Below are 72,089 nucleotides of genomic sequence, written 5' to 3'. Positions count from 1 at the left end.
AGATAAAGACAACACCCTTAAGGTAGGATCCAGTTTGTCCTCAACATTTCAGTATAAGAGTAACAGTGTAATTAAATGAAGTGTGCAGAGAAAAAAGTTTCTTCTAAAAACAAAACAATAACTCAAGGCAGGATATAATTTATGATTTACGATATTCCATTTGAAAAATAGATCTAAGACAATATAAGACACCATACAAAATATGAAAAAGATAAATTGAAATCAAGTGCTGGTGAACATTAATATTGTCTTTATTTTTTCTCCTTAATTTGTCAAACAGGAATACCGGTTTATGGAGTATTGACATGCAGGGACAGATATCCTCCGGATACCGTAGAAGACAAAATTAAAGAATTTCGCAATCTCCTGGCATTACCACAATGTCGGTTTGCACATATTATAAATTACTGTGATGCCATTCAAGTTAGCAGAGGGGTACATCGAGATACAATAATTCCATCGCTGGATGTACCAGTATTACAGTTCTTGAAACAGGTATAAAATCGCATTATGTTGTGTGATTAATAAAAACTGTATATATCACGTCGATATAACAGCCCAAAATAGCAATGTTATATCTTTTGATTTGCGTTGGCAAATATTTTGCTTTTCCCTCGTTGGGATTCGAACTCATGCTACTGATATATATTGTCCCCAAATCGAGTTGCACTGTGCTCGACTCTCTAGACCACTACTAGAGCCTAGGAACAGCAGGTTCTGTATATATTACTACGCTTATGACTTTTTCATGTTCCAATATCTCCTCTGTCACTTGGAATGATATAATAAAGGAACTAGTGCAACATGCTTGCCTTATTATGATAAAGATATGATAAATATGTATCTGAAAAAGCCAATAACATCTCAAACCTTAATTTAGGGTTAATTGATTATTCAACCGAAAGTGACCTGGAGTTAACTGGAAGTAGCTACTTTTTCACTTATTTCATGGAATAGTACTTAGAAACTTATATATGTTTTAATCAGTGTAAATAACGCTATCTTGTGAGACCAAAAGTGATATTTTTTGTTCACATTTATCTCTTTTCGTTTAGGCAAAAATATATAGAAACATTTATTGAATCAGTTTGAAGAAACCTTTGCTTGGACGTTGAAATTTACTTTAAGTTGTTACTCATCAATAATATATAATATTGATGTGGAAAGACCTTCAATTCTTCTCTGAACAATTTGTATTTAATCATGAGATGTTTTACTCGATAAGATTGTCAATGAGTCAATCCTTAATCAACGACCAAATGCCATAGAAAGTTAGTTTGATCTATTACAATGTCGTGTTGTTTAGTCTTTAGTTTGTTATGTTGTGTCTGGCGTTCTATAGTAAATTATGTCTTTTTCGTTTTGGTTTAGCAATGGCGTTGTCAGTTTATTGTCGATCTATGCGTTTGAATGTCCTTCTGGTACCTCGCCCTTCTTGTAAATGATGTTATTACAACAACAAAAATGTCAATGTGTTGATTTTTATTTCATTTTAGGTTTTGAATCCACGTCAAGAAGATCCAACACCGGAAGAAGTCAGTAAAATGGACATATTGTCACTTTTCGCATTCATATTCGCTGTAATGGCATTTGTATATGTACTTTTAACTTCCAATAACTAACTTTGATTGTGTTTAAAATTCATAGCCATGAAACCAATGTTAGACTTTGAGCGCGTCTTAATTGATATAAATTATGTAATATATAACTATTGATTTGTGTGTGTGTATTTATATTACATTGTTGTTGATAAGGAATTTAAATTGATAAAAGGTTAGTTTAAACAGATTGACAAAGATGCTCAGATGATAGTTTGTGTGTATAAATTCGCGTCAATTTACTACTAAAAGTGCACCATTTTCATTGCATTCTCCACATCCATGCATGCCCATTATTCTTTCCTTACATGAGATGCCAACCCCAATCTTTGCGTCTAGATCATCAATTACAAGACATAAATCATGTGCTTGTACTTTACTGACAAGCGATGAAAATTACAAATTCTCGTCAATCAAAAAATAAATAAAATACTTTTGATTGCGTTAAAACGATCATGTTATCAATTGGTAAAAAAAAAGACTCTGCCTCCCTCATCGATAAAAACCGGTTATAACTTTGTATAAGTAAATGTTTCTTTTTTTTTCTATTTTATAATAATTGCGAGTTGAGCTCAAATTAATTTAGAAAATCAACCGTTACAACAATTTACATTCACTCTTTAAGCTCTTTAAGCTTGTATTTGTAAAGTTTAATTTTTCTATACACTTTGTTTGTTATCGGCAATATAAACTAAGTTTGTTCTTGGGAGGTTAATATATATGTACGCTGGATTGGAAGTTACATTACAAGCGAACGGTTGCTTGCCAATACAGTACATGTGCCCGTATGCATAGCACTAATCGCGATAAGGTATATGATCGTTATACTAATATTGTGTGAAATGTAGAAAAGTATGTCCGTTCGGAAAAAATCTTAGCTTAGTAATATATTTAAGTATCACGAAGCTTTCTCCATATGGGCCCAGATCTAACTTAAAGTTTGAAATTTAAAAAAAAACCAAGTCAGTTAACTTGCATGTACTCATACATCGATGCTGCGTTTTCTCGTAGCATCGCCTGCTATTATGCAAAAATACCAAGCCAGAAAAACAAAAAATCATTAGAAAGCAACAATCTGATTTTAAGATGGGGTAATCATAATAATGCTAGATTTTTTTAAACGCTAACATTTTTTTTAATTATTCCTCGCTACCATTCAAATGATTTATTTTTTTAAAACTTAACACAAGGTCTAGGGATAATGTGGTTTCAGAATTCTGATGTTGTTATCTGTTTGAACACATTTTGTTTATCACATTAAGGATCTGCATTTATTTTTTATATTGTATCGTAAAAATACTTTTCAAAATTGTTATGTATTTAATCATAATTGTGTTTGTCAGTGGCTGTGACCGACAAAAATGATTTTACACAAAGACAGTATGTAATTAAGGAACCTCTGACTGGGGATATACATAATTTCATGTTTCCATTCAATTCATTAGAATTCAAAGAAATGTGTTTTTTTTCAAATATGATTTACAATGTGTATAATCAAATCAAATGGTAGTTTTTTTGATAGAATAAATATATAAATAGTAAATCAATCAATTAATTCAGAAATAATCATTGTATGTACTTTTTTAAAACCTATTTCCGATTCACATTAGCGTAAGCTAATCCTCTTCCACATGTGACACACTTCGTAATGCTTATTTCATTACACACCCGGTAAATAGTCTAATTCGGTCGGTCACATTCGTGAAAAGGGAAGAGGGTTGTAGTTACGACATAAGGAACATATCCGATAACATTTGTGAAGCAGTTATTTCAAATGGTCAACCAACGTATGATGGCTTCCTTTAAATATACGATGGGATGATATTCACATCAATCAATATAAGTAATTAAAATAAGCTCACTATATATTTGTGTTGGTTGTTTTAGAAGGCCATACGATGACCTATATACATGAACATATTGCTTTTGTGATCGTCCTTTGGTATCTGGTCGGACATCTTTTAAATTTTAGTTATATGTCTTATTGTAGGTGTGATAACACTTTACACTGGATATATAGATACACAGGGGTTTATATCATAGTTAGTATTACAATGGGAATACAAGAGCAACAATTACAATTTCAACATGTTATACGTCAAATTGGAACAGAATGGAACCTCTACCATTTATCTTATATGCGACTGTCATTTGATGAGGGTCTTTCCGTTTTTAATTGTCCTCGGAATTCAGTTTTTTTTTTGGTGATTTTACTGGTTTGTTTTTATATCCATTTATTCATATGTAACTGAAATAGTTGACCAAGATCATGATCACCTATACAAAGGTCTTCCAACAAACATAGTGGATACTTTATTGTACTGTGCCATTTCATTTGTCGCGTGTTTGCGTTTTCTCCTTTCACTTTCACTAGAAATCGAAACGGTGATATCGGAAAATTAAAATTACATGTAAGTGAAAGCGTCATTTATACAGTATCAATTAATAATATTATGTTTTAAAGTATATAGAAATAGCAAAACATCCAATGCAAGACGGAAATATGTTATTATCACATACACTGAAATAAATGATGAATAATGTCTAGTACTAGACGGATTCTCAGAGGTGGAATTTTACCATACGCATACATAAGTCCCTGCAGAATTTGTCAAAAATGAACAACAGTAGTCGAACAATATCATTGAAATAAGTTAAGCCACAAAGAATGCATAGAACTTCAATTGGTAATGACATTAACACAGAAAATGAATATCTTGCTTATTGCTTACGTGATGCAGTTAATTCTCGTTTTGACATTCGATTTTTTTATTTTTCTATTTCCTCTGTTTCTAACGAGTTTTGGTTTTCTGCTAATTTTGCCTTTGACTTATTTATCAGTATTCAAAACATTAATTGAAGACTTTACAAACTTAACAAGAGTGAGTACATCAATCAGCAAAACGAGGCTAACGACAATACACATAAAGGCAGCTCCAAATAATCCAATCCTCTCGGAAGATTTCCGTGTATCAGAAGCAGATGTAAGCTTGCGGATGCATGAAGACAGTTGTGTTTTATTTACTGCTAGTTCCTTTTCAATCATCTGTAGTTCGGATTCCAGTTCTATTACCAATTCCTCCCGAGACAAATTTGAAACTTTTTTAGATCCCCAATGTTCAAGTTTCCTCCTATAGTCACATCTACAGGGACACATATTTGCTATAAAAAAATAAAAGAATTCACAAAAAACGCAATTTATACATAATCAACATTATAAGTTCGGATATTTTACTTATTTGTTATAAATGACAATCCTATTAAATAGCAATTGGAGTAGAACACTCGTTATCAATCGCAAATGCGTAAATAGTTGTTGGTATCCATCTATTACATGTATTACTCAGTTCAACTCCCAACAATGTGGAGACATTCCTAATAGTCCGTGAAGGGAGAGGAACTTTGTGTTTGAATGTCAATTTGATTGGCTATAAATTGATTTCTTTATCAATATTCGAAATAGTCCGTACGTACCGCATACCGCCCGTTCACCACTTGCAACAACAAGTAATTTCCCCCGTGTTGACTGCATGCTCGCAAGATTCTGTAAAGAACTCAGTACACTTTCTAACGATTTGTTACGGTTCGTTTGCTAATTGTTTACGGATTATTCACAGCTGATTACTTGTGGTTACTTTCTAGTAAAAAGAATTTGTTCGGGTCGTCTTACTTTGCGGGTTATTACTAGTAATTACGGGCACTTGACCAGTAGTAGGAATAGATACGCATTCCTACTTTTTGTTTACGATTTTTGGAAAAGTATTAGAACTGCAAAAGCATCAGGACTCGTAAATATTCATAACAACACGAAAACATGTCATATAGAAGAGGGACGAAATATACCAGAGGGGCAGTTAAACTCATAAATCGAAAATAAGCTCACAAAGCCATGGCTAAAAACTAAAAGGACAAACAGACAAACAGACAAACAATATAGTACACATGACACAACAAAGAAAACTAAAGATTAAACAACACGAATCCCACCAAAAACTAGGGGTGATCTCAGGTGCTCCGGAAGGGTAAGCAGATCCTGCTGATCATGTTGCACCCGTCGTGTTGCTTATGAAATAACAAATCCGATAAATAGTCATATTCGGTAGGATACGTTTAGGTTTCGATCAGTAGTAATATAATGTAATTAGCAAAAAAATAGCACTATTGATGTCTGTAATTTGCTCGATGGTATCAACAACAACTCTTAACAAATAGTATAACTTTGCCGTAAAAATATCGAAATAAATCGTGATGATCCGTTAAAAAACCCTGGAAATAGCTTGTAATATCTCGTAATAAGTATTAAACCCTTGCCCCTCTTTTTTTTTTGGCAAAATGATTTTTGAAATTTCATTTTACATTTTCTGAAATCTGTAATGAGTGAAAATTACCCCCCCCCCCCCCTCAAAAATAATCTTTTCACCTACCCCCTCTTTTAAAAAAAATTCCTTTAAGATATCATAATGGTCATCATCTCAATTTAAATGATCTATTGAATTTGCAACCATCACTACCCATTTAAAAACAATATAAAAGTCTTAAAATAGAAAATGACATACTTAATCACGGCTAACATCAATATTCCTTAATCAGCATGTTAAAAATAGTAACTTCAAAAAATAAATTGACAGCTAATCACCACAACATTTCTTTATACATACTGTAAAAGCAGTGTATGATGGAAATCTAAACTTAACCTTGTAATTGTCCATTAACCAGGAAACCTTATTTTGTTATCATGTGTTGGCATACAAACAGTTCAAAAATACATCTAAGTCGTTTTTGTGTATTGCTTGTAATATAATCCTGAACATTTTGTTCAATGTTTTGTCACTGGTTATCTGTTAGAATAATTTGGGGTCGTTTTCTTTTCACACGAGAGACAACTTGAAGCTGCGTTATAACGCAGCTGGTACGGGGCGCCGAATGGGACTCTTGTGGTTTTGTACAAAATTCAATTCTGTCATAACAAAATCATTTTTGTCTTACAAAACTATGTGCTACAGACTTGTTTTGTGAGAACTTCAATTTTGTGATGACAAAATTCATTTGTGTAGACAAAATTCATTTTTGTCATGACAAAATTCATTTTTGTAGACAAAATTCATATTTGTCATGACAAAAGTCAATTTTGTCTTAAAGGTATGCAAATATAAACATATTTGCATACAAAATTGACTTTTGTTACCTGATATGGAAATTAAATCACAAAAGTCAATTGTGTACGGTAAGATTCAATTTTGTGAGACAAAATTGACTTTGTGAAACAAAATTAACTTTTGTGAGACAAAAATGACTTTTGTGAGACAAAATTGACTTTTGTGAGACAAAATTGACTTTTGTGAGACAAAATTGACTTTTGTGAGACAAAATTCAATTTTGTGAGACAAAATTCAATTTTGTCATTTTTGTTGAGACAAAATTCAATTTTGTCATTTTTGTTGAGACAAAATTCAAATTTGTCATTTTTGTTGAGACAAAAGTCAATTTTGTTAATTTTGTTGAGACAAAAGTCAATTTTGTAAATTTTGTTGAGACAAAAGTCAATTTTGTTAATTTTGTTGAGACAAAAGTCATTTTTTCAATTTTGTTGAGACAAAAGTCAATTTTGTCAATTTTGTTGAGACAAAAGTCAATTTTGTGACGACAAAATTCATTTTTGTGATGACAAAATTCAATTTTGTAACAACAAAATTGACTTTTATGAGACAAAATTGACTTTCGTGAGACAAAAATCAATTTTGTTGAGACAAAATTCAATTTTGTTAATTTTGTTGAGACAAAATTCAATTTTGTTAATTTTGTTGAGACAAAATTCAATTTTGTTAATTTTGTTGAGACAAAATTCAATTTTGTCAATTTTGTTGAGACAAAATTCAATTTTGTCAATTTTGTTGAGACAAAATTCAATTTTGTCAATTTTGTTGAGACAAAAGTCAATTTTGTCTCACAAAAGTCAATTTTGTGTAACAAAAGTCAATTTTGTGTAACAAAAGTCAATTTTGTGTAACAAAAGTCAATTTTGTGTAACAAAAGTAATTTTTGTGTAACAAAAGTCAATTTTGTGTTACAAAAGTCGATTTTGTATGCAAATTAGTTCACAGAAACCAAACTAAACTAATTTAAATACAAAATTGACTTTTGTCGCTCAATTTTCAAATTAGGTAACAAAAGTCAAGTCTGTGTAACAAAAATGAATTTTGTCATGACAAAAGTGACTTTTGTCCGCTGCTAGATAATTTTGTATGACAAAATTTCAAATTTGTAGTATGATACAAATTTTGTTAAACTGAAATCATTTTTGTTGAACAAAAGTCACTTTTGTCCGTACAAAATTGAATTTTGAGTACAAAACCACAAGAGTCCCATTCGGCGCCCCGTAGCTGGTACTAATCGTTTAGTAATCTGATCTTTTAGTGACATACAGATCTGTAGTTGGAATTATTCATCTTCAAACTCTTCTTAACTTTTCGAACAATTATCTTTGTAAATGTAATATTCCCAAATACATGTTTCCATTATTCCGTTCAACCAAAGCTATCTGAAAGATCAAATAAAAAAAATGCAGTTCATACAAAACAAAATGGAAAATGTGTCTATGGGCTACAAATGATCCAGCTCGTAAATATGCACGTGTCAACTTCCACATTTAGAAACATGTACAGGATTCAAGGAGTTAAAACTGTTTTGTGATTTTAACATTCGGTTGAGGCAAACTAATTAAAAGTTAATGGACGGGAACGAAAAATTCAGCATTTTTTATGTTTATAAATGGCCTTAACTCAAGAACGGTAGAAGTTAGGCCAGGCCACTCAATTTAAATCTTGATATGTGTGTTATGGTAATATGCATTGTATATACGATTTTTTACATTTGCTTGAGGCAAACTAAAGTTAGAGAACAGAAGCGAAACATCCAGCTATTTGTATGTTTATAAATGGGCATTACTCAAGATGCAACATCTTACACTAACCTTATCAAAAACGAACTGTTTACTTGTAAAGTAAGCAAATGTTCCAGACTGAAGGAGCAGCCGGATCTCATCGCCGTATAAATAAGATGTGCAAATGATTGTACAACTGCACATCACATATCAGACCCTCGCTCTAAAATTCATAATATATTCCTTTTCATAGAATAACCGATTCTTTGCACGCATTCTTAAAATAATGACTTTTAATTCACTAATAACAATTCCGACCGAACTTCAATTGTCAAAATATGAATTATATTTAAAATAGCACTTTCAAAACACTTTTCAAAAACAATTATGATTCTTAATTTCAGCATTCTGAGATACTTCTTTCTAGCCAATTAAAAGTTTAATCTTTTAAATTACCTCTAAAGATTTTCCTCAAAATGTATGCGTCACTAATGTTCTCTGTGGTTGTAGTAACTTCTGCCATTTTGTCTGCCTTCTAAACTTTTGTCTTTCTTTTTTAAAATTCCTTTTGATAGAAGTGTCTGGTGACCTATAAAGAACACCGTATTACATTTTGACTGAAATGGTCATGTTATCCATGAAGACGGAGACTTTTTGTCAATTATTCTGTGTGCCAAACAGATTGCATTTAAGAATTGAATGCTCTTTTTTGTAAATTTATTGGGGTGTAAAAGCGTTGACCGAAGTACATTTTGTATGAAGCGCGGAAGCGGTTCATGCATACTAAAAATGTGCACACGGTCAACGCTTTTACAACCCTATAAAGTAACCAAAAAAAAGCATTCAATACTTATAATTACATTTTTACCTACACTGCAGGATCATGAAAACACGCCTTTTATCAATTTTTGATTTCATTTACCTGTGCACTTATTGTGGGACCTCGTGTCATCATGAATGAAAAGATGCATTGTGTAATGCAATTGATTAAGGAATATCACGAGCTTGCTAGTTAGCCAATCAGGATAACGTATTATAATGAAACATACATCTAATGTAATTATAAGAGTGTGAGTACAGTTCTTTAGGTACTTATAAAAATGTTCAAAACTAGTTTTTTTACATAAAATGATCTCTTGCTCGTTTATTTGTTTTTCGCAATGGTGTGTTACTTTTTCATAGACTAATGAGTATAAATATCCTTTGGATTCTGTGGCGGATCCAGTTAGGGTTCCGTGCTTTGAACACCCTTTTTTGACGATCAGTGGTTTAAAATTGGAACAAATGTTTAGAACCCTCTTTTAAAAATGACTGGTCCCGCCCCTGGGTATCTTTCACTTTTTGCTAAAATAATAGGTACATGTTTTTGTCTATGCAACAATTTCATAGCTAGTGTGTCCTAACAGCTGTTCTAAGACTAAACGTAAAGAAAGTGAACTTATTAATTTTTTAAATGTTTAAAGATTACTTCATTTTCCACCCGTAGGAAACAATAATGAGATTACCAATTAGAAACATTATTTATATCATAATAATTAAACTTAAGATAATAAATAATATTTATCTAATAATTTTACGTTCAAACTTATGTTCGCATGTTTTCAGATACCATCCAATAAAAAAAAAATCCCATCATGAAAAAATTAACTTGTTATGTGTTCCTCTTTTACTAGCTTCAAAATGTATCCAAAATCAAGAATGTGGAACATACTCTATCTGACATAATCATTTGGTAACTGATGCAATTAGTGTCTCGAGCTCTTTTATGTCCGTCTTGAACATAAAAAACTAAATATCAAATAAACAACTCTGCTAATGCTCAGGTTGGTTGTCATATTATACAACATATTTATTAATATAGAAAACAACGGGGAAAACATAGAACTTCTTTTGTCATACAAAACACTGTCAAACATCCAAACATACTATCCACACTGATCTGTGTCCACACTTGTAGTATATAGATTTATCTTAGTGATATAACAAATTGTCAGAGTAGTATAGTCAAATTTAGTTATAGCATTAAGCTTTGCTTCGTGATACACCTCTTTCCTTAATGATATGATAATAGTTTTCATAGGCAGTTTGGCGTTCAATAAATGTTATATTCCAAATTGTTCTCGTTTATTATGGAGTGATCGATATTATTCTTGTTCAGTGCTATCGTAAAGAATTATGCAAATTGATTCGCAGATGCGGATCGATCGAGGATTTGAAAAGGGGCATAAGCAGAGACTTGTAAAACGTCTAGTATGCATTGAGCATATATGTCGGGGATCCATGAGGGGATCCCAGTATCCTTGACCCCCACCCCTAACCCCACCTCTAGTATACTGAGCAAAACTAACCTCTAATTTCTTGAACTGTGATGAATGTTTCATAAACGAAACTGGAAAACTACCACGTCTATGTTCAACTTGTCTTTTCTCCTTTTGATGTCCACTTGTCTTTCATCTTCGTTGCACGTACATAGAGAGAAATACCAAGTGATCATGCATATTATACAAAATTACAGATCAGTGTCCTATAAACTGGTTCGCCGTTCGATCTATAGCTTCGCACCATCAGTGTAGCGTTAAGTGAACACAACAGGGGTCCAGTTTAAGTGTCCTTACGTCTTGTCATTAATTATCTTGTGTTTCCATTTGAAGACTTCTCGGCGTGTGGTAACACGAGGGGGCCTACAATCAACGTACGCGTGCATTACATAAAATTGATAAGGCTTTTAAGCCGCGTTTGTTGTAACATGGAAGTATTATATTGTCAATATAATACTTCCATGGTTGTAATAAGTAATAATTATTTTACAACTTCTGATAGATATGCGGCACTTGTTTGCTAACATGGAACAAATCGAAGGTTGTAAATTATTTGAATCTGTGTCATTTCATAGAGGTTATTAATGTATGGTCATTTTATATCATTCAAATAAAATAATATGTTAAACAAAAATGGACAACTACAAAATTATAATGGTCCATCGATTCTGTATTCTTTTAATTTTTAAAACATTTTTTTTCTATTCTTTATAATTTTGCTCATTATTCTCTATTTGATCATCTTTTTATTTTCTATTCTTTATATTTTTTTGTATATGCTATAAGTGTTGTTCTTTATTCTGCGTTTCCCAGTCGCGTGACCCTCCAACAAGACCCTAAAGTATTATTACCGATAAATAGGCGTTTAAGAATGTGTACCATTTTGTCTTATCCTTTCTTTTATTTGTTTTAAAAGATTGGAAAGTAGGAACATATATGTATGGGTGCTGCTGATTTTATGGACACTTAAGGGTGACTTGGGAATAGAATTGTCTTCATCCGTCAAAATAGAACAAATGTAAAACCCGTATAAAAAGCTTACCGAACTTCATCCTGGTATACCCTTTATTACAGGTATTCCCCATGGTATGTATTGTTTTAAAATAACCTTTCGTTCCGTGCATGCATACATAAACTATTTGACACTGCACGTTCAGCAACCAACAATCTGTCAATCAATCGATTTTATATATAATCTGTATTGCAAAATTACACCCATGAGGGTCAAGCAATACAATGAAACAATAATTTTATACTATACAATGCAATACAATGAAATACAATGTTATAGAAAAGATGTATCATATCTTACATCAAAACAATGTATAACGCCACCCCTTCATCCTTTTTTACAAAATGATATATGTGCAGATCACACTGCTGACATTACTAGACCAGGCCACATAATGACACTTCGTCTATACCTGAGGCTGTGGATGGGGGTTTACAGAATAGAGAATAATGAACAAAAAATAGAAAGAATAGTAAGAGAGAAATGGTTTAAATATGACCCCAACCTGACCCTCGTACTTGTGAGAACGTATATATAGGTTGAGGCCTTGCCCTCCATGTATTCAAAGTAAAACATTATTTAGATTATGAAACATTTTGATTAGAAACGGTTGCTTTTTTCCAATCGATCTTCAAACCCTATACGACTATACCTTGAGTCTGGGTGATAAAACCGAAATATAGATGTTAACGTAACTTTCAGCACTATATTGTTCATTTCGTGGTGATCAAACTGTAAAGGTGGAGAAAGCCGGAATGCCAATAGAGAATCTAAGATTTTTGTCGTGAAAACTGATAATTATATTCAATCAATATACTAAACCCCTAACGAAAAGAAGTCCACGTGTTTCTTGTCGTATTGGTCATGTTATTACAAACCCGGTGATAATTCGGCGGGTCACATCGGCGTGAAAAGGGAACGGAATTGTAGCTACAGCATAAAAGAATCATTAATAATGATACTAAACCCCTAACGAGAGGGATTGTGCCTGATATTCATATGATGAAGACATAATCTTTCAATCAGTTTAATTGAAGTCTGGGGCCTCTTGATTGTCAGTTAACTGCTATAGTAGTATTTAAAGGTGCCTATGTTTAACCCGCCGCATTTTTGCGCCTGTCCCAAGTCAAGAGCCTCTGGCCTTTGTTAGTCTTATAATTTTTTTAATTTTAGTTTCTTGGGTACAATTTGGAGTTTAGTATTGCGTTCATTACACCTGGTTATATAGCTAGCTAAACCTCACACTTGTATGACAGTCGCGTCAAATCCATTGCATTGTCATTCATCTCCAGATCACAAGTATTGGAACAAAATATAAACAAACAGAAACATAAATTGATTGTGCGGTTCTAATTAGAAATGATTACAGTTAAAACACAGCTACATCATACATTAAAGTTAACGGTCAATCAAACAGTCTGCTAAAGTTCATGAAAAAAATAAAGCTACAAATACTTAACACGCTTGACCATAGCAAATTAATCTGGGCAATTAAATACCGATCTTAGATAAGAAATAAAAGTGCAAGTTTCAGCCTATGACAGTTTTCAGATAAAAAAAAAAGACGATTTTTAAGTTTGCTGAACATGTTGTGGCTGATATTATACGTGCATATTCAACTTGAACAAAATAACAATAAATCCAGTAGATAGGCTCGTAATGGAATGTCTTCATTGACTTTGTCTTGTGTAAAAAGCTCTCCTGAAATCCCCGCGGGTTAAAGCAACTTACAAGTAAGTGCTTCGGTACTTTCATAGTTTATAATTTTTTTTAGTTAATTCGCCATTTATTATCTTATAATTTACATATAAAACAATAACCCGGATAAATCATTCTAAATCCATAATAGTGCTTGTATTCTATAAGAGGATAACGAAATTAGAGAATTATATTTATTTAGATTGATAACCATGATGGAGCAAAGTTTTAACCACTTTTTTATTTCCCTTTTTACCATAAGATACTCGTGTCATTATTTATATACAGAATGATGAGGATGACGATAATAACGATGTCTGGCCTTGAAGGCATGCAACTTTGCTCAGTGCTTGGAGCACAAAAATCATGCTCGAAACATGAAATTTAGAAATTTGATTGGTTGAATTTCGAGTCCGAGTACAAAAATCATGCTCGAAAGTTTTATGACCGTGAGGCCTGATGTCCAGTGGTAACTATTACATATATACACCCAGAGTGACAACATGCTTTAAGTTATTTTAAAACACGTTTTGTAATAGACAATCTGAGTCAGATATTTGACGCATTTTTCAGAAGATACAAATAACTTTGTAAGAAGACATGCCAAGACACATTATTCTAACTTGAATCGTACCAGTCTCGATCAAATGCTTTCATTACTTATAAACGAATGTTTTCTTAACCTTCATTATTTCTTTGATAATATGTTACATGTAATATCATGGAAAAGCCATTGTTTTTTTACGGAAAGCAGGAACAATAAGCTAGGTCAACAGTGTAGTATTCCGGACGTCAACACAAAAAAAACCGGCATGCAAATATATGTATGGGGGATAAGTATACCATTATTTACACATCAGACTGTACTAGTTATACCATAACTTTGGATACACCAAACTAGGTACTTATCTGAGTAACAGGCAATGTACGCCCTCAATTTTATAGAATTAATTCATAACTTTTTGTTTCATTTGTATTCATGATCATCTGTCAAATGTGTGTGTTCTACAAGGTTCAGGAGTCCTTACCCTTTCATTTGATACATGTATCTATATAACTTACCAAAAATCATTATGCATACAATATAGTTTAATTTAAATACGTAAGAACTAACTAAATGTTTTAAATACGTACTTCTTTCCTTTTTGAACGCGCCCAAAATGGTGGTGTAACATCTTACGAAGTCTATTCAATGTTTTACGCAAACTATTTCGCTCTGGCTGTTTCTAGTGGTCGTCTTACACCTGCAGTGTTGTGAGATACTTTTCATTCCACGTTGACGGTTTAATGTGACTTACAGCAATTACAGCGCTGTTCCTTAGCTTAATTTTTGTATGTGTTTTTGTAATGTGCTTTATATAATATTCATTTTGTGTCACGGATCGATACCCCATATTCTTTTGTTTTTCTATGGAAAAAAATTGTCTTTTGCAAAAAAAATATATTGGTATATTCCAAACTTCGATTTTTTTTAATAACGTTAATGATTTTTAATTTTAACAAGGAAGTTATTATGAGATGATATAACCTCCTTGATTTTAAGAACTAAACGAAAAAGAGAATTGTAATATAAAATCTTACGATTCTTACTTCAAACAAGATTTGTTATCATATGCTAATTACCCATATCATATTTTAATGACCACACACTGTGGCCATCGTGATTATATAAACCCTAATAAATTATAAAACATCCGAATGTAAAATTTCGCACGATAGATAATGACAAACAAACGACAAAAATTACATAATAAACCCACAGCGTGTGCATTTAACTGTATCTTAATATATTTGTCAGTACATGGATAACCCGAATAATCCAGTCGTTATTTAACGATCACTCAGTTCACTCCATTAACCAATTCCTCGAGAAAAGTATTGGATAGGGGGCGCTGAATTATTCGAGTTAGTACATGGAGGAAAGGTCTATTTAAAATGTTATTCAAAGATTAGAAGCGACGATTCAATTTCTATTTGTGTATTGTATCTGTCATGGTTGAAACGGCACCAGTAACATATCAGGATAGACAACAGAAGTCTGTAAGTATCTATTTTATGTACATGTATTTATATATTTTAACATAGATATTATAAGCCTTTCATGCCTTCTGTTGACAAATTTTCATAACTATGCACTATTTTAGTAGACCACAGATGTCCTTTTCGAACTAAAAGAACCTCTTTGAAAAGACACACCTCAGTCGAATCTTTCTTCTCAAATGAATGCCTGAATGGTCACCAAATTTATACTTGTAATGGGCAGGCATTTTCGAATAATTTTTTAAAAAATGTATTAATTCTGACTGCAAGGAATTTCAAATGGTAAATAATATACATTGTATCTCGAGGGAAATGTACACACTTTAACAACAGTGAATTTTTCATAAATATTATATAATGGTAAAAGAATAGCATATACATGATATATATCATGTGTATTAACGATTAAACTCTGGAAGAAATATAGTCAATCATGAATACAAATTAATGGGTCCTTTTTGGAAAAAAATTAATTTTCTCAAAAAGGTTTCTCTTTCTTCAGAGGTTTACATGAAACGTTGATGTCTGTTGTGCAGTGATGTTTTTTTTTCTCTTTCTCCGACGCCTTTATGTGAGACATGGTAGGTATTTCATCCCAGCGGCGCCGACGACGATGGTGTACACTATTTGTTTGAAGATTGTATTTCATAAGTTAGACAATCTAAATGTTTCATACCTTATGTTACGAAATTTCCGTCCGTCATATGTCATTGTCCCGGCAACCTTATTTTCATGGTTCAGTAAACTGCTTGATACTTTTTGTTTTGTTAAATGAAAAACTCACTTATTATGAGTAATATAATAACTATGTTTGGTATATGGGTTCCTAGCAATACTTACATGTTCGTCAGCAAGGTACATGTAGGGTTAACCTGACCGCGACCTTATTCCATGGATCATTTATCAAAGATAAAGTAACTTAAGCAAGACCGTATCTAGATACTATAACTAGTCAGTCATCTATTTTTGGTGTATTGGTTATTGAAATGATTGTAAGGTGTACATATCCACCCGATAGGTTCCTTCTGACCTTGTCCTCAATTTCATGGTTCATTGCTCAATGTATAGTGTTTGTGGTTTGGTCTATTTCTCAAATGCCTTAAGCAGTAGGGTCACTATATAATGTGTATCATGTTTGGAATCATTGTCAGCTGGAAATGTCGGTCTGACAGGTCTCAATTGACTTCGACTTCATTTTTATGGTTCATTGAACAATGTTAAGTTGAGTGGCTGGGTAAATTTTTCGGGCATTTTAAGCAATACATGTAGGACAATAATATGTAGTGTATGGAACAACCATGACAACTGTGGTGTCATGTCTATCTGTCGGGGTTAACATAACCTTAACGCATTTGTTTGATGTTAAGATGTTGTATTAAGATCCGATTCTTAGGTACTATTAGCAATACTAGAACACACCCACGAAATCGCGGGCATATACAGCTTGTAAACTGTTGTAGGAGGATTTTTTGTAAAAGACATTATGTATGGAGAATTTCATAAAAGGTATCAAAAGCCATCTCCCTTTTTTCAAAGTCCGATATTTGTTTCCTTTTTGTTAATTCAATATTTTTGTGTCTCTGGTCTCAGACCACAATTATTCTTCTCCTTTGCTACAATGCATCTTTTGGTAAAAGTCAAATTAAATAAAAAATTTGCACCGCTTTAACATGAAATAAATGTAACTGCTTATATATAGACCTTATTAGTCTAATAAAATATGCTTCTAGGACAATCCATCAGTGCTTTTTCTTTTGAGGGCATTATTAACATGCCAATTGTAGGATATGGATCTTGTATAAATGACTAAGACCGACTAAGGGTAATTTGAGGGGAGAAAATATATTCCCGGATCCCGCAAGGGTCAATCCCCAAATCCTGAGGTCCCGAAAAAGTCCTGCCTCCCTCTTATCCCTACCCTACTTTCTTTTTTGCCAACTCTCTACTTTCAATTTCAACAGTAAATTTTATGCCCCATCTTTGGGCATTGTGTTTTCTAGTGTGCGAATCTGTGCGTTCGTCCGTTTGTTCGTCCGTCTGTCTGTCCCGCTGCAGATTGAGGTTTTTGGTCGAGACATGATGATTAATTTATCATGGTGGAAGGAACAAAAGCGACACACAAAATGAGGTTTTCTCGGTTAATAGCAGCCATAACAACAATCATACATTGTAGTTGTGCAATTTGCTAATGTTAAGTATACGTGATATTTGTAGTAAAACCTCCATACTAAAGACTTTCAACATGATTTGAATATGTAAGAAAAAGGTGAAACATTTGCACTCATATTTTGGTAATAAAATGTGTCAAGTGTTGACTTAAAGTACATGTACCTAAATATCAATATATTTTTGTATCAGAGTGCCGAAGGCGCATCTTTAACATTTTGAGTGGAAAATTGATATTTTGTTGAAGGGGGGAATGTGTTGGGTACATTACTCATACTTTTGCCTGAGGAAGCTGCTGTTCTTTTTTGGAACATGTCTTACTTGTTTTCTGGTATGTTGAATGGTGTAGGTAAAAAGTATTGTCAACACCAGTCCTGTGTTTTGTTCAAGACTTAATGACACCTGTTTTTTAATTGTTATTTGTGTCTTCAGTTCGCTGTCTCCTATGCATGCACCATTCATCTGTTTTAAGACTCTACGATTGATTGATTGATTGATTGATCATGACTGGCTGAATGTCCAATGGCAAATATTACATGCATATTCAGGAAGTTGGGAACGATTCATGCCAATCCTGATAAAAATATAGAAATATGCCTGAAGAAAAACAATAACAGAGTAAGTGTTCCTGCATTTTAAACTTCAAATATTTCTTGTAGAGTGAGAAAAATGTTATGAAACACCAGCAAAAAAGACTAGATTGTTATTCAGTCCTAACTTATACAGTGTTTCTGAAGATGGAGATTAGGTATGTAATAATGAGTTTTTAATTTTATAGAGTGTTGGCTTTCAAATAGTAAAAGTTTAATGAGTTACTGTACGTTAATCCCTTTTTTTGTATAAAAAAAATCCACAATTACTGTTCAAGTGCATAGCATAGCCATTTTTATCTTGCTGTATCCAGAGGCAATAGATATATATATATAAGAAGATGTAGTATGGGTGCCAATGAGACAACTCTCCATCAAAGTCACAATTTATAAAAGTAAATCATTATAGGTCAAAGTACGGACTTCAACACGGAGCAAGACTGTTATTAATGACAATAAAGAGAGTGAATATAAACATGATAAACACAACAGACATCATTATTTAGATTAATAGAAAGACAGACAGTTTCTTCATCAAATATAATGAATTTTGGTATGATAACTAAAAATATTTGAAATTGTTTTGAATTTGTCGTTACTTCTTTCAGATCAGGCCTATCCAGAAGCAAGAAAAAGGACAATTGTTAACACGTACATCTACAGAGAGAGACATGTTTTAAAAATAGATTTATTTTCAATTTAAGAAAAAACTGTTTAACTTTTACTATTTTGTATCTGTTTATTTTACATTTATATGTTGATATTTTGTTTTTTAAAATTGCTGCACAGTATTTCTATTCAGTCCCACATAACAAAATCAGCTGAAGAAATTGATATTTTCATATTTCAAGGGAGTGTCCTTTTGCATTGTTGATAGCAGATATATGTATTGTCTTAAGTTGGGTTTAAAAACAGTCAGATCGCAACTTCAAATAATATAAAATACTTTTTTATGAATGTTATATGTCTTTAAATAGACATGAAAGATAGAAAATTATATAGGAACACATTTTTTCTATGACCTAACTGTATTGTCATGGTAAATTTATTATGTGAACATATCAAATATTATCAAAAACGCCGCTGGTTTAATTTAAAATAAAATTATTCTATGTAGCCTAATGTCATCATACAGATCAGTGTATTTTTTCCTAAACAAATTTTACATATTTTTATAACCAGAATAAATTTATTCTGTGTCTCAACCTTAACATTATTACTGGACTATCAAAATAAATTTATTTTATTTATCATAAAACTTTTAATCCACATTGAATGTAGAATAAATTTATTCTGTGTCGCCACCTTAATATGATAACTGTACTTTCAGAATAAATTTATTTTATATATTATTATACAAGACAAAAATCAATCACATTGAACATAGAATAAATTTATTCTGTGTCTCAACCTCACCATACAGATTACTTTACTTTCAAAATAAATTTATTTTATATATTAGTATAATTATAAATGACATTAAATGTAGAATAAATTTATTCTGTATCACAGTCTCACCATACAGATTACTGGACTTTCAAAATAAATTTATTTTAAATATTGTTATAATCATAAATGACATTAAATGTAGAATAAATTTATTCTATGATTTTCTCGAACTGATAATTATAGATATCAAGGCTCTTTATAATAAATTTATTTTACAAATGATTATATACAGAAAGCACCATGCATTTAGAATAAATTTATTCTAAGTTGCATCATTTACGGAGAGTTGAATGAAAATGGACAGTAAAGTGTAGAATTCAGTATAAATTTATTTTGAAATGTATCAAATAAATACTAATTTTACAGAATTGTCTTTGTTTTTCATGATTTTTTCTCAAAAACAAGGGTTATAGAATAAATTTATTACGTTCTTGTCCTATTTTGGCCTCTAATTGCACTTGTAAGAAATTAGAGTGAAAAAAGAGGAAAATTGGTTTTTTCCTTTTTTATTCTGCTCTCTGTTACATGTAACTTCAAAAACATGTTTAACCCCGCCGCAATTTTACGCCTGTCCCAAGTCAGGAGCCTCTGGCCTTTGTTAGTCTTGTATGATTATTAATACTAGTTTCTTGTGTATACGTCCATTATCACTGTACTAGTATGCATATTTTTAAGGGACCAGTTGAAGGACGCCTATGGGTGCAGGAGTTTCTCGCTACATGTAAGACCAATTGGTGTCCTTCGGCTGTTGTCTGCTCTATGGTCGGGTTGTTGTCGCTTTGACACATTCCCCATTTCCTTTCTCAATTTTATGTAATGACTACATATCTATTCCACAGCTAGCAATCATACCAGAATACATAAACTGAGATAAACAAAAATCACTAGAGAACGAACAATAAGTGAAAAATAAAGAAGTTTGAAACTGTTTTTCCAAACGCTGTTAACAAAAACCTAGGCTGAAACATGAATATCGCATAGAATTATAAATCATATTCAATAAAAGTGTTAATAGACAGTTCAACTTTATATCTTTCATAATTGTATATCAATGCAATTGAAAAAATGAAGATTAACGTGTATTGATGCAACAGATAAGTGAATTAAAAGAGCAATGGCATTTGTTGTTTTTTTTGTCACATTTTCCATGCTTTCCAATTATTATTCTAATGCAATAAAATCAACGGTACCAATTTTGTTGCACCAGATGGTACTTGGTACTTGGAGTACAACGTTTGTAACGTTCATTTTGATCGGATAACGTCACTTTATTACATGGCATGAATTGACAATTGATGCTATGGGACGTACGCGCAAGCGCAGACGGCATATGACAGATTTTAAATACATGTTTTAACGTTGTTTTCTGTTAATTTCATTAGAATGGAGATAACAATATTGTATTTTAAGCTCCGACGGCATCAATTTGGGATTTGATGGTCGCAAATACCCGTTTACTGTCTCCGCTAATGCGTCGCCAGTAAACTTAATTTGCGACCATCAAATCCCCAATTGATGCCGTCGGAGCTTAAAATACAATACAGTTATCTCCTAAATATACATATAACTGTAACTATTTCTTGACAGTTGTTCAAGTATTTGTTGTATTAAATTTGTTTGTTAGGAAATTGAATCTCTTATTTCTATTCACCTTTTTACCTTAAATAATACGTGTGTTTACAGTCTTTCATCACGGTTTCCCTTCGCACTTACACTGTGCATTCAATATCGGTACATTTATGAAGATTTTGTTAATATAAAGGATGTTTTTTTCTTTCAAACTCATTGATAGCTCCAGTTAGATTTTATTGGAAATCATAGTACTGCTGATGCAGAAAACCCAATTATATGGTTTATGATAAGATATGCCTACCACATTGATGCAATTGTTGTATTGCATAATATTGAGGTCATGTGCATCGTGCGAATCGTTTTTATTACAGCGTTTGCAAGATTATGAAATAACTATACTATATCTGAAATACCCTCAACTTGCTGGCATACAACTGGGAATGATCTATGACAGGGGTTATCATTCCATCCTGTCATATGAGCTTCCACACACATTGGTTCATCACCACCATTTGGTTCTCCTGTTAGTAAAAAAGAAGTGTGAAAGATACCAGAGGGACATTCAATTTTTTGTTTCTTATTGATCTTTTTAGTGTTCAAACTACAGTATATACTTTCACTTTTACAATACATAAGTGAATGATATGATATTTATGACATTGTTATACTATTGAATAAGACATAGTTAATTTTTACAAGTATATGATGTGAATACTCAATATATGATACACCTTAAGGATACTTTGGAATACATTCAATATATATCATCATATCAGAAATAAATTTAATTAAATAACTTCCATAAATTCCTCCCCCACCTCCTAAACCCCCAATCTGTCGACAAATGACTCGTGTTTGTCTTTAGAACGATATAAATATTCTAATATCTTCAGACGTCTTTTAAAAATTTTAAGAAAAGCTTGCAGAGATATTATCAGTCTGTCTCATTGTGTGTTCTTTACATAATTTATGTTATACTTTGCCTGTAGAATACAATAATCTAAAACTAAGCTATCAGAATTCAATACACCAAAAATAACACTGTCTTTATTCAAAAATATTTTTACTCCAAAACCTAAATACCACCAATAAGAAAATTCTCTCCAAAATTATTTTATTTCTGTACATTCAAAAAAATTATCCTTTATAGTTTCTATTTCTTTACAACTGGCACATTCATTAGTTAAGGAAAGTTTCAAACTCTTTCAAACTCATCAATCGAAAATAAACTGACAACGCCATATTTAAAAAAAGGAAAACCGACCAACAATAATGCACAAAACACAACATAAAAAATTAAAGACAATACGAACTTTACCAAAAACAAAGGGTGATCCTAAGTACTTCGGAAGGATAAGCAGATATTACTCCACATGTAGCACATCGTCGTGTTCCTCATGTCAGAACAATAAACTCATCATAAGGTACCAGGATTATTTTTTATTTACGCAAGACGTGCGTTTTGTCTACAAAAGACTCATCAGTGAAGCTCGAATCCACAAAAAAATAAAAAAAAAAGCCAAAGGAAGTACGAAGTTGAAGAGCATTGAGGACCAAAATTCCTATAAAAATTCCCAAACACAGCTGAGGTTATCTATTCCTATAACAAACCCGTTAATAATTTTAATTCGGTAGGTTACATTGAATTTCATGAAAAAGGACCTGGGATGTGGTTAGCACATAAGGAACATATCCAGTATGATTTGTGAAACGGATATTCCATTCTAATTCGTTAGAAAAAACATTTTTATATAATACAATATAATGTGTACTTAAGTTTAAGTTGGGAATTAAATAAATGTAAGGATTGCTGATTGATTGCTTAACAACCCAGTGAAAAATATTTCAGACATGTTCAAGAAGAAATCAAATTGAAAAAAAAACACAATACTAATTGGAAGGATTTTAACAGAGGCCTTCCGGTATTTATATTTAGGAAATTTGAACTGCTACTAGAAAATAAACTCAGCTCAGTAAGATTTTCAAAGCCTTTCACAAGAAGACCAAAAGTAACCATACTTCTACTCCAAGTACCATGGAAGGAGGGGTTAATTGAATACAACAAAAGATGTACATATATTTAACACACTATTTCATACGCATATGCGTAGCTTTCAAAATATGTATATTTTTTATTATGTTAAAATATATTTGATTCAAGCGTCACTGGTGAGTCTATTGGAGACGAAACGCGTGTCTGACGTAAATATGAAATTTCCATTCTGGTATCTATTTTGTCAGCACAAGACAAGTTAAAGTAGCTCTTTGACAACAATTCAGCACAAGAAAAGATAGTCTTTGGAATTACGTATTCGAGAGTCAGTGATGAGTCAATTTTGTCGACTGGTGTACACAGATTAAATCTTTGTATCTATAATAACTGAAATAATAAACTCATCGTAGATACCAGGACTAATCTAGTATATACGCCAGACACGCGTTTCGTCTACAAAAGACTCACCAGTGACGCTCGAATAAAAAAAAGTTAAAAAGGCCACATAAAGTACGAAGTTGAAGATCATTGAGGACCAACATTCCTAAAAGTTTTGCCAAATACAGCTAAGGTAATATAAGGGAATGTTGACTCTGCTTTTTAAATTGTGTGCAGTGTATTTTAATGTTCAACTAGTTAAGTCCTACCACATTGTGCGACTCCACCCTGACAGGATATATTGATACTGTTCTTGTATATGGTGCATATAGTTTCATCTTATCAGAGTCGAATCTTTAAGTTTACATGGTCTACTGATCTGTCTAATTATTTCACTTATACCAATTTGATTACCGCGAAACACCATAAGCAAGTTCAGAAGTAACGGTTACATGCAGTTATAGTGTTTGTCCTTCGCAATTGGCCGTTTCAAAATCTCCAAAAACCATGGGTAATCTCATTATTCGTACATAAGAATGAAAATAACGTAACGTCATTGGTCGAATTTCAATTGTTTAGAACGTTCTTAACTTATGACAACATTTCGGTGTACGCTTTTAAAAATATTACCCAGAATGCATTAAATTCTGAAACGCTGAAATATCTCACCTGGTCTCCAGCTTGTATAACCAGTATCGATAAGCCTTGTGCCGTCATCCCATTTGTATTCATTGTTTTCGTTTGTATTTGATAAGCCAATCCACATTCTCTGTAAGCTACAGTAGACAATTACACATACGTACTATGTCAGCATGTTGAAAAACAAAACAGAAATGTAAAATGTTATTCTTATTTTGCAATGTTGTAACATTGTAACCAATTAGATCTATCAAAAGTTGTTTAATATCGGTGTGTATAGATATAAGAAGATTTGGTATGAGTGCTAATGAGACAACCCTCAACCCATGTCACAATTTGTAAAAACTAAACCATTATAGGTCAAAATACGGTCTTCAACACGGAGCCTAGGCGCACACTAAACAGCAAAATATAAAGGGCCCAACAAATAATGACCAGTGTGAAAACATTCAAAAGGGAAAACTAACGGTCTAATCTATAAAAAAAAACGAGAAATGAGAAACATTTAAGAACCACAGCAACTAACGACCACAACTGAACAACAGGTTCCTAACTTAGGACAAGTGCAAAAAAATACAATACATTTTAAATGTTTTAATAGTCACCAACCTTCATTCTGATCTGAAACAATAGTGTAACACCACAGCATAGAAAGAAACACTGTAAAATATATTTTGCCTACTTTTTATTGTAAATTCACATGAGGAAACACAGTGCCAATCAAACGTAAGGATGAAAACCCTGTAAACCATTAACATATCTAATTATCCGATGTTCTCGTTGGGACTAACATTCCTTCATTATACTTTTGATTGTCATGGAACGTTATTCGTGTTGGATTTTTTTTTTATCTTATCTCTCTGCTTAAGAAGTTCCTGTATTAAATGAAGAGTCCTATTTTTTGACCGCAACAAAAATTAGCACTTGCATTAAGGACTATCATTTTTTTCTTTAAAGGGGTGGTTCGCATAAAAACATTTGGTCTTGATCCATTATCGAATTCTTGTTGAATTCTCAAATAGTTACAACTTATATAAATAAAACTAGTATAACCGAATAAAGTGAGCTAGATCATGTATATGGTACCTTAAAAAAAATAACTACAATGTAATATATAATAATAATACCCCCAAAGCTGTAATAGCTCAACTGCAGTAGAATTTTCTTCGGCAGTCTTCGGAGTAATAAGTACAGCATTTACATCATTGCACAACTGTGCACCATTTGTATGTGATGAACTTCCAATACGGCGATAACATCTCCCTCTTCGTATCTCCCATCCAAGTTCACAATCTAGTGCACCTAAATTTCAAAGCATCGATTTTAACTTGATTGACCTTATGGGAGTTGGTCTTCTGGCGAATAATTTATTTACATTTCTTTATCTTTTCATTCATTACTTAATTATTTAAGTGTTGTCTTTCAAGTTCATACTCTGTTCACAGTTTTACGATTTTTTATCTGGTTTCACCTTAGATTTATATTGTTAAAACTCATCCAAATTTCTAACTTGATTGAGGGAAACGCCAATATCGTATGCACAAAACTTGCAACTGACGCTTGAATTAAAACTGCTTTGAGGTCAAATGAAATATAAACTTGAAGTTGGTCTTAGATATCAGTCTCACTTTTTCGCGAATCTTTTTCAAATGCTTTAAAATCTGCATGATGCATTGATGCATATCGTTGTCAATATAATTGAATATTATGTCTCTGTTCAGCGAGATGTTTAGCTAGCTATAAAACTAGGTTTAACCCACTATTTTCTACATGAGAAAATGTATGTACCAAGTTAGGAATATGACAGTGGTTATTCATTCTTTTAATTTGTTTGAGCTTTTGATTTTGCCCTTTGATAATATTGACTTTCCATTTTGAAATTTCCTCGGAGTTTGGTATTTTTGTCATTTTAATTTTATATTTCACCTTCAGCTTCATACAGATATTTTGTTTATATTTTTCTCTAAAGCATATACATTTTAAATTGATAAAAAGTAAAAAAACAAAATACCGTACTCATAAATAAATTCAAAACGGAAAGTCCTTTATCAAATTGATGGCAACATCTAACGCTCAAACACATCGACGAATTGAAAACAGCTGTCATATTCCTGACTTGGTTCAGGCATCACATTATGTTATGTGAAAAAAAATGAATCAACATCACGGTAGGTATAGTGTCCGGCTAAAAACGTGTTTTTTCGAGTGATTTGATCGGCCTTTTTCGAGTGTGACCACGTTTTTTCGAATGAATATGATAAAAAGTGTAAAGAAACAGACATCATTTTTAACAGGACGTGATATAAAAGCTTGAGTTTGGTATACAAGGTTATATATGATATGTTAGTATTTCAGATATAAATATAGTATCATTTTGACATTGCTCTTCGTTAAAATATTAAATTTAGCCATAAAATGCTTTTATTCCAAAATACCGAATTAAGCCATTTTTTTTACACATACCAATGCGAATATCGACGGAAATGCATACATGGAATCTATATCTCCTTAGATATACAGACACTTTACAAAAACTATTGTTATTGCATTTAAAATGACATTTTGAAACAAAATTAAGTTTTTCATGTCCGGGCTTTTTCGAGAGCAGTCCGGACTTTTTCGAGTGTGTACTTTTTTTATCGAGTGATTATACACATTTCTTATAGCTAAACATTTTATGTGTTTACGTTTAAGAACTATAAAATAGAAGCTCAAATTAAGTACTTTCAAGGCACATGATTTATCAACACTTGCATTTTATAAACAAGTATCATTCATTTGTTTATATTCATTTTCTCATATCTTATAAATTGCATGTACAGTATATATCCGTGATGGCAACAATCTAATGTGAGTGTTCCGGACCATATAAGTTTTCGACCTCATGGGATAATTATTACTGAACAGCAAAATGCCGACTTGGACGATAACTTACAAAAATGTCTTAATGAACTGTTACTGTTTACTTTTATAAATTGTTATTTGGATGGAGAGTTGTCTCATTGGCACATCTTCCTATATCTGTTAAACAAGAGTTCAACTGTTTTACTAGCTGACAAAACAAAAGTCGATATGATAAAAAGTTAACTAATTGATACTAGAGACGGACAGAAAACTGATACACCCAGATTAAGACAATTAATTGAAAGACAATTGGTTTCAACTTGTAACTTGTGCTGTTTTGGGTAGCCTTTCAACTATAAAATTTCATGTAACCGTCATTGTTATAGATAAGTTTATTGTATTATTGATTCGTTTCTTACGTATACCTATATGGTCCCAATACTCACATGGTCCGGTTCTTTAATAACCAAATGAGTATAATATAGTCATCTGATGTTCAGTAATTGTCGTTTCTTTATGTAGTTTTTACGTGTTTCTCGTTTCTCGTTTTTTTATATAGATAAGACCGTTAGTTTTCCCGTTTGAATGGTTTTGAACTAATTTTTGGGGAACCTTTATAGCTTGTTGTTCGGTGAAGGACAAGGCCCCGTGTTGAAGGCCATACCTTGAGCTATAATGGTTTACTTTTATAAATTGTAATTTGGATGGAGAGTTGTCTTATTGACACTCATACCACATCTTCCTATATCTATCATATTGTCCGACCATACGAGTACAGTTTGACCATATGAGTATACGAGTACAGTTTGACCATATGAGTACACGCCTAGGTCGTGACATTTCGCATATGGTCCTAATACGCATATGGTCCGGAACATAAGCATAGACAATTCGAATTGAGACGTACATCCATATATAAGATGAGTTATAAGTTAGTTTTTAAAAGAGTATACATCTTAGATATTTCATTTCAGATTTTATCTGAATTTTATTAAAATTTTGTATTCAATGGCAATACAAATGGGGTGGTTTAAGTGTGTGTGTTCTTTATGTTTTTTTTATAAATAGGTTTCTTTTGTTAATCTCCGGAGTTCACCACAAGAAATATTATTAACCGTAAACTCAAAAGTAGCATGAAATGAAGTTAAAATGAATATGAGTTCCCTGCATTATGTTCCACACACCGTTTTGTTAAGGATCGAGTAATTTCTAAATGAACACTGGAAAGCAGTTGTATGACGTTCTCCAAACAGAAAATTTGCATTAAATTGAAAAAAGATTCATTTTGATATGTTTTTGATGACTTATTGGGAATATATGGTATTGGCCGTCACTTAATTACAGTTATAAACTAAAAAAAGTATTTTTTTATAGTCTAGAATACCTTTTTCGTATTCAAATTTTCTGTAAAAAAACCCGGACCATTTGTCTTAAAACCCGGACGATTTCACAGTTGCTCTCGAAAAAACCTAGATAATAAAAAACACTGTTTTTTTTGGATTAAATACAAGGAAATAGTGCTTCTTTGTTGATCAAAACATATAAAGTATTCAATTTAAGATGGGAAGTAATGTTAACAACTGTTATAATTACGAAATATCCGTTAATTTAACTTATCGCATGTTTTATACACTCGAAACAAATGAACCAAATCACTCAAAAAACGACGATCCTAGCTGGACACTATACCTACCGTGAACATGGTTTTATAGATAATTAAACTCTCACTAGTATGACAGTCACAGAGATCCATCTATGAATGTTGGATGAATTCCTTCAAATACATAAATGGTTTTATAAAGAGAATACTTGAACATTTCTTAAAGGTTGTGGTTATTTTAATCAGATTTTATATTATCAAATACTTATTGCATACTCTTTTGAACATAAACGTTTATAATGAATACAATACAATATACGAATATGACAGTTGTTATCCATTCGTTTGATTTGTTTGAGCATTTGATCTTGCCATTTTATTAGGGAGTTTCTGTTTTGAATTTCCCTCGGAGTTCAGTATTTTTGTGATTTTACTTTTCACTCACTTTTTAATAAACATTATAAACTTACCGATACACAGAAATTTGTTGAGAAACAAAATTGTCTTTAAAATTACGAACCAAAGGAATAATTTTATCATTCTGTTTCAAATCATATTCCTCATACGTTTTCTCAGACGATATCACTACATCCACTTTGATTAAACACCAAGCTCACCTGTAATAACATGCTATTGATCATTGATTGCACTTAAAACCCATACTAATTTGAATACCTATTCCTTTTTACGCAATATCAATTATAATTGTTAATTCATTTTTTGTAATACTTCTACTTTGGATACATCAAAACGACATTAAACTATTTTTATAAAATATGGTACTTTGAAAACAAGTTTTAATATGTCATACTTCAATTCCGTACAATACTTGTTTATAATATTGCTCTGAATTATTAATTAAAATAGTTTAAGCTAAGTGTTTCTAATTTGTAATCTAGATATCATCATTTCACAACAATCCTTTTTCAATATTCACAAAACATGTATTTGTCTTATGATATGACAGAAATTTAACAAACACACACTGTTAAGTAACAAAGATATTTCGATGTTTGTTATTCATGTTTTTTATTATGTAAATCCCTTCATAGGAATTTTCCAGTTATCTGGCAACCGAATCATATCATGCTTTTATATTAGAATATGCATTTTCCTACAATTTGATTTTAAATTTCAAATTCTAATTGATAAATTACAACTACCTATGGAATATTAAACTTAATAGCTTGTTATGAGCAGATTTAAAATATATCATTCAAAGATAAGTAAATCGATACAAGACGTTTGTTGTGTCATGTGTACTATTGTGTGTCTGTTTGTCTTTTCCATTTTTAGCCATGGTGTAGTCAGTTTATTTTCGATTTATGTGTTTGACCGTCCCTCTGGTATCTTTCGTCCCTCTATGGCAAATGAGGAAAACAAAAAAAGATGTGATATGATTTTCAATGCGACAACCGTCAACCGGAGACCAAATGACACATCAATTAACACCATGTGTCTTGTAACTCGCAGTGTGTTCTGTTTCTGTTCATAAACATTCTCGGCTATCAAACATTCGACTTTGAGCGTTCCTGGTTAGGCTTAATCGCTTTGGACACATAAAATAAGTAGCGTGTTTTTTTTTCATTTTTTACAGACATGGGCCGATACCTTTATTAGTAAACTACCACATGTATCAGTCCCCGTTGGTATCATCAGTTCTTTTTTTTCTTTGCAAATGAGCTTGGTCTATATGCCATTTTGTGCTTTTTTGAAACATATTTGTTTGTTTTTATAGTGATTAAGATTATAACACAGTGTTGAAAGCTGTTCCCCTGTTTTTGACATTTTTTGCCTATTGTTTCTACTTGTTCTGTTTACACATCGTTTTCAATGTAATATAGTTCGATGCGACTGTCATATACGTCAGAGTTTTAGCTACCTTAAAACCCAGGTTGAATCCACCATTTTCCAAATAAGAAACTACCTTTACCAAGTCCGGTATATTAAAGTTGTTATCCATTCGTGTGATGGGTTTGAGCATGTGATTTTGCCATCTGATTAGGGACTTTCCTTTTTAAAACTTCCTCGGAGTTCAGTATTTCGTGATTTTACTTTTTCAGTAGTCAACAGTTCGGTACTGATATGATTAGGAACAATCTTTTTTGAATATATCCCATTTAAAATTGTAAAGAAACTAAGGTGTAAGGCTAAGTTAACCGTAGACAGATTTGGATTTTTTTTTTATCTATTTTGTTATCATACATTTCTGCAATTCTGTTGGTTCTAATTCATCCTCAACTTTCAGATATTCGGCTCCGAGCGTTTCTGTTGAATGTAAAAATCGAAACGCGCATGGGATGCATAAACCAATTTAACGTGTTGTTTTCATTTTGTAACGACTAATATCAAATATTAGTTTTTATGTTCGTATAATTTGGGAATAAAAAGGAAGATTTGTTCCTTAAATCTTATTGATCTGTATTCCACGCTTCTAGAATATCTCATAAAACAGCCTTTAAATGCAAAAATATTTTATACATTTAATATCTTATCCTATTCATTGTTCTTTAATATAGTTGTCTCATTTTAATTTCGAACGAATCATATTGCAGTGACAAAATTGAAATAAGAAATAACAGCACTCATCTTTAAAAAATAAACATAACGAAATTCAAGTTCTAAATTTATAAGGTCAAACAACTTGAGAAGCAAAAGCTGCCACATTAAAATATAAACCTATTCAACATATAAAAAAGTAATTTGGTTCTAACACGAAGTGATATGATCAATACTTGTTTAATTAATTTTAAATCGATCTTAATGTTTAATATTCATATCTCTCAATTAAGTCTGAAGCGCAAATTTGAAAAGAAATTGAAGCCACTTTAAGACCATGTGACCTATAACATATTGTATGCGTGTTTTGTTCGAAATGCGACACTATCTTATCAAATTTCGAATGAAATATTATCCAGTTGTTTTGAACTTTACTATTTTGAGCTCTTAGTACTGCTCAAATTATCTTACATGTAGATAAATTTCAGTTGTCATGTTGAATAGGTCTACAAATTACATTATTTAAAATTGAATACTAGTACAAATCAGTGATATGATATAATCTTCGTAAGTATATATTATTGTACTCTGACATAATAAATAAACAAATATGTATAACTGATAAAGTATTGACAATAGTAATCATTATACCTTACAAAGTTATATTACAAACGATTCCATTGGGTAACATTTTTTCACGTGATCTGGAATAATTCGGTTCATTTTCATTCAATTCCAATAAAGGACGAATAACCCTTTTAATGTACACCATCGTTGAATAATCCTATTATTCACCGACGAATAATCTTTTAAGTTGCTTAATTTCAAACGAGTTATCTCCCATGAAAATGACGTCACAAACGCAAAAAAATAAAATGGCAATGTTCACGTTATAGAAAGTCCATCCAGAGACGAGGAATTATATCTTGAACATGCATCTAGTGCCGATGATTTCTTTTGTAACGATCCTTTTCATGGCCATTAATATTTTATAAAAAGATTCTGCCTGTGTTGTACATACGAGAAATTGTAAGCCATAAATGTATTTTCAAATATCAACTTCTGACTTGTGTTTGTTACTAAAGTGTACATCAAGGTAACTATTTTACAATGATAAAAATGCCCTTCCACTTTTAGTTCGGTATTATAAAACAACTGTGACCCCTTTAAAGCGATGAATGTCTAAAATTGCCAACCCTTAAAAGTTATTTCAATGAGTTGAAATATCATTCTCGTGTTGACAATTTTAGATATTTACCTTTTCTACGGCCCATAATTGTATATATTGATCGCCACCTTTAACTGTTCAAGTTCATTAAATTTTATTTACACATTTTATTCATATCATTTACTTGAATTCATTAAATAACATGATTATCAATTAAAAACATACAATCCATCCTATTTAATCGAAATAGTTTGTTGATTTTGACTGTCTTCTATTTTGTTTAGATTTCAGTGTTAATAATAATTAAAATCTATACTAGTTTCAAGACAATAATTATGTCTTTCCACATTTCGTCGAAAGACCTTTTGTTTTTCTTCTGATTATTTTTTTTTTATTTTTTTTTTCTTCTGCCGTCTGAGATGCTTTTTTGTTTTACAACCTATCGAATGGATGTTTGGCCAATGATGTTGTACAGTAATGGGGGTTTCAAAACTCACCCTGTGTAACCAAACACTTATTCTTATAGGAGTTATCTCCCCGCGTCCCCTTTTTCTTGTTATCGCTATATCTCTAAAACCGTTTAAGATTTTTACAAACTGTTTTCACCAAAAGTTCGTCTACCCTTAAGAATAAATTGTTTTATTTTGACTGGAGTGATCGGAAGACATCTTATGGCAGTTGTTTCCCTTTGAAAATTTAAGATAGACGATATGTTGGATAAATTCATACGGTATAAGTCGTAGAGGCCTACAGTCTTTTGATATGAAGTCCTTGGTCTATTTGAAGGAAATTGAGGTCAAGGACAAAGGTCAATGTCATGTTATAAATTTTGAATTTTGCTTGTTATCGTTATGCAAAAGAAACTGTTACAGTTAATGATATGATGTGTTTGCCAAATTACTGTTTACAATAAGGCATAACTTCAACCTATATCAGTCCAAGTGTTTTGGTTAACCCTTATAGGAGTTTTCTCCCCTTATCTATTTGAAATCATTATTTCTCCACAACCGTACAAGTGATTGACCTCGGACCTTCCGATTTGAGTTTACTGACCTACGACCTTGGATTTGAGGTCAAGGTTGAAGGTCAAGGTTATATTCTAAATTTTGTGATTTTGCTTGTAATCTATATTCAAAAGAAACTGTAACAGTTAATGATATGATGTGTTTGCCAAATTACTGTTTACAATAAGGGACAACTTCAACTTATTGAAGTCGAAGTGTTTTGGTCAATCCTTATAGGAGTTGTCTCCCCTTTTGTCTTTGAAATCGGTAATTCTCCACAACCAAACAAGTGATTGACTTGAGGTCAAGGTCAAAGGTCAACTTGACATTCTAGATGTTGACCTTTGCTTTAAATTCTTTTTTTTCATTATAAAACAATTAAGTGTTCTGCATATACCTATTAATCTTATTTTTTTTATCAGTTTGAGTTACTAAATTACATCAACAAGGAGTGACCTTTTCTTACATCTTTTTTTAAATTTCATTCTTATTATCGAGGTGGAAAGACCTTGATTTGTTCTCTGAAGAATTGGTTTTTAATATTGTTCTTTCATCTCTTCCGGAAAATAATCCACCTCCTTTTTATCAGTTATACTCTAAAACTAAAAGTCCAATCGATCCCAAAATTTACAGTCAGCAGGGCATACATGTACTAAAGATTCATAAAACAACGTGGTGCCGATATCTCTAAAGACTTTTCCTAGAGAAAAGAAATGGCAAGGCCGTAAAAATCGCTTGCTAGGTCCGTAAATCTCAGTGAAATCCTACAATAAAATGTCCGCTCCTAGATTGAAATACTTATCTGTGTTACACATAGGTGCTGAAAAATGTACATTATCAGAAAATAGTCCTTAAATGTGTTTTAAAGTTAAACCGGATCAATTAAATCCAAAGCATGCACTTCTGGTGAACTGTGATCAAAATGTCAATTTCCTACAATGACAAAAGAAATTACATTGTGTACATTCCGTCTCTATACATGTTGTCTGTTCAACGTCCCGACCTAAAGAGAAATAAAAGTTTTCGTTATTATAAGCCCGCGTCACGTGTCTACTCAATCTGGCGCGCGCGCTGGACCTAAAATAAAATAAAAACTTTCCAAACTAAACATGAAACTTCTCCGGTAACACAATACTATAGACCCCTTCCAGAAACAAACAAACAAACAACCCCCCCCCCCCCCCGATCAATCTATGTTTCAAAGGGGGAAAGGCCGTTTACAATTGCTTTTTAAAAGCAATTGATTTATATTTGATTCTTTTTTTTTTATTCTACAACTTGTAGCAAAACAAAATGATTTTGTAATCGAAACAAAACAGTCTGCCTTTCAGTATGTAGACCAACTACGTAGACCACTTAATGAAAAATGCACAATTTACTATTTTAAATTAAACAAGAAATAGGAACAACACAAAAAACTAATTTAACAACAGAAGCGTAGGATTTTGATTAATTTACTTAATAGTAGACATGTTACGAAAAGGTATATTCACGACGCCGAGGTTGACAAATTACATTTTCAATGTGGGGTTGTGTCAAAACACAAAAGAGATTACCTGTGTATACATTGAATATCATTTAAAAACCTGCAATGATCCTTTTGGAGGAAATTCCGTATGGAACGAGTATTCAATAACATTTTTACCATAAGAAATATGAGAAATAGATAGCAATGCAAAAAATGAGAGAGGGGGAGGGGAAGTTTATGTAAATGCAGTAGATGTGCGGGGCAACGGAGACACGGGATACATACATGTACGTTTGCGAAGTCTTCGAAAAGCCCTTAACAGGTCTTTCAAATAATCTGGTATTATAATCTATTTTATACCTACTCGTGAATAAGTTTCTTACGGTAATTTTAATAAAGTTATGAAAAGGAGTATGCATTTCGGTCCACTTGTTTACAACCATTTTTTTTATTTAACGGGGTCTTTTTTAAAACACCTTAAACAGGATTTTGTTTTACAATTTCAACTTGAAACAAGTTGCATTATAGTTTTTAGGAAATTTACTAGCGATCATATAGCTTCAAATACATGTATTTCTTCCTTTATTTCCTTACAACTTTGTCTTAATTTGAACAGATACAGTTCAATTTGTATTTTCTTTATACGGGGTGTGTGATTTATTGATTGTTGGTTGCTTTACATCCAGTGGCAAATATGTCATGCGCGTTCAGAACGGTAAGAGGTTTGTGTAATACATTCCCCACTACTCACCGGTTGAACATCCCTGCAGCGTTTCAAATGCATGATAGCAAAATGACTTTGCATTTACACCTACACAACTTTATGCAGATATTTTGTATTTTATGAATTACTGAAACGTTTTGTGGAAATTCGCCAACCGTTTCATTAAAAAATTACTATATTAAAATTAACACCGATGATCGATGGGTCTTTTCTCTATTTAAGATAACAATGCTAGGGGTTCTCTAAAAATATTTAAGGCGTTTTTTTTATATCAAATCTGTTGGATGTGTACCTATTACTACTCTACGGAGGTACCTTTTTTCAGGGAGGTGGAGGGGGCAAGGATTCAATTTGAAAAAAGGCAGGACAGGAGTTTCGAGATTAAAAAAAATGGCAGAACGAGCAACTTCACACAAAATAGGCAGGATGACAATTCATGTCAAACAAGGCTGAATAAACTAATAAAAGTTCAAATAGAATAGGGCGATAAAAAGGCAGGAAATATATAAAAAAAAAATTAGTTAAAGCCCGCAATACTTTTCATTAGCCTGTCCTAAGTCAGGGGCCTGTAGTTCAGTGTTGGTCGTTAGCTACTGTCTGTCATATGTTCTTCGAAAATGTATACCCCTACAGACGCCACCAACTTGGAAGCTTAACAACGAGTAGAAAGAAGAAAATGTCTAAATCATAGTGTCGGATATATGTCGAACACGCTATAAAGCACTTACAAACTTTCAGTCATTGGAAGCTTATGAAGACACCCGAGAAAAATCAACCAGACTATAGAGCTCTGTGAATGATTAGTGGAGCGACAGAATGAACTTTTTTCAGGAACTGTAATACAACAATAAAACTAATATCTATTTAGCTTAATATGTATATATTATCAATCTATAATCGAATGAACTTGTATAATTCTCAGTCCCCCTTTTCTTGCCCACCCACTCCTGCACGAATACACTTTTCATGTCTTATGATATCCGGAAATGATATCACAAAAGTAATTACCATTATAGTATGTTACATTATGATGTTCTAGATAAATGTGATTTGAATGAACCAAGATGCACAAAATTGAAATTTTACCTGTTTAAATTATAATCAATGTTTTGACACCGTCCCTTAATTTAAAGTATAACTTGTCAACCTCAGCGTCGAGAATATACCTTTTCGTAACATGTCTAGTAATCCAAGCATGTATTATTTATTAAGAAAAAGTGAACGATATTTTCGAGATTTGTTTATAAATCATGACACTAAGCTAATCAATATTAAAGTAACGAATAATTTCAAATCTTGCAATGTAATATTGTGTAACATTCGTTCTATCATTTAATATAATTATATTTTCGGGTAACATCCTTATTTAAAGTGGTACAATAAAGTCGAAATATCCATTACCAGAATTAGTCCTAAAACTATAATGATCAGAACGGTACCAAACACCCCAATTGTATGTTAGGATCTACGATTGTCTACAGTTGATAGATGTTTGCTTATTTCCAACGATAACTTGCTTTTTTCAACCAACAGATCTACTTTGATTTTCTGAATAACTGGTTGTAAGTCTTTTAACAACTCATTTAGTGTTTTATTTGGAGTAATTTTTGAAGCCCAATATACTAGCTTTCTCCTGCATGCACACTGGCATGGACATATCGCAGTTGCTGAAAGTAGATTATTATTTTATTATACAACATGTGTTCTAAAGGAATTTAACTTTACAGTACAGTGATAGTATCAGTTTTAATTTGTAACCCGGATTTGTTGGTTTTTTTTCTCAATCGATTTATGAATTTCCAGCAGCGGTATACTACTGTTGCCTTTATTTAAGTTGTTTCTGATTTCACATGAAGTTGAAATATCTTTTCTAGCAATGGTTTTATCACAATACATCAATTAAAATCAATGTTACCATGGTAAAAATGATCTCCAAATTAACCAACCAATTTTAAAACAAATTTTAAACGTGTAACACAATTGTTTAAAAAGTCATTGACCATATTAACAATTTTGTAATCTGAACCAGCATATTGCTATATTGTCATTATGATTTCAATTATTTATATGCATATAGCAACCGTAATATGGTGCACACAATCGGCGTCTACGATCCACGTCATTTCAAGTCTAACTTCTATATACAATGAAACTTCTGTTTTTAGTGGTTACACTAAAGACCTGAAAGTGGACCTGAAAAGACCTGGCTAGACTTCAAAATATACAACTTGATTTATTCAAAATAAGATTCCTTTTTAAATTTCAAAGGATTGTCTTCACATTCGAATTTTATTAATTGTTGAGATCCGCATTAAACATGTTAAAGATCTTTAGTGTAACCCAATTTTTAGTACAATAAATTATATATATATATAAATATAATGTATGCATGTTATGTCCTGGATAAAAATGTCTACGAACTGAGATAATTGTACATTATATTTTTTAAACAAACCAATATCTTTAAATATACTAAACCTATTGTATTCATGCAATAACATTGCGTGTGGATGACACGTTATTCCTATAGATGAACGATTTACCTTGAATAATAAAAATAATAAAACCAAATGCCCATGGTTCTAATGTTTTATAAACGTTCAACATTTTATGTCATCATGTCCATTAAAGACAATAAGTGATAGATACATTATACTTGGATTCCACTTACAGAACGTTTCTGATGAAGGTATTTAAAGAAATCCGCTACGAAGGCATGCAGTTTATATTTGTTGTTTTTATTTGTCCCGATACACCAATATCAAATCAAATGCATATTGAATTTTTAATTTCGACACAAGAACGTACGAAACGTGCAATGGTTTACTGTTGTCCGTCCGTTATGATATATCTGTTTATTATCCTATGCATCTTTTGAATAAGATCGTGACACGTGTTAAGCATATTTATATAGGTGGATAAAAAATTCCATATAGCATAGATCATTGTTGAAAAACACATTTAAACAAAGCGAACAAACAATCAAATATGAAATACGACAACAAACGAAAACAGGCTTCTCGCTTTAGACAAGCACATACAGCACATGCTTTCGTCCACCCCATTACTCCTCCCTTTTCCACTGTCTCGATTCATGGGATGTGGTGCACGAAAGCATGTGCCGTAAACGCTTTCTCTTGCTTTTGATTCTTTAAAATGATTTTGAAAGTCCCCAATCTCGTACAATCATTAGTTTAATGTTTGTTAGTTTCTGTTACAATATTTATCGAAAGTATATTTTGTGTGGAATATTTTTTTGTTTTTTTTGGTTTATTAAAAACTCATTCGAATCATAATTAATATTCTTAACTACATACATGTGTTTAACCTAACACGGACGTCATCGGTTTCAATCCTTCCGTCAATCTTCTGCACATGGCATGTATAAATTCCTTCATCTATCCATTTGATGTTGGCAAAAAATAGATTGGGTGACAGACGGTCTCCTCCGTCTGCATATTCAGACACTATAACAATGGTATTATCAACTGATCTTGTCCAGAACAATGTTGATGTCGTATTCATATGATGTATGTCACAAATCAATAACACGTTTTCGTTTTCATTGACTTGAATCTCTGTATCTCTTGAAAGAACCTCTGTAATACATCAAAATGTCATGCTAAACAAATATATAAGTCATTCTTAATTTTTCAAATGGATAACTTTTTACTTTTCTCTTTTTTCCTTTTCACAATCACGAAAAAGAATAACTAACATTTTTCTGGACACCCTTATTATTTTGACCATATTTTGATTTCTTAAAATACAATACCCGGTTATCAGTTGTATTACCGATTTACAGCTTTCCATTTCCGTCTCTTAAATTAAAGTTAAAAGATTTGAACCTATTCAAATAATCATAATTAATGATTGATGTATTTGTGTTATAATTAAGTTATATGTTCGGTATTTTTGCTATTTAACTTTTATGTGCATTTAATTGTTACTCAAAGAGCGCCAAATCAAAGCACATCACAGAGAGGAGGGGGTGTATTGGGCTTGGAATAATACCCGCCTGTAATGGTTGTTGTGAATATACAACTTTCGAGTTCGATGCAATTCCGTCAAACACTTTGGTTTAAGTGAACATCACAATGCACTCGTGTATTTAGGGGCATCGTCACTTCCGTTCCCATGTTGAGCGATTGCTTGGAAAATCATGATGCTATATTGCTAGAATTCGTCGGCAAATTGAATTCGTATTATTGACAATCAGCACTGTGTCATTACATAAGTGTGATTAAGTGCCTACAGAACATACGTTACTTCTGGTTTATCTTGCACAATGAAGATCACTAAGACGCTTGGTGCATGTTGAAAAAGCAGGGATACAGGAAATCCCATCTATCTGGTAAAAGATGTCGTAGAGGCGTGCATAATTGACGATTTTCCCCCGGTGAAGGACAAACTCGAAAGTGGTCTATTGTAAAGAGTCTTCTTTATACCTTATGTTCCTAACATAGCAACACTTCTACCAATGGAAAACTAAAACACAAACGTATGTTTGTCGACTAGCTTGCTGCTTGTGTATATTCTGAGCTGCAAATTTTTTTTACACATATGTTCAAACATGTCACATCAATACACATAAAAAATTGTGGCAATCATAATGACTTCTAATATCTTCTACTAATATCTAAATGTTTCGAAAAACTACTTCTAGAAACCTGTGTCCTTTTGCCAGATGCCAGACGAAACCCCAAGTGTTGGCCCGCACTTGATATAAGAATGTTCAAAAAACATTTAAGAAAACATTTAAAAGCAAAGAATCTGCTATCAGTCAAAAGACTGTGGCTAAATGAAAAAAATATTGAAGACAGAAGTGAGTCTGAAATAACCAAATCCGATTACGTTTGTATAATCATACCATACATATATATAACACAAAGTGTTAACTTTAATGCTAATTTGAACATACTTATATATACAAAATATTAAAAAAAAAAACGTTTTCTTAACGTACAGGTAAAACAATTTGATGTTCACTCAAGTAAGGCAGGACTAGAAATTACCATATATATACCTATCATTTGACACAATTATGTTTCCCGACTAAAAAAATCATACGCCTTACACTACGTGCCACGGAAATTAGGAATTCCCATGTACAATACAGAAGGAACAGATATCGTTAATATCAAGTTTAACAAATAGGGCAATGTATAATTAATGTAACTGTTTCATTATTGTATGGGTCATTTTCAAAAAATGTCGAATTTTCAGTACACCCATGCTAAAATATTTATTTCTAAAGGAAATTTCAATTGTAATGGTTTAAATGAAAGCTTGTCGGATTTGTGATTCAGAACATTAATAATAAACACACCTGATATCTATTTTTACAAGATGAAACTCCATTTAAGATTTTGGGGGTATTAGTGTGCGTACAGTGTCAGAAAAACACATTTCAAATGATTTTTTACGGTTTTCTGATCGCCCTGATATCTGCAAAAGGGACTTTTTAAGAACGTTCAGTATTACTCTAACGAAAAATCGTAGCTTCTTTATCATTGTATGTAACATATAATCTACAAACTAAATTCAATCTGCGTACGGGAGGTTCATGTCCATCCTGTTACCGCTACTTAAATCAGCCGTTAAATTATTCTCCCTATAAATATTGAATCAGTCAGTGTTTCAAAAGTGCAAAGTAATCAATACATTTAAAACGTCTCGTTTCTTGAACGGAAGTGTAGAGAACAAAATTTTAAGACATTTAGTGAAAAAAATAGAATGTACTTTTTTTCATGTCTATGCTGTTACCAACAATTTTGATTAATTACACCAACAGTATGCTTGTAAAAAGTGCAATAACGTGTTGGAAACCAAATTCACAATAGAAAACGATAATCACTTCACCAAAGGGAGTAGTTATTTCACAACAGCAATCAAAAACGAAGAAATTTGTCTATCCTGTTATGTCTATCCTGTTACTATGGTTGCTATGGTTACAGTAACAGGATAGACAATTGTAGACAAAAACTGCGTTATTTTTGTTTGATCTTAACATAAAGGTGCAAAACGAATGAAATATTTCGTTGTTTGAACTCATCTTAAGGTTATAACGTGTTAATCTTCCCAATTAAGCATTTGCAGGTGCAATACTGATATCGGTAACAGGATAGACAAAAAAGGTAACAGGATATACTTTTATATAGTGATATATCAGAAGCGTACGTTCCTGTTACCAATGAAATAAAGCAAAAAGTAGACTAACTTATGAGGGATTTACTTGATGTTGGGTTTATTTGAAAGGGTTAAAAAATGCCACACAATATAAATTGCTATCTTTGACTTGCATTACTGGTGGTAATTTTTACAACCTTTGAAAACCAATTTTTAGAGGCATTTTTCAGTACAACTTAGAAAATTGGCAAATAATCTATTATTTTACAGAATGTATGTATATAGAAGTGTATTCTCTAGAAAAAAACATCTAACTGGCTACGTAAAACAAGCTTAACATTTTATCTAAACCTCTTCTTAATAACCAAAAATTTCTTTTGAAAATGGTAACAGGATAGACAAAATATTGTACCACCGATCAAAAAATGTTTCAAAATATTCTTATATGACATCGTTAAGATTGCATCTTTTAATATGTTGTTCTTAAAGTACTGTTTGTTTTGATTTGCTTATGTAGAGGGTTGTTTGAATAAGTAACTTTGAATATTTTTTTCAATTTCAAAATTCGACATTTTTTTAAAATGACCCGTATAACCTTCAGTAATCTTAAACACAAAGGAATCTTAATATTTATTTTTTTTCTTCAACAAACAATACATGATACTCTTTTCAAGTGGATGTTTCTGTAAGGAGTCTAGAATATGACAGTGGTTTTCAAGCCCTTCCGTTGGCTTGAAGTGTAGAGTTTCATTGTAAGGTTCCGTTACACCCCCTCCCCCCCGTTTCTATTTGTCTAATATAGTTTTTAAGATAGAAGGCAACAAGGCTAAAAATGATAAAAAAAAAATCGTTATTTGAGACATAAAGAGAACCACTCCAATAAGAGGTCATCCGACAAAGTGAATCATTAAATTTTGTGTAGATCATGTCTAGCTGATAATTTTGGCTTATTTAAGTTGCTATTTATCTATTATAGTTTTTCAGATATAAGGCAAACCAACAAACATTGGTCAGAATCATCATTACTTATTTTGTGTATGGGCAATAACTCCAATAAAGGGTTGTCAGTTATTCGACATGATAATAGATCGTGTGCAATCAAATTTGATTCTTCTATTAACTTTTGCAGAATTAACACAAAAAACATTTTGTCAAAATATTCAACAAAGGGCAATAAATCAAATAAGAGGTCATCAAGAGATTTTAAAGATGTTTACTAATTTGTAGAACTTATCTTGCTGAACCTTTTTGCTATGAAAAGTTTCTCTCTTTCTTTTATTGTTTCAAAGATAATTGGGGAAAAGATTAAAAGTAAGTACAATTTGTCATTTAAGGACAATAACTTCTATAAGGAGAGCCATGGTGAAGTGGTTAGAGCCTCGAACCACAAACACAAAGGCTAATGAACCGATCACCGTACCGGGGAGAAAATTTTAGGGACTGCATTTTCGGCTCGCCTTTGACACAACATTTGCGAAATTGGTATTGAAAACAATAATAGTCCGTTGGAAGGCGACGATAAATGGCTGACCCGTGTTAAGAGCGAGCCGCTACAAGACAGCACACGCACCAGCAAAGTTGAAAGACTATACGTTTTACAAATTGTTTCAAAATCCACCATAAATAAAAATGTTAAAACTCACTTCTTTAAAACGTCGTCTGACAGTTTGGATAAAACTAACAATAGATAGATCCTATCAATACAAACATTTCTGCCATGATAGATTTTCTCTATTTATATCGATTTTAAAAGTAATAGACAAAACTTGCATTTTACCCAAATGTGCTATAAATCTTAATCATGTCGGCCATCTTTGTTAGCAGGCAGGGTCATCGGACACATGATCAAAACTAGATTCCCGCATAATGAATGTGGCACAGTTTGGTAAAATTTTGAACAGTATTTAAGAGAAAAAATGTGTTTGTAATAGTTACATGTAACGATGACGGACGATGGGAACCAAATGATGAGAAAAACTCGCATGGCCCTTTGGGAGAGTTGATCTACAATTTTATCCATTATCTTTTTTTGTTGTTGAGTCAAACAAGAAATGCATGAAAACAAATTCTAAGAACATTTTATACTCTAGAGAGGGTACACAAACCTTTTACATGCAATATTGTCACTTTTAATCTCACCTTTCTCACAATAAATTCCATCTTATTCAGTTGTACAAGAACAGTTAAATCCATTTAATAGATCTATGCAAGTGCCCCCATTTTGACATGGGCGCGTAACACAATCATCAATATCTGAAAACATTCCATAGATTTTTTTTCACATAAATGCTACGAAATGACTTATATGAAGACCGATATTGTCAACATTACTCTTGCAAGTCATCATCGTCTTTCCATTTGGTTTACTCAAATGTAGAATTGTGTCTATACTTTGCATTACAAGACATATGACTTGAATCAACTGGAGTTACGGGAAAACAAAATTAGAAATTGTATTGTTAAAAAAAAGATTCAAGTGCATTAATTCAAATTAAGATAGAAGTCAGCTTATAGTTGCAGGTGGCTTTCCAGATGGACATAGATGTTACTTTTCATATCAGTTCAGACATGATTTAAAAGGCAGGTTGGGTAAATGTCAATAGGACAGCAACCATATGAAAAAAAATATATGTATATAGATTAACATAACTCTAGAACAGTGGACAGTAGGTCAAGCTATAAAAAATAAATTAACGGTACCAATTTTCTTGCATCTAACATCTTAAATCACGTCACAGTAATGATTAAATACACACAAGGAAATAGGATGAATTTGTTCCAAACAATAGGATATTTTTTTTGTAGAATTCCGTTTTCAGTTTTTCTTCATAAACATCCATACTTTCTAATTTTTGACTTACCGGCGTCTTTCTGGCAAACAATGGTAAAAAATCTATCACACGGTTATCATTCCATCTTCAGTTTTTCTTCATAAACAGCCATACTTTCTCATTTTTGACTTACCGGCGTCTTTCTGGCAAACAATGGTAAAAAATCTATCACACGGTTATCATTCCATCCTGCTAGGTAAAATTCGACACACATTGGTTCAGCACCATCTGGTTTTCCTGTTATTCGAATGAAAATTAGTCATGCAAGCAAAAGCTCTGTTTCTTTTAAAATATGAGTAGCCTATTTTTAGTTGTATTTATTGTAATAGCTTGCTATATAAAAAATGTAGTACAGTCAAACACATTTGAATAGGAATATCAAACAGATGAGCATAACTGTAGATGTTGTATACAAGTTGTAATTTGTGGGTTAATTTTAAATTTGCACAAATTGTAATTTGTCCAATACATATTTGTACAAATTATATTTTGTACAAAACTAGACTCAACTTCATTTAAGATTTGTACAAAGGATATATGATTATTGTATATAAAAGAAATAACGGCCTTTGTATTTGTCTAATATTGTCCAAGTTTCAAGGAAGTATCCAACACTTTGACTAAAGTAGATTTGGCTCGTTTAATTTGCAAAAAAAATTCACAAAATATCAACTTTGATCTGTTTGCCAAAAAATAAAAAATTGTAGAAACAATTTGGTCAGCAAATTGACAAACACTCATTTTGATCGTTGAAAAGCTTGATTTCTTTTGAATAATAAAAAAGTATTTGATTAAAACGATAAGCTATTGTTAAAGATTTCAGTCCCTTAGGTGTTGTGTATCCCCTTAAGTGAATGTTTGTCAACTTTAGTACAAATTGTAATTTGTACAAGCACGTTTTTAACAAATAACAATTTGTACAAAGTCAAAACACAACATACAAATTATGATGTTTAATAACAAATTATAAATTTAAAAAAATGCTGCATATACATATATTTTTAAAATAACTAAATTTGCTAAATTGTAATGATATCGGCGTACTTTTAATATTGATATTGTTAACTTTAGAATCATATGTTACAACAATTTTAATGATGAAAAAAGATGCAAAGGATTTCGAAATGACAACCCAAACCATATGTCGAACAAAAAAACGCATTACCATGACATAAATGGAAACCAACATAAAAATACCAACAACCACCATCTTAGCACCACACATGATCATATCGACTGTAAAACACCAACCAACAACAACTAAGAGAATATAACGTATTCAGGAATGGTAATAAGAATTCAAAACGACTAGGGACTTGATCTTTGACATTAGATAGAGTTATAAGTTGTATGTTATATACACCTGGAAAAAAGTATTGCAACATCTAACTTTTCCATTAGACAAATTTCAAACCTACCGAGCACCCTTTTTTTTCTCTAAAATATGGTTAATTATCGTAGTTTGTGGTGAATTAGGTCTTTTTACAGCTATTTGACTTGTTAAACACTGAAAAAATCTAATTTGATAACACAAAATTTTCTTTTTAAAAGGACATCATTTTTCAGCACAATTGTACTGTTTACAACTATTGGTCTACGTTATTTCAATTCCATCTGACATCTTCTAATTGATGTCATACACACTCATTTTGGTCCATTTGGTCAATTTAAACCTGGCATTCAAATATTTTGCTCCACGGATCACTGCTTCAAGCCGCATTCTCATACAACCACATAACCGTCGTTTTTGTTGTTGTGTTAACTGTTGCCATTAATGAATTTGCACAGGATGTGTCGTTTTTCGCACTTTACGTCCGATGATGTCCCAAATGTCCTTTACGGGGTTTTAAACAGGGCTATATGCTGGCCAGGGCAATGTCGCCACTGACTCGTCGTGAAGATACGCTGTAACAGTCGATGTGGTCGTGCATTATCGTCCATGAAAATGGGCTTGTCTTCAACAGTTGATTGTCAAAATGCGGCACTATACTTGCCTCAAGTATTTCCTGCTGGCATCTTTGCCCATCCTGGTTACCATTAACAGTTTTCATGTCAAATTTGCAGTCATAAGACACACATTGCCTCACCATAACGGAGCCACCATCAAAAGAAGCAACTGTCTCAACAATGTTCCTTTCGGCTAGTGCTGCCGCCAAACACGAACTGGGCAATCCGTGACATGCAACAAAAACTTCTTTCGTCGGGCCAATGCACCATTCTCCAAGATACCTAAATTCAGCAACGACGCGCTCGACACCACCGTAATCGTTCAGTTTTGTGTCTAGGCGTTAACAATGGCCTTTTCATGGTCCTTCGGGAACGGTATCCTGCCTTTTTGAGTCAATTTCTCAAAGTTCCTTAGGAGACTGCACGATGTGAAAACCACTGTCTTTTCAATACTGTACTGCGAAGGGGTCTCTTCGCATACCTCGGCTTGGAGCTCTGTTTTCACTATCGGAAGTTACTGAAGGACTGCCAGATCTGGGAAGGTCATTAACAGAATTAGTATTTTGATGTTTAATTAAAATTCTGCTGATGGTTGAATGGTGGTAGCCGACGCGTCGGGCAATCTGTCTGAACGACATTCCAGCTTCTTGCATGCCAATAATGTGCCATCTAACATCAGTAGAAAGTTGAGGAAGACCCCTTTCATCAACTGCTGTTAGTTTTTCACGAACAAGCTTACATATATCATACATTTTGACCTGTACCTTCAACTTGACTTTTGCAAGTTTTTAGTGACGACCACGCACGGACAGCTCTTGGGGTAATGCGTGGGCGAAAAACAATTAGTTTAAGGTCAATAAGTAGGAGGGGTGCACTCTGTGAGATAAATAAAAATCTAAATTAAAAAAAAAATAATTTAAGTTTTTTTTTATTTCATTTCATAATTGGTGTTGCAATACTTTTTTTCTAGGTGTATATTATAATCGTGGAAAAGGAAGCCAATACTGTGACTTTCATTTGGAACTTTTTTTTGTATATATTTATATTTCCTAACGGTCACTATTTATATCATAATGACGTCTGCACAATGTCAAGAGGATGACTTCAATTCGTTCAATGGTTTCTTTGCTCCAGCAAACGTTTGCGAAAATCCAGATGACACAAATTATGGAATGTCGTATGTTTTAAAAAAGAATCTGTCAAGACAATGTCGCATTCAATACCACTGTTCTACGGGCAGTCCATGTAGCACGATAATGGCAAGTTTTTCAATATTTCATATTTATGTCAATTAGGAACCATGTTTTTAAAAATTCTCAATAATTCAATTTGTTCAAAGCAACGTCGAGTTATTGTACGATTTCTATAGGAGAGACTAGAGACCAGTCAATAGTGATAGCTAAATGTCACTGCCATTCATGTAAGTGCACTTTTTCAGTACACGAAAACAAAATACAGTTTTCTATTAATTAATAATTAACGAAAAAATATGGTAAACAATTCAACAACTTGAATTTAAAATTGAAAAAACAAAATGTTTTAATTAAGGGACATCTTCCTTAACAGAGAAACCATACCCCACCGTTCATTTACAGGTCTATTTTTTTCCTGCTAAAGACCGATATAAATTATTACTGAGAAATAAAGAACATCATTTGGTCCCTTGTTAACCAATAAGAGAAGCTTATTTTTAACCAATATGAAACAAAGATATTTAATGTTATAAACAATCTAACCTATTCTCCAATTTGTATAATCAGAATCGATAAGCTTTGTGCCATCCTCCAATATGTATCCATTTTCCCGTAATTTTTGCCAAACCAATCCACATACGACTCAAGCTAAATTAAACAAAAATACACTATACATGTGTACTAAGGTGTTTGAAAAAGGAAAATAGATACACAAGTTATTATTAACGCTTTGCCCAGCATACTTTCAAATACGTGGATATTTTTATCTTTTTTTTTTGTATAACAATATAGTGTTTGTGTTTCCAATTAAGTACTGTTCTCAACTGTGTATTTATTCGATGTACTTAAAAGTCAGATATAATTAAATGGACAAACAACTCAAAAACTCAACAGAACGATTATTTTCATAAATACATATTCTAAGTCTCTTAAAATACAGGCAAGGGACATCGGTGTACGAGTGGTCCAAGACGTTAAACTACTGCATCACTGGTATGCAACACCGATGTTGTGAGTTTGAATCTTACACGTGACAGGTGTGCTAGGATCTAGTCTCTTAAATTTATTATGATTGTCATTTTTCCTATTAAAGGTCGGTGTTACTTACCAGGCCCTCGGGTTCCCCAACCAATACAAACTGACGGCCATGGAATTTGCACAAAAGGGTTGAAAATGGTCTAATTACACCAGAGATGAAAATGTGGATACTATTTATTATTCATAAGTGTTATCTACATGAGTCAATGACAACCTTATTACTATAGTAATGACCAATGTTTAACATTATCATATACCTCAGTTAAACTTTTGAATATTTTCTACCACAACATTATACATTTTTTTTATTGCCACTCATATGTAAATGTGAGGCAACTATATTTGGAAAATAAAATACGTTGTTTATATTGTACTATGAAAATATAGTATAATACCCCCACAGCTGTAATAGCTCCATTACAATTGCATTGTCAATTGCAGTCTTCGGCATGATTAGTAAACCATGTACGTCACTGCACAACTGTACTCTATGAGTTTGTGATGAAACTTCAATACGCCGATAGCATTTACCTTCTTTAAGCTTCCAACCATTTTCACATACAAGTGTACCTGTATTTTATATCAAAACCGATATAATGATTGAAGTCGAAACATTCATATAATGCACGGATTTTTTAAATAAGTATATAATAGTATGAGTGCATCATTGCCTTGTTATTTTTTTGTTTTTAAAAATAACTATGACATCTTTTATTTCTGTACAATAAATAATTACGTTATCATATCCAACTATCGCCGTCATCACGTGACTTTTACACTTAAGTTGTTTATCATTAATGGCCGATAAATTATCAATGAAAGTGAACGGGGTACATAGATAAAACGGTTATAACTTTTTTGTTATAATGTATATTTAACCTTCCAACCCCGCCTTTTAAAGTTAATAGTTTTTTTACAATTAAATATGTTTTAAGTTTCAGTTAAGAAATATGATTTCGTGCTTCGAAATACTTTTCAAAATTGAGGTGACATAGCCACACAGCCTCCGTTGACATCTTCGTTAAAGCTCGATAAAATTGCAATGGGACCTTTTTGTAAAATCTATTTTCTCCACTAATTAATTGTTACTTATATCCTTCCAACCCCTAAAAAGAACATAAACATATTCATTAAAATGAAATTACAAACCATATCAGTTCAGGCATTAAACGTTTTGCCTCGAAATTTGGTTGAAAAGTTCATATTTTGGCAGTCTTCATCAAAATTTTCAAAATGGCGGCCAGCGTTGAAGGTTTCGCAACGACACAACATGCCGGTATTAATTTAGTTGTAAATCAAAAAGTAATATTTCAAAAATTATCAAAGTGTGTCTTTTTGTACTAACAAAATTTCTTTTTTCACATGTTCTTCGATATATTTATTAGGAACAGTCTCTCACACTAAAAATAAAGATTTACAAGCACCGACTATGTAGTTTACATGTACAGTGATAGCGTTGGGCGACATGGGAATATATACTTTTGAAGATTTAATTGTACGATGAAAATCGAAAAAATGTTAGATGCATGTCTTTTCAATAATTGTCTTACCTTAATGCAGCATAGAATTAAACATTGTTTCCCTCTGTTAAAGTGGATACATGCTATTTGTTTTGATAAAATTTCGAAGTTACATATAACAAAATGGCGACCAAATAATTTTCAAACGTAGACGATGTTTTACACTTATTTTGCACATGCAAATAATTCAATAAGATTTTTACTGTTTGTATTGCAATTAAATATGACACTTTATTGTAACAGGTGTTGTCCCAGATGGTTGGCTGATTGGCAATATTAAACCGTTTTTCAAAAACAAAGGTGACAAAATGGACCCAAAAAATTATAGACCAATTACAATTTTAAGCAGCCTCGGGAAACTCTTTACTGCAATTTTGAGTGAGCGATTAACTAAGTTCTCAGACGAATTTCTTATCTTGAACGAAAATCAATGTGGATTTCGTAAGGGCTATTCAACAATCGATAATTTGTTTATAATTTTTAACTTTTTTGAAATTCTAAAAAACAAAAAGAAAAAAATGTTTTGCGCTTTTATTGATTTTGAAAAAGCTTTCGATAAAGTTTGGCGGGATGGACTATGGTACAAGTTGCTAGTGAATAATATGAATGGTAACATGTATAATATAATTGTAAATATGTATAACGGTACAAAGTCTTGTATTGCTTATAATGATTGTAAGTCAGAATTTTTCCCGTGTAGGAACGGGGTACGCCAAGGGGAAAATTTATCACCATTTCTTTTCGCCTTATTTATGAACGACCTCGAGTCATATTTATCAAACTGTAACTTAGATGGTCTCCAAACGATAACTAACGAAATTGAAATCAAACTTAATACATATTTGAAATTATTTGTAATTTTGTATGCTGATGATACTGTGCTAATGGCAGAATCAGCTGCAGATCTTCAAAGGCAACTTGACTCATTTCAAGATTACTGTACTTTATGGAGACTGAAAGTAAATGCAGATAAAAGTAAAATCATGATATTTTCTAAAGGAACACTTCCAAGAAACCTACATTTCAATTTGAAGGGAACAGAATTAGAAATAGTGAATAGTATTAATTATCTAGGAATAGACTTAGCTAGAAGTGGGAATTTTAAGAAAGCGAAACAGTCCATAGCTAATAAAGCTACGAAGGCTTTCTACGAGGTTCTAAAATTAGGCAGAAACCACGGGCTTTCAATCAAAACGCAACTAGAATTATTCGATAAGATGATAAGGCTTATTTTATTATATGGGTGCGAAGTATGGGGTTTTAGCAATAATGAAATAATCGAAAAAGTCCACCTAAAATTTTGCAAATTGCTTTTACATTTAAAATCTTCTACACCATCGTATATGATATATGGCGAACTTGGAAGATATCCTCTAGAAATTGATATAAAAAATAGAATGATATCATTCTGGGGTAAAATTCTTTCTGGAAAGGAGTCAAAATTGTCAAAAGTTGTCTATAACTTATGTTTTCAATTGTCATTTGTAAATGGAGATAATTTTTTATGGTTAGATAAACATAAACATAAAAAAAATTTTGAATGAATGTGGCTTAACATATATTTGGAATTCACAAACGTTTATTAATTTGAATTGGCTACGTCTTACAGTTAGTAGAAACCTTAAAGATCAATTTGAACAGAATTGGCACTTACTGTTAGAAGAATCACCAAAAGCTATAAATTACAAAGTATTTAAAGATAGTTTTAGTTCTGAAGCTTATTTAGATATTTTAGATAACAAAAATCTAGTAGAATTTTGCAGATTTAGAACGACTAATCATAAATTACCCATTGAAGCTGGTAGATGGCTAAACACCAGCAGACAAAATAGAAACTGTACTCTGTGTAAAAACAATGAACTCGGGGATGAATTTCACTTTATTTTGGAATGCAAATTTTTTGAACAGGAGAGAAAAAATTACATTGAAAAGTATAGCTACACAAAGCCAAATATTTTAAAATATAAATTATTAATGTCATCAAAAAAGAAGGTTAAGTTGAGTAAACTCTGCAAATTTATCAAAATTATAAATAAATCTGTGTGAACTCCTGGCTTTATCTAGTGTGACGCCACCCTATTAATAATTTTTTAACATGTCTTTTACTAAATGTATTTATTGAATATTGTATATATTGTAAATATTGTACATAATATTTTGTATTTCTCTATACCTTGTCAAAATGATGGTTTATTGAGAATAAAGATATATATTGAAACTCGTATGATAATCAAGGATAAAGCTATATTGTGGAGATATAAATTAAGTCATCAACGTGATCAAAGAAAACAAACATGGCAACGTGGCCTAATCACGATGTATGTTTTGACAAGACCTAATAAATATATTAGTATTATATGATGGTTTATGAAATCATTTTATTATAATATTTTATATTAACAAAAAGGAAACCACGGATGGATGGTAACAAAGATAAAATATCTATATATATATATTGAAATCATTAAACGGGTAACCAGTCCATTTTACATAATCCTAATTAAACCAGTCACATACAGAGTTATCGAACCTAATTATGACTGGAATAGTTGCATATGGTCCGAGTACACAGTTATCTACCCTCAATTTTCGTTGTCCACAAATATAGTTCCCTTTAATTTCAGTATATTTTTTCTTAATTTTTTTTTTTGCCTTTCCTTTCAATTTTTCCCCTTTTTTTGCTTTTATGTGAGTGTTAAGTCATCTAAGATAATTTCTGTAAAATTTCTCTTTGATATTTTTAGCAGAAATGAGTGATTTGGTAAGGTAAACATAGGTGCAATTTCCTCTTTTCGGAAGGTCTCTGGCTTAACCCTTACTGGTGTCCTTGTGTTTTGTGTTGTCAAGAGAAAATGAGCTGATGAAGTTTTCTAATTTTTTGATATGTTTTGTGGGTAATGTCAAACTTTATGTACACCAAATCTTGTTGGAAAAGCGCAGGTGGGATTTTTTTTATTTATCATTAAGTTATAATAGACAGATAGGGGAAAATAACTGTGTACTCGGACCATATGTGAAATAGATATAAACTACTATAGGTGTTCAACTTGTATCAGCACAAACTGCTGTATATCCGTGTTTTTTTTTCATGAGTACCAAGAATCATGAAATTTTCAGGTTTATATTTGTTTGTGTGGATATAACATTGTTTTGTCAAATTTTGTATAGAAGCATATTCAATCTATGAAATGAATTCTTCCTTAATAAACATTTAAGTATTTGCCTCATTTAAACACACGAAATGCGAGTCCTAATTTAAAATGAAATCCAAATGATGTCTTCCTTTATCATCAACCGATACACTTGTGTTATTCTTATGCAATTAACGGTAAACCTTTTCATTAACTTTAAATTAACCGTACAATTCATCATGCAATTTTTAATTACTTATCTCCATTAATGAGCGATTAGTACAAAATAATCGAAACAAAGACGTAACCTACCTAGAAATGCCGTTTCAATGACATTTTATCGAAATTTGAATCGTACAAGTAATGACACAATCTTCCGGTTGAACATTTCAATTTGTATGACGGAACGTTTTGTCAAGACGTTTATGCGGCAAAACTTAATCATGGCGTTTCTCAGAAATGATTGATGCATTGTTTGAAGAGAAAATATCGTCATGAGTACAAAATGTAAATCCTGGAATCTAAGATGAGTTTATTTTATATAACAAAATAACATTAAAATGTGTACACGTTTGAATGGTTTTATACTAGTAATTTTGGGGCCCTTTATAGCTTGTTGTTCGGTGTGAGCCAAGGCTCCGTGTTGAAGGCCGTACTTTAACCTATACTGGTTTACTTTTTAAATTGTTATTTGGATGGATAGTTGTCTCATTGGATCTCACGCCACATCTTCCTATATCTATATACACGTTACACTAAAAATAGAACATTTTATAATGACAAAAAATATGACAGATGTAAGTCGAAAAAGAAGTTTGACAACAACTGTTAACAGTGACGAAAAAATATGAATGCAGGTTGCAGATTAATACTTGAAACTTGTGATAAAAAAATAAAAGACACGCAGGTTAGACAGACTAAATACATTTTTTGTCCGTAAAATGAGAAATGTGTTTTGACTTACATATCCTGAAAAAAATATACGACGATTAAAAACTGGACATGCCTTGCTCCTCCCACCTCATTTCCAAAATTTCTTAACAGCGAAATATAGGTCAAAACTCTATATGGTATATCTATATAATGGAGTGTAAATCAAACGAAGTATATTCGTTCTTGATATTAACATAACTTTTTAAAACAATGTCAACTAAAAATTGAAATGATGTATGAAAATCGATGCAGTCATCAACAATTTTAGAATATTTCACATTAAATTATTAACTGTTAATACTAAAAGTATCTGTAAAAAAGTAAATGTTTGTTTGAAAGGAGTATAACAATTGAAAATAAGAAGAAGAAAAATGAAGCATCCTGGCCTTTTATTGTTTTCCAAGCAACCTTTCTGAAAACAATAGAGACAATTGTGATGAGTATGTTACTTACCTATATATATTTTCACATATATATGCATCGGTGCTTTGCGTCTGCGCTATTTAGATTTTGTTTGCACCAAAAAAATCTTTCATTTGCGCCAATAATACAGGTAAATACAGGTAACAGTTTAAAAAAAAAGGAAACTGTTAATATAATGAAAAATTGGAAACACAGTTTGTGATTGCTTAGTACGACATATTCCTCCAAAATTAGTCGGCTGAACTAAAATTAAAACACTTTACACTGTTGAGAGTAGTATCGGTGATGTACATGTTATCTGGGTGTGGATATATAGATATAGAATAATATCAGCCCACGAGCCAGAATATGAAGCTAAATGTCGAGTGAGCGTAGCGAACGAGCCATTTAGCTTCATATTCTGTCGAGTGGGCTGATATTTTTCAATATCTATACAATCCACATTTAGATAACATTTTTATCATCTTTCAAATCAATGTTTTTAAGCAAAATTTCCTTTTTTTAATAATTTTGCGGGAATTCTTATTACCGGAGTGTCTTTGTTGTTACTAGGCAACACACGTCATCGACATATTAAACCGCTGAACACCTTGCGGCCAAAATACGCAGGGTAAAATATTCCCATTAACTACATGAAGAAAAATGTTTTTTGTACATGCTAATTCATATATGGGTATATAATATTTGAAGATGATACAAAAAGAAAAAGAAACAAGGCTTAATGAAAGATTGAAAAACAAAAGTAATTCATATCACCAGAAGAAGAAAATACCTACTCGCTAACTGCCGAACAACTTTTAAGCATACGCTTCACAAAACAAATTCCAGAAATATCGCATCAAAATGTTGTTTGTATTAAGTCTGAGAGTACTTAAATATTTAGTTGTCGTTATTCGTTAAGGAGAAGTTAATTTAAGAAAGACGGATATTGGTAAATTGACCTTTTTGTATGATACGATCGACATCTCGCACCTTGTACCCGCCATTTGTAAGTGAGAAGACATGGAAGGTAGGTGTCATTTACATTCCGACTTTTCCACCAAATTGCATTGGGACGGTATTTGGTTCAAGTTATTGAGTAGTACTATTTCCTAAATGTGCTTTGCCTTAATGTCATCATTGAAAAACATATTTCCCGGGGGTATTTTCATTACTGAGGAACAAAAACAACCATATCACCTAAAATTTTGGAATGTTTTTTCAATATTGCTTCGCTCATCGCTGCATACTGTTAGTCCATTTACATTGATATACTTGACTTTTTTTTGTATCATTCGTTTGGTAACTTTGAGAATAATTGATAAGATATGTCATGTTTATGATTCTTGAAAAAATGTATATATTCTTTCAGTGTATTCAACTAGGTAGCTCAGGAGTCAGAGCATCTCTATGAGAATGTCTTAGGTTCAAATCCTAACTTAGTTACACTGAAACAGTTATATACTATTAATGGAATCTAAACATGTTGAACATGTACATGTATTCATCAATTAATATTTTGCCTACTTGAGTCTATCTCATGTGAATGATCAATGTACATTCATAGCCAATATAATTATGATTTACACCAGTTTTCACATTGTTTAATACTTGAACTGATATTTTTATACATGTACATGTATCAATAGAAAACCTGACAACTTAGACATACTTATTGATTATCAAGGAAAACAAAGTAAGGTGAACATCACTTTAATTTCAGATTAAACAAAGCATTTTAAATTATCAGTTTGCATAAAATAGTAAAATCAAATGTTGATGAATGATTTCGGTTTTAGTTATCGCTATCACTATCACTGTCAATAATACAAGTACGTTTTCGTTTGTTCACTTTGTTCAAGTTGTTCTTATTAGAGGGTTGCTGATCGGATGATGTTCCATTGTTAAAAGTAAAGTTAAAATGTCCACCATGAAAAGTTGCATTTGTAAAAAGACCACTCATTGCAGGATGCACGTTAGGAAAATTAAAATTCCCATGATAGATCGACTGATTACTGTTACTGTTACTAATAATTTCTGCTGACTGAGACTGTGTTATTGTTTCTACAGGTTTAGTAATAGTATGTGTTTTACTGTTTGATATTTTTGGATTATTTGTTGATAACATCAATGAAGTTTTTTTCTGCTGCTCTAAGCTAGTTTTTGAATATGATAAGAGACTGTTCACATTTTTATGTCCAGTCCTTTGAACAATTTCAGTGTCCTGCACTCCTGCATCTTTTTGTTTTTGTATCGACCCTTTCCTTGCGCTGTGACCTGTGAGCCTCTTGTCATTATTAGGCAGTGCTTCGATTGCCATATTTTTTATTATTTTTGAAATTGATTTTGTACCGAGCCTTTGACCTTTATACCACAGTAATTTTGTGCCATAATTATCGATTTGGAATGTTGTGGCTTGTATATAAAATGGGGAATCATCTTTTTTCATTGTTTCTGGTCTTTTCTGTCTGTAAAGTTTGTATGCGAATACTGGACATCTAGAGTGGTCATTTTTATTCTCCATTGCAATTGGTCCTGTCTTCCGTAAATTGGAAAGGTTGTCACCCTGTCTTGTTTTTGTTTGACGTTCGCGACAATACTGGAGATATTCATCTCCATTTGTGTCCACCTTCAATGTTATGTTACCCCAACATAAATTGTAATGTTCTGTAACCCCCCGTAGACCGAAGTGGTAGTTGTTATTTATATATATTGTATTCATTAGAGAGCGCGGACTTGTTGCACCCATTATATTTTTAGAGTAGAACTTATTAATGTCATCGTCTGTTAACGGGTCAGCAGCATTTGGTTTATTTCCCAATCCAAGAGACTTCAAATTTTTAAATTTTGCACTCAACGTTTGTCTGCTTTTATAAAATTCATCATCCGTAATAATGTTGCATTGGTAGTTGCTGTCTTTTAGATACCGACTGATACTTTGTTGGATGGATTTCAACGATGTTGGTTCGTACTCCATTGTGCCATTGGTTTGTTTTTCTTTTGTGGCACTCATAAAAAAGAAACCTAATAAGCGGTCCAGTTCATGTGGAGGGATTTCATCAATTTTTCTGGTATCATTATGTTTAGTTTTCAAATAAGATTGAAAGATGTTGAGATCAGATTTGGTTTTTCTGCTGGTATTTTTGCTTTCTTGTTCTTTTATGAATGATTCTAATTCAGCGTCTGTCACATCTCTGAATCTTTGATGGTCTGTTGATGTAGTGGTTGCTTGTTTTTTGTTTACATTTTTTGCTGCGATATATTCATTTTCTTTTTCTAAGTGTACATTATCATCTTGTTGTTTTTGTGTAATTTGATTGGATTGGATGTTTACCGGGAGATTTTTATACCGCTCAACTGATCTAGGTTTTGAAAAGTCCCAATAATTACAGCATGGGCTATCCATTTCACTTAAGAGTTCATTTGTGTCTTCTTCTGATTCCCATATTGCATCATCACTTTGACTTTGACTTTCATGTGCTGAATTTCCCCCAAATTGATGTAAAAAATGTCTGTTTGATTGGTCTTCAAAAGCATCATCTTTCTCAGTAGCCATTTTGTATGTTTGTTTTGTTTTGTTTTGTTTTAGCAGACGAAAATAAGACTTTAGACTTGTTAGAAAGGGGGTTGTTGTGTTGCTGTAGATTTGTTTTTGCCATTTTTTATTTAAAATGGAACGTTCAATGTAGAGTGTATATAATATGTGCATTTAATCAATCAATTTTTTTTATTAATTTTACTGTGATTTTGATATTCACTATAAGTTTTTTTAATAATTTAAACTGCCACCCCCGCATTGTTGACATTTGTATCGATAGATTGATCTCGATACAGGTCAGATCAATAGTTCAAATCAGGTCAAATAGTTCAGTTCTAAAAAAAGTAGTCCCGGCAGAACTTATCAAGACTGCCGTCGACACCGTTTTATTAACATCTCGTTTCAGAATGTAAAGTAATTTTAGGAAAAAAGAAATGGTCAATTGTAAAATAGGTACTGCAAGTGTAATTTGTTTTATTAAAAGAATACATTTGGTGACTTATCACCATTACAATACAAGGCAATATGTTGGGAGAATTTGTTGATAAGTCCTGCTCACTTGATAATGTCTCCTCACTTGCACGTGCTAACTGGATACGAGTTTTACAGATATGTTGAGGAAGCTGATATAGCGGTAGGGAAGGATGATAAATCGTAATACACGCGTTATATTGGTTAAATCTTTTTCTCAAATGTTTATAGGACCTTCCTTTTCAAAGATTTGCAGAACGTTGTGTTCTTTATGTCACACGTCATGAGGTAGAGTCGCCTCTTTAATGACGTCACTATCAGAAACCTTAGTTGAAACAAAGAAAGTTTGACGTCATAATTAAATTTCGATTAATCATTTGCCTAGAACAGATAGTTCATTAGTGAGCAGATATATTTTTCAAACACCGTTTGTTCTGACACAAGACTTGTAAACAACGGCTCGGATGTTTCCATGACACTGGGTTATATGTGTGGTCATAAAAAAAATGTACAGACCTATTTCCTCTATACAGAAATAAGTAAACCTTACAACCAAAGTTCAAATGAAGTGGATGAAAGAAGTTATAGGCAACCGTACGGTCTTCAATATCGAGAAAAAATATATCGTATCGTCGACTATAACAGCCCGACATGATAAATATGAAAAGAAGACTTACAGCGTGTTTGACTCAGACTTGACAATGTCTGTGTTGTCTACTCCAACATGTGAACACTACATAATTTTAGCCTAAGTGACTCTCGGTCTTATTTTTTAAAATGAGAATAAGCTTACTTATTTACTATGGGGGAATACTCTTCATAACTATCTTATTCACGATGTAGCAATGAATTTCCTGGATATGTTACCTGTACAATTGCGGAAATGCTGGTTTTTTTTATCTTTTGGAGCAAATGAAATATAACCATGTGGCGCAAATAAAAGACTTTTTTTTGTAAATATTGGTGTAAATGCAATGCGCTAACATGTATCACAGACATATGCAGTCAGACAAAAGATGTCAACGACACGTACGAAGACAAAGGAAAGAAAATGTTGAAAACTGCAATTAATTGATATTGAACTGCTATTATTAACCTTGAAAAATATCCTTATAAAGCCTATTTCAATAACAGCACTTCATGGTTTTATCAAGAATTTAACATTTTTGCATATAACTCATTGGGGTTTCATAAGCATCTGTCACAACACTTTAATAACTATGTTTTGTCAAAATTGACACCATCAGGTTATTTTACTATAAAATCTTTGTGTTTCCTTATGACTTTTGCACAAAACACATTTATCATGCATTACAATGAATAGAGAACGGAAAGGGGGAATACATCAAAGAGACCAAATTCCGACCAAAGAGCAGAACACCGCTCTAGTCCACCAAAGGGTTTTAATTCATTCTAATCATGTAATACTATAGTTGTACATGATCACACTTTTAAAATTATTTTGATTTATCTAAGATTATATTAGACATTGTTATATATTCAAACTTATAACCAAAACACTGCAATTTGTTAAAAAAAAACAAAAAAAAAACAGGATGTGTAAAATGATAAACCGAAAAGAAGTTTGTCCATTCTCCACCTAAATGATTTAGAGTTTTGCTCCATTCTGATCATCTAGCTATATATCAAGCTATTGCAAAACCTGATGACAGAAATGTTAATTTCATGGCCGTCTTGAACCAAACCCTGTGTTTGAATGATATTTCGCCTATTCTTTTCAAAGCAATAATTTGTATAGGGAAACAGAAATTTAAAGTAATTCGTTTTTTTTTGTTTTGTTTCCACTTCAAATCCACTTAAACAGCGATTATAGGTTTTGCAAATTCTTGGATTCTTTAATGGTGTTTGAAATACTTAAAGGTTTAGTTACCAAAACACTTACAATTCGGAAATCAAATTCAGGATCAATGAAAAAAGCCATTAAACAACTATCCACTTCCATCGTATAAATGTTTGCATTTTAAATATTTAAAGTACCAATTCTAGTACCAGAACATACATTGAATAATAAAACCTGTGCATAAAAATATATTTTGCTCTGGGTTTTTTTAATTTGTTAGTGCAAAAATGTATTTGCAAATATTGCCGCAGTTTCTAACACACGTACATCCAACTGAATCATCTTACGTTGCTCTTTTCTTACATAATTGCAATAAAACTAATGATAAATGTCTTCAAAGAATTTAAAGGCGTAATGACTGTTACTTACACTACATAAGTTACATGGTCAAGCCTCGTTGTTTAAATATTTTTCAGTGAATGAAAAAGAGATAAAAAAAAATCGGGAAAACTTTTTCGTAAAAGGTGCTGCGAGTATGCGATAACATCAGCAACACAACGGGTGCCACATGTGGAGCAGGATCTGCTTGCCTCCCGGGGCACCTGGGATCACCCCCAGTTTTTGGTGGGGTTCGTGTTGCGCAGTCTTTAGTTTTCTATGTTGTTTCTTGTGTAATATTATTTGTCTGTTAGTCTTTTTCATTTTTTGCCATGGCATTGTCAGTTTATTTAAAAAAAAATAAGTTTGACTGTTTATCTGGTATTTTTTGCACCTCTTGTGTGAAGAAACATTTTGTATCAAAACAATGTTATATTCAAATAATATCTAAATTCAAAAAAATTAATAGTATTGTTCTGTCAATACTGTATTTATGTGTAACACTTTTAAAAATTGTCCATCCTCAACCGTTTCTAATTCCAAAAACTGTCAATTTCGTCCAAAAGTCCTTAAAGTTCCAAAATCGCCCAAACAAATCTGCTTTTACATCCCCCTTTGTAGTAAAAGTTTCATTCGCCAAAACATATCCACATTGAAACACCAGAACGTTTAAAAATGGTAGTTATAATTAATGTATACATTAAATGATTACGGGCATACAATGATTAGGGACACGATTAAAGACTTCGGGATTAGGTGGCAGGCTTCTTAAAAACAAAAGGCCGCTATCCAAATACATCTGGAGTAAAGGGGAAGTGAGGCGTATAGACAGATGTCCAGGTCACATTATGGGGGAAAGTGATGGAATTGTAGTTAGGACAATTGCAACATATCCGCTCTTTTCTGTGAAAAGTTATATATTCCATAACGATCAACGAACTCGTCATTTCTACTGTACCACTTGGAAGATGTAACGCATACTTTTATTTGAAATGAAATTACTGGGAGTTATTGAAAAATACGTAAAGATACAATAAATATTTTTAAAAGATGCAAGATTATCTTGTGTCAAAAGCAAATTTTAAAGTTACTTCTGCAAACAACAACACGAAAAACGAAACATTTTTTTAATTCATGTATCAAACAATATAAGAATCTATCATTTTCTATAAATAACAGGATTGATGTTATTCCTAAAGCACACATTATCTTTTGCTTTTTGCTTGAAGCGATAATTTTTTTTCTACGCAGTAGATTCTGGGATTTCATTATTCCATTTATTATTTTGAAATCGTTTTTTTCATTACTCGTTTCTCTTTATCCTTAACTTTTTCTCTTTTCATTTTCTTGTAATTCCAAAATGTTATTGAATTCGTTAAGAACTTCACTATGGTGAGTACATCAATCATTACGACGAGGCCAACGACTATACAAATAAAAGCAGCTCCGGCTAATCCCATCCTCTCCGATGATTTCCGTTTATCTGGAGCAGATGTACGCTTGCGAATGCTAGACGATAGTGTTGTTTTATTTAATTCCAGGTCTTTTCTAATCTCCTTTAATTCTGATTCAAGTTCTCTAAGTAATTCTTGTCTGGTTTTGTTTGCAATTAATTTAGAACCCCAATATTCCAACCTTCTTCTATATTCACACCTGCATGGATGCATTTGTGCTGAAAAAAAAATTGCAATATATCTATGAAACAGTATGAATTGATAGCTTTGATTTTGTTTACAATGACAACAACAGGTAAGTAACAACATGATATGATATTCGTATTTGACATATATTGTTTTCTGGCATATTCATTATTTTCATTACAAACAAGTTGTACATCAAACAATAGGACTCATTTTTTTAGATGTAAGTTGGTTTTTTTTAAATGCCTTTAGGAAATATCTATATTTCGACATGGCTACTAGTCTGTGTCTCTGTTGTCTAAAGAGTAACCTTTTTTAGTCATAACGATGTTATAACATGTGATTTTATCAGGAAAGGTTTATTAAGAAATCAGTATTAACGACAATTAACGACATTAGTTTAAACCAAGACATCAATGGATTAAACTTATACAGATCCAGTAGAGAACCCTATGATATGCATCCAATCGGAAAAAAATGCACTTGAACTAAACTTCTATTACTATATATATTTAATCGACGACAACTATTCGTTCACTATTATTTTTAAATGCTGTCAAAGCTAGATATATTAGTTATTGCAATATTTTTTTAAACATATTTTCAGCAATAGCAAATACTCTTAAGGGTATATGTGCAATGATGTGTGTAGTGTCTCATATTTTGACTTGTTTGTAACTGATTTGTACAGTTTATATCTACATATGATGCACTGTGTAACTTCTAATTGAATAAATAAAAGTGAATAATCATTTTTTTTTATATAAAAAAAGAAACTCGATGCATTCTGTGAATTCTTTATTCTCGTGAAAACTAATTTAAAGTACCAATTTTCGTTTGAGAAAAAAGATATTGTATTATCGTGATTATGGATTAATTGGTACTGTGAAATCTGCATGCAAACCTATTGATAAGTGCTTCTTTGAACATTTAATTTATTGGTTAACCAATTCCTACGAAATCCCAGAAATCGGTATTCCACGTACAATAATGATTCCACAGTAGTAAAATAAGTACACTATCTATGTTAAAAGAGCAATACACAAAATCACATTGAACGCGTTCTATTTGAAAAAGAGAATATCTATTTTATTCTCTTTTTAGTGTGGTTTCAAATTCGGTAAACAAAAAGATTGTCAACGTTTATTGTAAAAAACATCTTTATTTGAAGAAGGCAAGGCAATTCAGTTGCAAAAAATTAGTAAACATTTATTCAGAATAACACCTGATGTTAACTTTATATTCATGCAGGAACAAAGAATGATGAAACTCCTTGCTATAACATACATTAAAATGTAAACATTGAAATTATTCCTCATCTATGCTCATAATGAATTAAAAAAAATGAAAATGGGGAAATATCCCCAGAATAAAAAGACCTTTAGACTGGGGAAATATCCCCACTTTTCCTCAAATATAATTTCAAGTTTAAGAAGTGTGTGTAAGTAATTGTAATTAACATCATGAATAAAGTGGGGAAATATCCCCAAATTAAATATGACTTTCAATATGGTGATAAAAGAATACGATATGGGGAAATTTCCCCGTTAAATTACAAGTAGTGGGAAACATCCATACAGGAAGACAACACATACGTGAACACTAAACAATATTGGGGAAATTTCCCCACATGAAAATAATCTTTAAAACAGGCTGTGTAATTGGTCATTTTCTATGTCGAAGAAATAAACAATATACACAGAATGGGGAAATGTCCCCATTATGTGTCTTTATCCATTCCTACAGCATTTTGCAAAGATTTACTTTCCGTCTAAAAACGCCAATCTTGAATATAAAAATTACGAACATTTATCAGGTGAAGCATGGAAAAGAAGTGCGATTCTCAATGCATTTTTCGACTGAGTTTTTTATTATTATTGCAAACAAGTCAAGCTAGTGAAAATACTGCTTTAAATTATTTTGCAGAGTTAGATAGCGGGCCTAAGATTTGAAGGTCATAATTAACACTAACTAATGAACATGTACAAGTCTTTAAATGACTTTGAAACATTCAAATACGAAATAAAAGATGAATCTTGGTGATTATGTTGGTTTCGCACTGTCCAGCGGTAAATAAATATGCATATTCAGGACAAGAACAAGTTAAGGTAACATGAAAAATAACTTTTACTTTTCACTTGAACCACACGCTGAGTCGGATTTTTAACAAGCTAATTCATAAAGGAGGAGTAAAAGATACCAGAGGGACATTCAAACTCATAAATCGAAAGTAAACTAACGCCATGGCTACAACAGAAAAGACAAACAATAGTGAAGAAAAAACGTCAAAGAAATTAAAACCTACAAGCTACACGAATCCCACCAAAAGCTGGGGGTCATCTCTGCAACTCCGAAAGGGAAGAAAATACTGCTTCACAAGTGACAACCGTCATGTTGTTCAAAAGATAACAGTCCACAGAAACGGTCATAGCATTATCACTTCGAGCCAATCAATCCTTTAATCAAACTCCTTCATGCTGCGTGCTAAGCGGAGAAGCAACAAATACAGATTATAAAATCTCTGTTTTCATCCAGCCGGGTTCCAACCTAGGACGTCTCTCACTCGGGGTGATCACGCTATCACGTATTCGTGAATCCACCAAATTAAAGGAAAGTAAACGAGATAGAAATCAATGTTTTTTCAAGAGAAAACATAACTACAAACTATTTAATGTCAGTACAGCACAGGTAGAAATATTTAAATTCTTGAAAATTACATAATAAAGCATGCACATTATTTTGAATAAAACATAATTGTACTGTTGCTGTTGAAACCATATGTTTTCAACTGCTAGGTAAAATAGCCACAACAAATATGATAACTCATGTATATAACAAATCAACTCAAAAAAGAAAATGATTTCTATTAATTCCTGTATTATAGAATACAATATCTGTTTCTTTTGGCAGATATTGTTTCTTTTGACATATATAGCCATATACATATGAGCTATATATGGTGCGTCTAGTTGTCATGTTCTTCGTATTTCCTAAAAATACAAAAAAAAAAAACAACGATTGATTTCGACCTTAAATGTTGCTGGTTGATGATCAAAGAAAAACAAATAAATATTATAAAGTAGTCAATTACCGATTCCATGTTGAGTTTGCTAATAAAACGTCCAGATGATTTGCTCAAATGAAAAATATTTGATTTGAAATGAAGAAAAATATTTGATTTGAAATGAAGAAAAATATTTAGTTTTCACAGTAATATGAGCAAGCAAAGACAACGTGTTTGACTTACTTATTAAAAATACTTAGAAATCAGTTGAACTAAAACAATTCTATAAGAAATATACCATATGCCAACCCCCTCCCCCTATGAACAATTTTAATATTCAAACAAACTAAAATATGTCCGGTTTTTTTGTAATAACAAACAGTGTTAATGATTGCCACCGGTAACGGCATTGAACAAAATCGTCATTGCTCCTCCAAATGACACTGTAACAACAACTGTACAATAGCGTACCTTTTTTGCCTTTCTTCTGCTTTTTCAATTCAGGTCTGGTTTTGTCTTGTTCACTTTGTTTTCTTTTCTTTTCTGTGTAATCTGTATCTATGATAGAAAAAATACTAATGTTCTACTAATATATAAGGTGTAAACAGATCAATGTCAAAGGTATTATTGCATACGAGAAATCATTTTTTTTTTTATTAATATTAATTATCCATTTATATTTGACTTGAAGTGTATATTTCTGAATGTTTTATTACTAAATTTAGAAATTATGACGAAACTAGGGTTTACACTTCTCCAGGCAAAAAGAATAAATGAACAACAAAATGAACAAGCGTTAGCCTTTCGAAAAGGCTATTCGACTCTTAGCTGATGAAAATGGAAAGTGCTCTCGCTTTGTAGATTAGTTCATTTACTAGAATAGCCACGTGCATCAATCAACAAATTTTACAACACACGAGAGGTCACACTATGAAGTAGTATCGTTTAACGTTGTTTTTTTAATCCAGAAGATTCGACTATTTATTGATAAAGGTTATCTGTGTAAAATCTAATTGCTAAAATAGAGAGGACAAATACGATACTCTACGGGATTGAAGGACATTTACTTGGTTTGGATTGTCCTAACCAATCAATAAACTTTTTGATTATGAATCACGTCTCGTAATATCTTCAAATCAGGTAGCAAGAAAAAATCACGCCATAACTGTCCATCGTTCAATTCTTAATCTAGGAGTCGAGAATAACAAATATATCAACAAACGACAAACACTGAATTAAATATGTTAGCGGGATCCGCTCCCTAACTTGGGACAGTGGACAGTGGTGTAACAGTACAACATAGGGAACGAACTATAATAACAATCAGTTGAATGAGGCTTAACTTATCAGATGAATACAAGTAGAAAAGCATTAAACAAAAACACAGAGTTAACGTGGCTGAGTACTTGTACATTCCGACAACAAAAAGACACTAAGAACGGATCTGAGAGTAACTCTCTATCGCTCTAAGTCTGTATATCATTGTATTCTACTCAAGTACTGAAAAATAAAAGTACCTAAATATTACAATAGTTCTAAAGTAAAGAAATAGTACTAAATATTAAAAGTAAATTTCCAGTACTACAGATTTAAAGTAAAGAAAAAGTACCTATGCAAAAGTCAGGAATCTGATGTACAGTAGTTCTTGTTTGTTTATGTTATTTATACGTGTTTCTCGTTTCTCGTTTTTTTTTTTATATAGACAACGTAGGTTTTCCCGTTTGAATGGTTTTACACTATATAAAAAAGAAGATGTGGTATGATTGGCAATGAGACAACTATCCACAAAAGACCATTTTAGGACCCTTTATACAATGTAGCTTGTTGTTCTGTGTGAGCCGAGGCTCCGTGTTGAAGACCGTACATTGACCTATAATTGTTTACCTTTTTTTATTTTTAAGTTGTTGTTTGGATGGAGAGTTGTCTCATTGGCACTCACACCACATTTTTCTATATCTATATATTTGACATTTACACACTGTAAGGTAAAATATTTTTGTGATTTTAATCAGCATCGGCTCAGTAAAAGGTCTAATACGAGTTGCATTTACATTCTTTTTAAATTTATCTGTAAAACTCACGCAACTCTATTTTTCTCTCGCGAAAATGTAATGTCCGTTAATTTCTAATTCCGTACAAACGTAACACACCCAAACATGCATATTCGATTAGCAATAATCAAGAATTATAATCATATAGATCATTGCGGCAATTTGAGCTAAAGAAATATATTAATTGTGAGTTCTATATTTTAGAATTTCCAATGTTTCTGTTGTTCTTATCGGTTAGTTCAAACATAAAAAAAAAACAAGAATGTGTCCAAAGTACACGGATGCCCCCACTGGCACTATTATTTTCCATGTTCCATGGACCGTGAAATTGGGTCAAAAATTTAATTTGGCTTTAGAATTAAAAAGGTCATAATCATAAGCATCAAGTGTACTAAGTTTCAAGTGGATTAGACTTCATCTTCATCAAAAACAACCTTGACCAAAAACTTTAACCTGAAACTCACACTTTCATTTTCTATGTTCAGTGGACCGTAAAATTGGGGTCAAAAGTCTAATTTGGCTTTAAAATTAGAAATATCATATCATAAGCAACAAGTGTACTAATGTGCGGGAATTTCTCGCTACATTGAAGACCTGTTGGTGACCTTCTGCTGTTGTTTTTTTCTACGGTCGGGTTGTTGTCTCTTTGACACATTCCCCATTTCCATTCTCAATTTTAAGTTTCAAGTTGATTGGACTTCAGCTTCATCAAAAACTACCTTTACCAAAAACTTTAACCTGCGGACGAACGAACGAACGAACGAACGAATGGACGGACGGACGAACGAACGTACGGAGCCACAGACCAGAAAATATAATGCCCCTCTACTATCGTAGGTGGGGCATAAATATATATTCAATAAATAAAAAAGTTAATAAACAGTATCTATATAAGTAAACAAATCATGCGACACATGACATTAAGCTTTAGTCTATAATTATGCGGTCAGTCAAGTTTACCTCACAACGTCCTTTTAAGATCTTCTAACACATTGGATAGTTTAAACATCAAATTAGAATCAGCATGTAGGAAACACATTTTAATTAACTCTTAATTCATAAAATAGATATCGTTTTTAATGACTGAACTTTTATCAATATTGATTGAAATCTGTCCGTGCAAACTCGATGAACTCACAGTTTAAAGAATTTCAAAATTAATGGCTACCTTCGTATACCTCAATTTGTATGTAACTTAGATAATAATACCTGTCAATTACATCAAATCTTGAGATTGTTACTGGTCTTGGAAAAATAATAATTTAACAGTTCGTGTAGACATTGATAACATTTTTTTTTTTTTATCTGACCACGAATTAGAATTATTTTTATGAACCACTTCTTTTTTTTAATTGGAAAAGTCATTCCCGACTTCTTTAATATAAACTTTGAAAGATCAAATTAAAGTTAAACATGCTTACCTCTTCTCCATCCATATTGTCATTTCGTTGGAATTGATTGTCTAAGCTTGGTGCTGTTGATCGTTTTACGCAAACCATCATAATTAAGAATAATTTGAAATGAAAAATTTCAAAATAACACTTTTGATTGAACAATACTCTCATGTTAAGAAAGAAAACGCGCGTTTTCCAGCTCCAATGTTTCCTACTAGGGTGTGTGATTTATCACATTGATTTACTTCACAGTTCAAAAGAATTCGAACAGACTTAAAAGGATATCGTGTTACATTTAACAAATTATCTTTACCGTTGGAATTCCATCTAATTAGACTTTAACCATGCAGAGATCCTGGACATTAATATCTGATAAGAATATTTACAAAACAGCGTATTTACTTGCAGATCTGTAAATGTTACGTTATTTCTTGTCTGTTAGGTTTTGAAGTTCTTTCGGATTTAAGCATGCCACATGTTTCATTCAGATTAACGGAAAAATTAAATTTTGGTCACACAAAGAATGTAATATATGCCGATAAAACAACATGAAGTTTTTTCAAATGAGATGTTAAAAATAACAATCAATTTTTAACAAGACTGTATAAAATTTCCATATGCAAAAAAAATCATTATATATGTACTATTCTTTTACTACTGAGGCTGTGCGCTGTTTTCTCTTCTAGGGGGAGGGGGCAGGCACTTACTATATAATTAGTGGTAGGGATAAGCCGCTGTAATAGGTCACTTTTACATGCTCTATGATATATGAAAAGGGTGAGAAATTCAGATTCAATTTTAAGTATCAATAGGTTGATATTATCACTTGCTTGATAATATCATAAGTATCTGAAGTTAATCAGATGTCCGTATTTATTTTTGATGCGGTTAAACCACAGTCGTAAATGCATCAGTTATTTGTCAAACCAAATAAACTCTATTTATTCTGATGTGGTCTTTCCACTGATGCCAGTGATAGATGCAATAAATCCAACCATTTTGATATTTGCACCTATTTAACATTCAAGGGTTTGTATACTAAAACATGATAACAATTATTTAGAGAAATTCCAGTATGACAGTGTCCTTGAAGAGGGAACGGCAATGTAACTTGTAATTAGTTTTTAATTGTTATTGAACATGTTAAAATCAGTGAAAGTGTTACTCTCTAGGGTGATATTAAATTTATCTGATCATAGATGTTATACCATCTATGATCTGACCAAACGTCTTTTACATGTATTGTATTTTGGAATTGAATGTCTTTCATATAAAAGGGGGCAATACGAAGAAAGTGTTTAAAATTAGACGAATTTATTGAAAAGGAAGGTTATATTATTGCGCTACTACGTTGCTTAATAACAATGAACGTGATGATGAGCGGGACAAAAAAATCTATACTAATGTACCAGAAGATGAAAAATATTCAAATATATTTATAGGTCTTATTTTTGATAATTGATATATAACAAGGTAGGTATATATTTTTGATAAACAACATATATGAAAAGGGTGGGGTACTCGATGTCCCAGCTGTTCACCCCTACCAAAAACAAAATTGAAGATGGACAAACAACAAAAAGACATATAGATTCAACAATTAGTCTTCAAGAATCTGCAAAAAGAAACAACAGAAGATGTTGCATGATTGGCAATAAGTCAACTCTTCACCAGAGACCAAATGTAAGAAGTCGGAAGCATATTGTTCAGTGGTTGTCGTTTGTTGTTCTGAATCATACATGTATATTGTTTCTCGTTACTCAATATTTTTATGTATTAGACCGTTGGTTTTCCTGTAAGATTTCAAGTTGTCAAAAAAAAAAATCAGCTTCTCCTTTTCGTGTGTAGTTTAGACTAAATGTTTTATATTATTATTATTATTATTAGCATGATCTCAAAGAACTCCATCAGGTCATAATATACAGATACGGGTGACAGACAGACTAAGAGATAAAATCGAATAATAATTTCATTTCTTAGAGCTATGATTTTTTAAATTTATTATAACCATCCATATTCTAAATATATAAACAAAATCATAGAATTTCAAGTGTATCAAATACAAGTATATACTATATATGTCAAAATATTCAACACAATCTTCCTAAAATGCTGCAGTGAGAAAACAAGGATCCAAATAGAAAGATTTTGAAAGCAGAGAATACTGTACACCTTTAATATATGATCAGCACGACTATATCAAATGAAAATACGAATACTAAGAATTCAGACTACAAAATGGGCTTAGGAACTTTAATAAGTCTCTAAACCGTGATGTCGCCTATGTGTTTTGAATTTTCTCGATGTGATGAAGACTAATTAGTGCATGGCCTTTGGCTGTCCAGACCTGTTCTTTGTCGAGTTGTTGTCTTTTGACACATTTCCCATTTTCATTCTCAATTGTATCTAGTATATTCTATATAATCATTTCCGCAACTCATCAAATCGCATTCGGTCATAAATATTTTAAGTCATTTGACTATAACGTTTATAATCAGGCACCTGGCCATTTAGTAACATTGTATATCTTAAATTTTTATTTGAAATAACTGTATCACGTATTATGTTTACAGCGCATGACCTTAAGGGCACTCCGGTGTATTGCTATTGCCTAAATTTCCATTACGTAATATTCGTTTTGGTTCAAGTTTTAACCGATCTATAAACATGATAAGTACGTAAACATTCCTCGCTTGTTGAAATTCATTTCATTAATGAATACTCACCAAATACTTTTTAGAAGATAAATTAATAATATTAAAAATGTTTTGTTTTAAAAAAAAATCATAAATATCTATGCAAACGCTTGCGGAAGAATATGTCAAGAACGTTTGAAACTCAAGGAACGATAACTGCATGTATAATTAAACAGTGTTTGGGGGTGAAATATGACATTGTAAACGAAATCCGGAAAATTACCATGGTTTTCCAAAGTCCGAGTCCGTAATTGGTTTCAAAAACCGGAAGTCGGTCATTTGCAATGTTTTTGAAGCACCTGCTGTGCAAGTTTCTTGGATTTTAACATATTGGAATACCTTTTCACATTAA

The 72,089-nt window shown here is 32.0% G+C and overlaps 3 protein-coding genes and 1 long non-coding RNA gene across 4 annotated transcripts in view; 2 read left to right on the top strand and 2 right to left on the bottom strand.

Annotated features, from left to right (window-relative positions):
- LOC134696065 (uncharacterized) overlaps positions 1-1,719 on the top strand; it is an 8,778-nt gene extending 7,059 nt beyond the window's left edge. Inside the window, exons 4-5 of the mRNA XM_063557643.1 lie at positions 281-495; positions 1,497-1,719. Coding sequence (XP_063413713.1) covers positions 281-495; positions 1,497-1,622 — 341 coding nt within the window. The 3' untranslated portion in view covers positions 1,623-1,719. The remainder of the gene's footprint in view (positions 1-280; positions 496-1,496) is intronic.
- A 13,587-nt stretch (positions 1,720-15,306) lies between these two features.
- On the top strand, positions 15,307-19,680 carry LOC134696544 (uncharacterized). Its single transcript, XR_010102967.1, has 3 exons — positions 15,307-15,546; positions 18,372-18,460; positions 18,911-19,680. It is a non-coding gene; the product is annotated as an uncharacterized LOC134696544 (long non-coding RNA).
- A 2,036-nt stretch (positions 19,681-21,716) lies between these two features.
- LOC134697769 (C-type lectin domain family 4 member M-like) lies at positions 21,717-47,299 on the bottom strand. Its single transcript, XM_063560056.1, has 4 exons — positions 47,029-47,299; positions 25,461-25,635; positions 24,364-24,470; positions 21,717-21,844 (listed from the first exon to the last, which is right to left on the bottom strand). Exons 1-4 carry the CDS (start codon positions 47,297-47,299, stop codon positions 21,717-21,719), a joined length of 681 nt encoding a protein of 226 aa, XP_063416126.1.
- A 9,260-nt stretch (positions 47,300-56,559) lies between these two features.
- Positions 56,560-58,818, bottom strand: LOC134697768 (uncharacterized). The gene has a single exon (XM_063560055.1). The coding sequence runs from the start codon at positions 58,471-58,473 to the stop codon at positions 56,560-56,562; it is 1,914 nt and encodes a 637-aa protein (XP_063416125.1). The 5' UTR covers positions 58,474-58,818.
- Between the last annotated feature and the right edge of the window lie 13,271 nt (positions 58,819-72,089).

The sequence above is a fragment of the Mytilus trossulus genome, chromosome 14 (assembly GCF_036588685.1).
Source record: "Mytilus trossulus isolate FHL-02 chromosome 14, PNRI_Mtr1.1.1.hap1, whole genome shotgun sequence".
Classification (NCBI taxonomy): domain Eukaryota; kingdom Metazoa; phylum Mollusca; class Bivalvia; order Mytilida; family Mytilidae; genus Mytilus; species Mytilus trossulus.
Note: the sequence above shows the minus strand (reverse complement) of the source record. Positions and strands in the feature narration are given on the sequence as shown.

What these genes read in the sequence shown, in the direction of transcription:
- LOC134697769 (XM_063560056.1), bottom strand. Translation starts at nt 47,299, where the DNA reads ATGTATGATATATGTAAGCTTGTTCGTGAAAAACTAACAGCAGTTGAT. An exon ending in GAGCTATTACAGCTTTGGGG is followed by an intron (nt 24,471 to 25,460) that starts GTATTATTATTA and finishes TGTCTACTGTAG; the next exon opens with CTTACAGAGAATGTGGATTG. An exon ending in TTATACAAGCTGGAGACCAG is followed by an intron (nt 21,845 to 24,363) that starts GTGAGATATTTC and finishes TTTTACTAACAG; the next exon opens with GAGAACCAAATGGTGGTGAT.
- LOC134697768 (XM_063560055.1), bottom strand. Translation starts at nt 58,473, where the DNA reads ATGCACATATTATATACACTCTACATTGAACGTTCCATTTTAAATAAA.